Consider the following 72,089-nt stretch of genomic DNA (forward strand, 5'->3'; position numbering starts at 1 on the left):
AGAACAACAGCAAAGGACCTTGTGAAAATGCTGAAGGAAACAGGTTCAAAAGTATCTATATCCACAGTAAAACGAGTCCTATATTGACATAACCTGAAAGGCCTCTCAGCAAGGAAGAAGCCACTGTTCTAAAACCGCCATAAAAAAGTCAGACTATGGTTTGCAACTGCACATGGGGACAACGATTGTACTTTTTGGAGAAATGTCCTCTGGTCTGATGAAACAAAAATAGAACTGTTTAGCTATAATGATCATCGTTATGTTTGGAGGAAAAAGGGGGAGGCTTGGAAGCCGAAGAACACCATCCCAACCGTGAAGCACGGGGGTGGCAGCGTCATGTTGTGGTGCGCTTCACAAAATAGATGGCATCATGAAGACTGAAAATTGTGGATATATTGAAGTGTAACAGTATAGCTTCCGTCCCTCTCCTCGCCCCAACCTGGGCTTGAACCAGGGACCCTCTGCACACATCAACAACTAACACCCCACAAAGTATCGTTTCCCATCGCGCCACAAAAGCCCAGGAACAACTACTTCAGGTCTCAGAGCGAGTGACGTCACCCGATTGAAACGCTATTAGCGCGTACCACCGCTAACTAACTAGCTATTTCACATCGGTTACAGAAGCAACATCTCAAGACATCAGTCAGGAAGTTAAAGCTTGACAATGACCCCAAGCATACTTCACAAGTTGTGGCAAAATGGTTTAAGGACAACAAAGTCAAGGTATTGGAGTGGCCATCACAAAGCCCTGACCTCAATATAACATTTGTGGGTAGAACTGAAAAAGTGTGTGCGAGCAAGGAGGCCTACAAACCTGACTCAGTTACACCAGTTCTGTCAGGAGGAATGGGCCAAAATTCACCCAACTTATTGTGGGAAGCTTGTGGAAGGCTACCCGAAACGTTTGACCGAAGTTAAACAATTTAAAGGCAATGCTACCAAATACTAATTGAGTGTATGTAAACTTCTGAAACCCTGGGAATGTGCTGAAAGAAATAAAAGCTGAAATAAATCATTCTCTCCACTATTATTCTGACATTTCACATTCTTAAAATAAAGTGATGATCCTAACTGACCTAAGACAGGGAATTTTTACTAGGATTAAATGTCAGGAATTGTGAAAAACGGAGTTTAAATGTTTTTGGCTTAGGTGTATGTAAACTTCCGACTTCAACTGTAGACATGTATATAGTGTAAATTCTAGGGATTTATATTTCCCCGAAAATCTAACAGGTTTCAATACTGGGCATAATTAATATTTATCCCGAGAGTCCCAGGAAATCGCTAATAAAAATCGGAAGTGCCCATTTAATGCGTTAAAAACCAAGAGATGGTCACTATGCCAGTGTTCTCCCAAAATAAGATTGTTGCTGAGCCACATTGCCTGCGCCACTATGTAAAGATTGGACTGCAAGTGAAACTGATATTTACTAATGATAAGAGTAACTTTGATCGCTGTTTAATTGTTGTTAATTGCAAAACAGACCGTTCATAAATTCCAACCTTTATATATTCAATTCATTCAGCGCATTTCAGCAGTAGGCCTAGGGTATCTCGATACAGAAGCGCGCTCAGGACGCCCAATTCGCACCCCGAGTAGGCTATAGCGTTGTCTAGTCATAGAAACTTTGTAACCGCAGTCAAACAGAAGTCAAATGACCAAAGTTGCTAAACTTGCTTGATAACCTCCAACGAATGACATAATATCTCCCATTTGGCAAAATCGAGTTGATGATTATACAGATGGCTCATCAACACATGAATAACGAGGAGATGGAGAGGAAATTGTTTAGAAATCAAGGTATCTTAACAGGGGCAGAATGTTTAAAAAAAGATCTACTCTTATACCGTTTGTTGATCACACATTCTCTATGGAAACTCTCATATGAGCAGTAACACGAGACAGCGCTAAGAAGCGGGGTAAATGTTATAGTGGTATTTTCACATGCACTGGCGAGACATGCTTTGATAATGTAACCTATGGATTACAGAATCATTTGTAATTTTCATGCGAGACAGTGGTCAGGATTTTGGGTTTTAGTGGCATTGTGACGATAGGAAAATAGCTTAGGCTCTATAAGACTACTATTCGTGAGTTAATATATAAATAATACACTTGATTTAGGCTATATTATTGCATGCTAAATTGTTTCTGATTAGTGATAGATGAGCAAACGAATAAATGAGCCAGCACTTCCACTTGTCCGGCCAGAGATCAATTCACTGAATACAAAGACAGAGATTCAGTGAAACGAAATCACATTGATTAGTCACAGGCTTTTGGTCGGGAGCATAGGCTGAAGAGCTAAATCCACTGTATAACATGCTAGCAAAATGTTCTGATCAGCTAATATATGAGCAAACTAGAAGAACTCAATTTAGCTAACATTTCCCCGGCCTAATTGTTACCAAATATCCAAACGGAGATTCAGTAAAAACAAAAATCTGACATTGATTGATTTATCTAGGAGTCCCCCACGCTTGTCTCAAAACAGCGCATTGTCCCAATCAAATCGGTGCTGAAATTATAATCTAGGTGACCACACACACATACACACACACACACATACACACACACACACACACACACACACACACACACACACACACACACACACACACACACACACACACACACACACACACACGACTATTGCTTTAAAAATTGATATTACGGTTGGGACTTCGGGAGTTTCAATATAAACAAGAATTTGATATATGCCTTCAATTGCATTAGCCTACTTTATTCCAATATTTTGGAGATGCAGAGTGGAGGGGTGGGGATTAATGGTGTAGGGGCTGGGGAGATCAAATCAAACTTTGTCACATGCGCCGAATACAACAAGTGTAGACCTTACCGTGAAATGCTTACTTACAAGCTCTTAACCAACAGTGCAGTTCAAGAAAGAGTTAAGAAAATATTTACCAAATAAACTAAAACATATATTTTTAAAGTAACACAATAAAATAACAATAACGAGGCTATATACAGGGGGTACTGGTACTGAGTCAATGTGTGGAAGTACAGGTTAGTCAAGATGTGGGGTGAAGGGGGTGAGGGGATAGTGGAGAGGTGGTGTATTGGAGGGGATGGGAGCACTGGCCTTGGGAAGATAACCAATAATCCCTATAAAGCCTTTTTTACACAGATATGACATTGACATAATCATGATTTGTGTGAAGGTTCAACATATTTTATTGTATCTCTTATCTTCTATTGTTATAAGACTGACATGTCTTTCTATGTAAAGGGGATAATGTTTGGCCTTGGTCTGTAAATGTGTGACAATAGGTTGTTTTCAATAAACGTCACAGTAAGGTGCAGAATGTTCAATTTGCCTGCACTGGGGCAGGGAGACCCCCAGCTCCACTAAAACTGTCAGGGGTGCGTAACTGGTGGCATAGAAGTCAAACGCAGGAGAGCAGAACTTGGTAAATAGCCGGAGCCGTTTAATGTACATAACGACCGGCATACAAAAATAACAAAACACATGGGCAACAAAACACGTATCGCACCAGTCACATAAAGCACACGTACTTACAATAAACAATTCTCGACATGGACATGGGGGAAACAGAGGGAGCATATACAACATGTAATTAGGGAATTGAAACCAGGTGTCACAGGATCCAATGAAAGTGGCGCCCCTCCTCGGTCGGGCGGCGCTCGGCGGTCGTCGTCGCCGGCCTATTAGTTGCCACCGATCGTTGGTTCTGTGTCTTTTGGTTTCGTCTGTCTGTTCCGCACCTGTTTTGTGTCTGTTATTAGTGGGGCCTTATTTAGTGTGTGTTTTCAGTTGGGGTTTTGTGCGGGATTGTTGATTGTCCACTCAGGACGGTGGTCCGTGTTTTATTACGGGTTTGTTTCTGACAGTTTCACGAAGAGAGGATTTACCGGGCTGCGCCCCGTGCCTTTTTGTGCCGCTTATATATGTATTTTGTTCGCAATATTGGGAATGTGTTTATCCCAGGCAGTCTGTCTGTGGCGCCCTGTGCCTCGCGGTTTTGTTTTGTGTGTCAAATTATTAAAAGGACACTCACCTCCAGCACCTGTCTCCTGCATCTGATTCCGCCTTACACCAGTCCAAGTCAACTGTGACACCAGGTGAGTGTGATAACCAGACAAAACAAATGGAACATGAAAAATGGATCGGCGATGGCTAGAAGACCGGTGACGTCGACCGCCGAAAACCACCCGAACAAGGAGAGGAACCGACTTCGGAAGAAGTCGTGACAAAAACCATTGACAACTGTGTGCCGTTTGAAAGGGATTGTCAAATAAATGTTACAACTATATGGTTTTGATGTAATGACCTCTTGAAGAGTGGCAGAACTACACATTTCTGATTATTGCATATAAAACAATTTCACATATTTAGCTATCATCAGAGTTATGCCGCAACTAACTCCATGCTTTTCATGAAACATCAATTGATCATGTATTTCAAGATACGTGTCACGTCCTGGCCAGTATAAGGGTTAATTAGTATTGTAGTTTGGTCAGGACGTGGCAGAGGGTATTTGTTTTATGTGGTTCTGGGTGTTGTATGAGTTAGGAGGGCATTTGATTAAGTATTCCGGGGTTTTTGGGCACTGTTTGGTTTTCAAGTATGTCTGTTTCTATGTTTGGTTAATTGGGGTTGGGACTCTCAGTTGAAGGCAGGTGTTGTCTATCTGCCTTTGATTGAGAGTCCCATATATTAGGGTGTGTTTGTGTTTGTTAGGTGTGGGAGATTGTTCTGTGTTTCGCCTTACCAGACTGTTTTTTGTTGATCGTTCGTGTTTTTTTGTTATTTTTGTACGTTCATTTTGTAGTTAATAAAAGTCAAGATGAGCCTGCACATACCTGCTGCGTTTTGGTCCTCCATCACCGACGACAACCGTGACAATACGCTAGCTGCCAAGAAACTACTTGTGTCATTTATCTTGCTTCATCACTGCCTAATAAAATCTGACTTTTATACTAGTACTTGATATACAGTCTGAAACGTAAGTTTTACTTACAAGCCAGAATGTTGAATAAAATTGCATTTGAGCTTACTCTACCGGTTGTTTGTGCGATTGGTCCTTCAGCCACTGGAAATCTGGGAGAAAATATACACAGGGAAAGTCTTGTTTACCTGACTTTTTAGAGTGATGGTCCTGCCGTTGAAAGTTATATCATCTGGCAAATTCACAAAACCTTGTAAACACCTGCAGACTTATGTTACATGCATACGTTGCATGCATATACTTCTGTCTTGATTGCCACACACAGAGACCCTCGTTTTGAAGTCGGTTTCCTGTGGATATTTTGTAAAAAATGTAGACCAACACCACAGACAATCAGCAGACTAAGTTTATTCAACATTATACTTGTAAAGGGACCTTTTGGAATTTTTCACTGTGGAGATATCTATGTGGAGATGTGGAGATATCTATCTAGTCTATCCCCTGAAAGTTATCTAGTTAACTAGCCAAATTGACGTGATCTGTCATTAGCTAGGATATCTTTATCTATATACAGTACCGGTCAAAAGTTTGGACACACCCACTCATTCAAGGGTTTTTCTGTGGTGGATTGGCCCCAGCCTACGTCCAGAGTGCAATTGCAACGTTTCCTGGGATTTGCCAACTTTTAATAAAATGTCAGATATCCGGAAATACAGTACCAGTCAACAGTTTGGACACACCTACTCATTCCAGGGTTTTTCTTTATTTTTACTATTTTCTACATTGTAGAATAATAGTGAAGACATCAAAACTATGAAATAACACATAGTAACTTAAAACTTCTTGCGGATCAGTCATTTCGAAACACTACAGCCAAAATGGGAGCTACCTAGAGAACCTACAATTTCTTGCTCATTTTTCCAAAAACCAGCCTGAAACTGTTTCTAAAGACTGTTGACATCTAGTGGAAGCCCTAGGAACTGCAATCGTGCATGATTTCGCCCTATTATAAAAGTGCCAGCCATTGAAATCAGTGGTAGGATGACATTTTTTTGGGGGGGGGATGGTCTGTCCTCTGGGTTTCGCCTGCCATTTCAGTTCTGTTATACTCACAGACATAATTTTAACAGTTTTAGAAACTTTAGAGTGTTTTCTATCCAAATCTACTAATAATATGCATATCCTAGCCTCTGGGCCTGAGTAGCAGGCATGTTACCTTGGGCAAGCTTTTCATCCGGATGTCAAAACACCGCCCCCTATCCCAAAGAACTTCTTTGGGATAGGTGGCAGTATTTGCACGGCCGGATAAAAAACGTACCCGATTTAATCTGGTTACTACTCCTGCCCAGTAACTAGAATATGCATATAATTGTTTGAAAAACACCCTATAGAAAACACCCTAAAGTTTCTAAAACTGTTTGAATGGTGTCTGTGACTATAACAGAACTCATTTGGCAGGCCAAAACTTGAGAAGATTCCAAACAGGAAGCGCTCTCTCTGACCATTTCATGGCCTTATTGATCATCTCTAACAAAAACAGGGGATCTCTGGCATGACGTGACATTTTCTAACGCTCCCATAGGCTCTCAGAAGGCGCCAGAAAGCTGAATCGTGGCTTTGCAGCCCATGGCTGAAAAACAGTAGCGTATTTTGATAGTGGTCGATCTGAGGACAATGGGACGGGGCGCGCGTGCCGAGTCGACTCCATGTTTACTTTCTCTCTCTTTGAACAAAAACCACCACTCCCGGTCGGAATATTATCGCTTTTTTACGAGAAAAATGGCATAAAAATTGATTTTAAACAGCGGTTGACATGCTTCGAAGTACGGTAATGGAATATTTAGAATTTTTTTGTCACGAAACGCAACCCTTATTTACCCTTCGGATAGTGTCTTGAACGCACGAACAAAACGCCGCTATTTGGATATAACTATGGATTATTTGGGACCAAACCAACATTTGTTATTGAAGTAGAAGTCCTGGGAGTGCATTCTGACGAAGAACACCAAAGGTAATCAAACTATTCTAATAGTAAATTGGAGTTTGGTGAGTACCACACTTGGTTGGTGTCAAAATAGCTAGCCTGTGATGGCTGGGCTATCTACTTAGAATATTGCAAAATGTGCTTTCACCGAATAGTTATTTTAAAACATAGCGAGTAGCGAGTGCATAGAGGAGTTCTGTATCTATAATTCTTAAAATAATTGTTATGTTTTTTGTGAACGTTTATCGTGAGTAATTTGGGAATGCTAGTCACATGCCAGTCACATGCTAATGTAAAAAGCTGGTTTTTGATATAAATATGAACTTGATTGAACAAAACATGCATGTATTGTATAACATAATGTCCTAAGATTGTCATCTGATGAAGATCATCGAAGGTTAGTGCTGCATTTAGCTGTGGTTTGGGTTTATGCTAGCTTGAAAAATGGGTGTCTGATTATTTCTGGCTGGGTACTCTGCTGACATAATCTAATGTTTTGCTTTCGTTGTAAAGCCTTTTTGAAATTGGACAGTGTGGTTAGATTAACGAGAGTCTTGTCTTTAAAATGCTGTAAAATAGTCATATGTTTGAGAAATTTAAGTAATAGCATTTCTTAGGTATTTGAATAACGCGCCACAGGATTCCACTGGCTGTTGAAGCGTCCCACCTAGCCCATAGAGGTTAACAAGAAGTAAAGCTTTAAAATGGTGTATAATACTTGTATGTTTTAGGATTTTTAATTAAGAGATTTGTGTTGTTTTGAATTTGGCGCCCTGCACTTTCACTGGCTGTTGTCATATCGATCCCGCTAACGGGATTCTAGCCATAAGAATTAAGATATACAGTTATGCATGTTTCCTGTCCTTCATGAGATCACCAAATGAAACACACTCGACATGACTGTCTCTTAAGTGTCCATGGACCATTCCCACATTCTCAAAAATAGAAATATTGTTTAATTCTCCCATTTTGGGGATTAGGAGTTTCGGCAAGAGAAGCACTTTGTTCTCCATAGACTCTCCCTCAATACTGCATGGCAGTTTCTACCAGGTATTTATGACCATTGTAAAACCTGATGTGAGAGACTGAGTGAAGGGGAGGGGGCACGATATACACCCAAAAAGGACCACGTCGTGACACCAACCAGGCAGGGCCTCATGCAGTCTATAGTTTCCATTCTGATGACCAACCTGTTTTTCTCTCCTGCTTATTCTACCTTTTTAGAAGAAATTGCTTTTTTTCTGATGTTTATTGCGCATGCAGCTAAATATAAGTCCCAAAATCCTAATGTCTTGTTGTTTGGAGCTAAATAGTGTCTGTTGTAAATATGTTCCGTTTGTGTTAAACTTGCTAGCTAGCTTGCGTACACCCGCTAGCACTAGTGTAACCGGTGCTGTACTGCACCGCTGTAACTCTGCGTTGTGTGTGGTTGATTGAAACTATAGACGTGGACTTTGGAGATCAGGTAGTTTTAATTAAGCAGAATTCACTCTGCATCCTGCATTTGCATCCAAAAGAAAATAAAACATTTATAGAGCACGTGTTCTGCGAATCGTCGCCTCTTTCTCTCGTAGTGCATCAAAATGATTTTCGAATACAAAAATTAGTACAGCATCTCCTTATTATGCATCAACACATAACATATATTTATCATAGATAAAACCACATACCTGCATCCAAAAGAAAATAAAACATTTGTAGAGCACATATGTTCTGCGAATCGTCACCTCTTTCTACAACAGATGCACAATACAAGGGACTGGGATCATTCGAGGAGCTAGCCATCGTTCACACATACAATCATTTACATTTACGTCATTTAGCAGACGCTCTTATCCAGAGCGACTTACAAATTGGTGCATTCACCTTATGATATACAGTGGAACAACCACTTTACAATAGTACATCTATATATTTTTTTTTACATCTATATATTTATTCCTTAAAGAGGTGGGGTTTCAGGTGTCTCCGGAAGGTGGCGATTGACTCCGCTGTCCTGGAGTTGTGAGGGAGCTTGTTCCACCATTGGGGTGCCAGAGCAGCGAACAGTTTTGACTGGGCTGAGCGGGAACTGTGCTTCCGCAGAGGTAGGGGGGCCAGCAGGCCAGAGGTGGATGAACGCAGTGCCCTTGTTTGGGTGTAGGGCCTGATCAGAGCCTGAAGGTACGGAGGTGCCGTTCCCCTCACAGCTCCGTAGGCAAGCACCATGGTCTTGTAGCAGATGCGAGCTTCAACTGGAAGCCAGTGGAGTGTGCCTTAGCTAGCTATTAACCACATGTTGAATTCAGAATGTTGATATCATCCTAAAAAGTACAATTACAAGTGCATCTTAACAATACCATCCACTTATGAGTAACCTCTAAATATACAACATTATTCATGAACAAAACACTGTGTGTATGACTTTGTGCTTAAAAGAATCAAACTTTTCTGAAGACGACAGAAAAAGTGTGCCTACCTCTCATAGTGCATCAAAATGATGTGAGCACGAGCACGCAGGGCAAAACGTAAGTACACACTCCCCTACTCCCAGGATGCAAGCATGCATAATAACAAATCAACATGACATATTAATATATGAATCTGGTGAAATTTACGCAGTACGTTAACAACTGTTACATTAGCATTGTCATCCAGAATGCAATACTATTTAGCATGCTTATTAGCAATTAGCATTTGTCTGTGGTGCTAGGCTGTTTTCGGTGGTTGATCCCTCATGCTTATTATGTTTTATAATGTGTAGATATTTCTACATTGCTTTATTGTTCTTTATGCATCTAGCATGTGTTTGGGTCCAAATAGCCTGTTTAGTTGTTGACGTGCAAATAGGCATCCTTTTTTTCATACTGTGCTATAGCCTAAGTTCTCCTCTTTTCTTTACAGAACCACAATTAGTACCAGAGGGAGTGGTGTTGTGTGTGTGTGTGTGTGTGTGTGTGTGTGTGTGTGTGTGTGTGTGTGTGTGTGTGTGTGTGGATACTCATTAAACCCTTGAACTGGAACTACTGCTACTTCCTGTTCTGAATGGACACCCTGTGGTGGTTACTACCGGCCTAAAATCGAGCACCTGAGATTTTTGGCCCTTTTTATTGGTCCTTCGAATTCATAAACAACCTATATATTTCAAGTTGTGTTGTGACAAGGTAGTGGTGGTATACAGAAGATAGCCATATTTGGTAAAATACCAATTCCATATTATGGCAAGAACAGCTCAAATAAGCAAAGAGAATTGACAGTCCATCATTACTTTAAGACATGAAGGTCAGTCAATCTGGAAAATATCAAGAAGTTTCTTCAAGGGGTGGCAGGTAGCCTAGTGGTTAGAGAGTTGGACTAGTAACCGAAAGATTGCTTGATTGAATCCCTGAGCTGACAAGGTACAAATCTGTCGTTCTGCCCCTGAACAAGGCAGTTAACCCACTGTTCTGAGGCCGTCATTGTAAATAAGATTTTGTTCTTAACTGACTTGCCTAGTTAAGTTTTAATAAAAAAATTAAAAAACAAGTGCCATTTAAGATTGATTTATTGAAACCGTAATGTCAACTGGTTATGTTATATCGTGGAACACAATCTTCAAAAAGGTAGTAACATCAGCAGTGGCACTTGCTTGTGGAAGCCTATGGCTATGCAATGGCATAGCCTTGATTTGTTCATTTAGCAGACAAGACAATCTTATTTCCCCAAGACCTTATCACATTCAACACCTATTTTATAGTAACTAACATGATGTAATGTAACAGAAGAAATTACAACAGAATATTTTTCCAAATGAAAAACGTTGGCAGCACGAAGTGATGCACATTTCATGTATGGAATAGTTATTCTCAGAGTGATCATTTGAAACCGGGCTCAGTTTGAGTTGAAATAATTTTTTCAGGGTTACAAATCAAAATCTGTCTTCTTTTCGATGTACATACATTCTATTTACACTGAACTATAATATAAATGCAACATGTACAGTGTTGGTTTCATGAGCAGAAATAAACGGTCCTAGAAATTTCCCTTATGCACAAAAAGCTTATTTCTCTCAAATGAGTGAGCATTTCTCCTTTGCCAAGATAATCCATCCACCTGACAGATGTAGCATATCAAAAAGCTGATTAAACAGCATGATCATTACACAGATGCTGGTGACAATAAATGGCCACTAAATTTCAACACAATGCCAAAGATATCTCAAGTTTTGAGGGAGCGTGCAATTGGCATTCTGACTGCTGGAATTGTCCACCAGAGAATGTAATGTTAATTTCTCTACCATAAGCGCCTCCAATGTCGTTTTAGAGAATTTGGCAGTATGTCCAACCGGCCTCACAACTGCAGACCACGTGTAACCATGCCAGCCCAGGACCTCCACATCCAGCTTCTTCACCTGTGGGATCGTCTGAGACCAGCCACCCGGACAGCTGATGAAACTGTGGGTTTGCACAACCGAAGAATCTCTGCACAAACTATCAAAATCCATCTTAGGAAATGTTCATCTGTGTGCTCGTTGTCATCACCAGGGTGTTAACCTGACTGCTCACCTTCCATGACCACTGGCACGCTGGAGAAGTGTGCTCTTCCCGGATTAATCACGGGTTTCAACTGTACCAGGCAGATGGCAGACCACATGTATGGCGCCAATTGTGTATGGACAACAAACACAATTGCATTTTATCAATGGCAATTTCAATGCACATAGATACCATGACCAGATCCTGAGGCCCATTGTTGTGCCATTCCTCCGCCACCATCACCTAATGTTTGCGGATGTACAAGCATTTCGCTACACCCACAATAAGATCTGCTAAGTATGTGTATGTGACCAATAAAATGTTATTTGAAATTTGATTTGATGTTTCAGCATGATAATGCCCCCCAATATCCAGGAACTTCGCACAGCCATTGAAGGGGAGTGGGACAACATTCCACAGGCCACAGTCAACATCCTGATCAACTCTATGTGAAGGAGATGTGACGTGCTGCATGAGGCAAATGGTGGTCACACCAGATGCTGATTGGTTTTATGATCCACGCCCCTACCATTTTTTTTAAGGTATCTGTGACCAACGGATGCATATCTGTATTCCCATTCATACGAAATCCATAGATTAGGGCCTAATGAATTTTCCAATTGACTGATTTCCTTTGTAGCTTAGTCAAATCTTTAATTGTTGCATTTATATATTTTTTTCAGTGTAGTTTATTCTGCCTGTTCTTTGGAATTGTATAAATGGACAATTCCACATTGTACACTGCATGGGGATGAATTATGGCCACATCTATTTGGCGAGTAGGGCTTAGGCTAATTATTATTTGAAAATACACCCATTGTCTTTATGAAACTAATGTTTTGCATATTTTCAGTGTGGAACCTGTCTATTTTAATATCCTAATCTAACCAAATAGCAATAGCAGTTCGCAAAGTAGCCTATGCGGAAAATAGACTGGACGCAATTATTACAAAACTATAACTCGTTGTCCATTTTTAATTTGTGATAAAACTGTCCTCATTTGGCAAGGGATGTAGCTTGGGTATCCCATCAGTTAGATACATTTTTATAGGCATTTATTTTGGTAGGCCTAATGGGAGCATGTGCGAGCACTCAGGATGAATGTGTAGAGGGAGCGGTAAAAACGCAATTAGGTGAGTGAGACATTGAGGAAAAAGGGAATTTAGGAAGAATAACTGCGTGATGCTTGGCTTAGTATATTTTTTGTTGCTGTGCCCCATAAATGCTCATGTAGGCCTATGGAACACTATAGTCAAAGCAAATTAACTTTATCTTCAAGACAACTGCAAAAAATTCAAAGCACATTCCAACAAATAATTTCGTAAAAATCGACGTTTTGACATATGTCCGGACGCATGCCCATTCCTACCTCCAACATGTCACCGTGTCAGTGTCACCATGAAAATGTTTAAAACTTGTCTCAGCAGCATACATGTTTGATGCAACAAGGGTAGAAATCGTTTATTTGGTCGATATTACTTGCAAAGCAGAGCTGTTTTATGGAGGTACAAATATCCTGTGCCTTTTTATTTGGCTCATAGGCGCATACAGACACGGCTTCGCTTGACTACAACCGCCAAGCGGCCACAGTGTGCTCACATATGGGGCTCAACCAGGACTGTTAGATGGCAGAAAAAAACATTTCACCGATTTTATGATTTAGTATACTATTAGGCGATTCTCCCAGAGGCTGCGATACAGCTAAACTTAATCACACTGCCCATGTTCATCATGGTTCTCCCGAATGGCGCAGCTGTCTAGGGCACTGCTAGAGGCGTCACTACAGATGTTTGTATTCTCTAGAACAGGGCTACTCAACTCTTACCTTATGAGTTCCCGGAGCCTGCTGGTTTTCTGTTCTACCTGATAATTAATTGCACACACCTGGTGTCCCAGGGGAACAATGAAAAAATGCATTAGAACTGGCTTTGAAGGCTCGACAATATAAAAAAAAAATGTAATGTAAAGATATCCCCTGATATGGACTCTTTTCGCCCAGCGCTAGCTACATTACATGGGCAAATGCATGGACAATGCATCCTTCTGCTGCTTGACACCAAACCCACCACTGACATGAAAATAGAGCTCTTTGGCTATGTACACCATTGGTGGCCTTGAAATAAGGACGCATAAGCAGAAAAGAACCCCATACCTACTGTAAAATATGTCAATGTGTTTAATGTTATGGGGCTATTTTGCTTTCACTGGTCCTGGTGCCCGTGTTAAGGTCAATACCATCATGAACTTTATCCAGTAACAGGACATTTTAGCCAAAAACCTGGTTGCGTCTGCCAGGAAGCTGAACTTGGATCTTCCAGCAAGACAACAACCCTAAGCACATGTCAAAATCCACAAAGATATGGTAAATGTTTTGTAATGGCCATCTCAGTCTCCGGACTTGAACACCACTGAAAACCTGTGGTTTGAATTGAAGATGGTAATTCAAGATTCCTTTTGGTGGAACGGTCTAAGATCTGTCCCAATGTGTTCTCCAATCTCATAAAACATTTTTAGAAAAAGGCTCAGTGCCATTATCCTTGCAAAGTGAGATATCGAAAGGTATTGAAAACAGGGATGCTGGAAATGTTGACCCCATCTATTTTATAGAAAAAAGAAATGACTTACAAAATCTCTATCTGAGTAATTATATTAGTATATTTCTTTGCATACAATAGCTTAGTATAATTTTTTTTGCTCATCTTTATTAAGGGTGCCAATCATTTTGGACCTGACTGTAGGTTGTACAACTGAATGCGTTCAACTGAAATATGTCTTCCGCATTTAACCCAACCCCTCTGAATCAGAGAGGTGCGGGGGGGCTGCCTTGTCAGGCATAGTACATTTTTATCATATATCACTTAAATATATAATTAATGGTGGTCAATAGTAAGACATAGTGGTCATTGCTGGAATCCAGCTATGTTTCTGTGTTTTAATGTATTTGAGCAGGATACGCTTGACCCCCAGCTGGGAATGTTTGAAATATGACATTATTGATAACAACCAACAGTTAAATATCTTTCAGTGGGATACAAATAAAATACTGTCCTTTGTTGATATATAATGTTATTGGAATGTTTTTTAGAGAGGTAAAAACATTTTGCAAGCATGTTAATCTTATTTAACTGCCGGCTTTTCCTCTGTGACTAGACCAGTAAAGGTTATCACTGATCGTTAACACAAAACTACACCGTCTTGTCACTTTCAGTAACGTAGGATGTCATGACATCTTATGACATTTGCCATGTCATGTTTATGACAATAGTGCGTGTTGCCCAATGATCATCTCCTTAGGAGGCTAGGACTAGAGTGAAATTAGATCACGATCAATCAATCCCTTAATCAATCAATTGACCAAACAATCACTCCCATTTATTGTAACACTTTTAGAATACCGTGAGACTTTAGTGGACATATTGAGTGTCCTCCGTGTCTCTGCAAATGCGTGACCACGTGTATTGCATTGTTTCTTGTTATTGTGTTAGGATGTTCTGTGACTTTGCTCGCAGGGAAAGGACTGATAGAAGAACAGAAAGAAGGGAACACGTTGTTACTTTGGCCCAATGCCTCGAAACTATGTGTGCAAGGTCATGATCAGCCTATTGCACCCTGAGAGCTGAGACGAGTAGTTTGTGCATGAGTATAAAGAGTGCTGAGCTTCTGACGGACTTGTACTTTGAGTATTACGTTTGTTTTAACCTCTCCGGCCGTGATAAACTACTGTTTGAAGGTTTTAGTCTTGTCGTGGAAACTACCACTAAGGATTCAAATTCAAAGTTAAATGAACAGATATTTATTAAAGCAACATTGGCAAGGAAAATCTCTCCCAGGGATGAAATGGAAGTAGTCTAGGAAACTGCCGGTCAGGCCATGGCACAGCCAGCATCGTGAAGGGCAACCAACCATGTCAGACAGGGACTGGGGCTCAAAGCATTGTAAGGGGGGAACTCACCCGTCAACCGCAAAGAAACTGGGTAAAAGCAGTTTATATTGTAAGAGAGAAACTGACCCCAAGAAAATATCTGGCGCAGCTTCCGAAAGCCAGTTTACAACAAAATAAACATCAACTGGAATCCACAGAGTCCTGTGGAAACCACTAAACTCAATGCACCATGGGCAGGCTTTATGTTTTCCTCTAGATCTGTCTGTTGTTGTTGAACGTTAAGGCTATTACATTAGGCTGGAAGTCATTCATATTGCGGATGGAATTATTCAGAGCATAAGTCTGTTTTAGAGACATCAATCTTTAAGTACATGGGGACAAAATAGGAAGCACCAATGACAAGTATTCGGGAAATGGTAAGTGAAATATCCGGAGAAACGGTAGATCAAGTTATTCCATGGGACAAACAACATAGTAGAGGGCTACCAACAGTCAGACAGGGACAGGGGACAGAACACTGATGGGGTGCCTTCACATAGCTAGCACTTTTCACTGGCATCCAAAACAGTTTACATTGTAAGAGGGGAACTCACCTCATTCAACCCCCAAGAAAACACCTGGCACGGCGCCAGAAAGATATCTTACACAACATAAATGTGGATTGCAGGTCAACGTGACCTGAAATGCACAATCCCCAGAGAGCACTATGGAAACCATGCCATTCTCAAAGCCCCAACCACTCAACCTCAATGCATCTTGACTGTTTTGGCCTTTATTTGACTAGGCAAGTCAGTTAAGAACAAATTCAATGAGACTGGGCAAATAGTGCACTGCCCTATGGGACTCCCAATCATGGCCAGTTGTGATACAGCCTGGAATTGAACCAGGGTGTCTGTAGTGACACCTCTAGCACTGAGGTGCAGTGCCTTAGACCGCTGCGCCACTCAGGAGCCCCATCAAATCTCCCCTGGAAGACCTCTATGAGCTACTTCAATTAGCAGAGACCCGTATATACAGTGAGTATGCAAAACATCTTTCCATGACATTGACTGACCAGGTGAATTCAGGTGAAAGTTGAGATCCCTTATTGATGTCACTTGTTAAATCCACTTCAATCAGTGTAAATGAAGGGGAGAGAGACAGGTTGAAGAAGGATTTTTATGCCTTGAGACAATTGAGACATGGATTGTGTGTGTGCCATTCAGAGGGTGAATGAGCAAGACAAAAGATTGAAGTGCCTTTGAACGGGGTACGGTAGTAGGTGCCAGGCACACTGGTTGTGTCAAGAACTGCAACGCTGCTGGGTTTTTCACGATCAACAGTTTCCCTTGTGTATCAAGAATTGTTCACCATCAGCCAACTTGACACAACTGTGGGAAGCATTGGAGTCAACATGGGCCAGCATCCCTGTGGAAAGCTTATTCGGGTGAGGGGGGGCAGGGATGGCGGGGGAGGGAGGGATGTCGTCATGGCGTGAACACCAAAGGAGGTACCGTTGAGAAGTAGTGACGTGCAACAGGGTGGCACAGCATTCCAGCTCTGCAGGCCACGTAGTCAGGACCATGGTCCAGCAGGACAGAACAATTACAGTGTTGTGGCATCAATTAGTAGGCCTGTGCGTGATTTAGCACATTCTCCAGCAGCTGTGTTTGGCTGGCCGATATTACAACTCATAATTACCCATCAGCTGCTCACAGACCTAACATAAATTAACCACGCTGTATAATTAGATACAGTAATGGCCATCCACGCATTCTGATGGGGCGAGAAGCTTTGACACGCTCACAGACCAAACTGAAATGAATTGCCTTTCGGGCTCTTTGTTTGGTATTTTGTTTTTCTTTCATATATGAGTTATGGCGCAGATTAAGGCCCTTAATGTTCCAATATACAGTATGAATGATATGTGAAAATCCTCTCACTACACTGTAAAAAATAATTGCCTCACTCATTATTAAAGTGTTTGAGTAGTGGTTAGTCAAACATCTCCAACTGCTGTAGAACTCAAATCACATTAGTGGTACTCACTCAGATGTCAATCAGATGTTCGTATCACTTAATGTTTTTGAGTACTGTTTATAATATTAGGTTATTGAGTAAATATACAGTGCCTTGCAAAAGTATTCAGCCCCCTTGGCGTTTTTCCTATTTTGTTGCATTACAACCTGTAATTTATTTGGATTTCATGTAATGGACATACACAAGTGAAATGAAAAAAATAACTTGCTTCAAAAAATTAGAATGGGAAAAAAAAATGGAAAAGTGGTGCGTAAATATGTATTCACCCCCTTTGCTATGAAGCCCCTAAATAAGATCTGGTGCAACCAATTACCTTCAGAAGTCACATAATTATTTAGATTGCACACGGGTGGACTTTATTTAAGTGTCACATGATCTGTCACATGATCTCAGTATATATACATCTGTTCTGAAAGGCCCCAGAGTCTGCAACACCACTAAGCAAGGGGCACCACCAAGCAAGCGGCACCATGAAGACCAAGGAGCTCTCCAAACAGGTCAGGGACAAAGTTGTGGAGAAGTACAGACCAAGGTTGGATTCAAAAAAAATATCAGAAACTTTGATCATCCCATGGAGCACCATTAAATCCATTGTTAAAAATGTTTAAGAATATGGCACTACAAGAAACCTGCCAAGAGAGGGCCGCCCACCAAAACTCATGGACCAGGCAAGGAGGACATTTTAATCAGAGAGGCAACAAAGACACCAAAGATAACACTGAAGGACCTGCAAATCTCCACAGCGGAGATTGGAGTATCTGTCCATAGGACCACTTTAAGCCATACACTCCACAGAGCTGGGCTTTACGGAATAGTGGCCAGAAAAAAAACAAACAAACACATTTGGTGTTCGCCAAAAGGCATTTGGGAGACTCCCCAAAAATATGGAAGAAGGTACTCTGGTCAGATGAGAGTAAAATTGAGCTTTTTGGCCATCGAGGAAAACGCTATGTCTGGCGCAAACCCAACACCTCTCATCCCCCCGAGAACACCATCTCCACAGTGAAGCATGGTGGTGGTAGCATCATGCTTGGGGATGTTTTTCATCGGCAGGGACTGGGAAACTGGTCAGAATTGAAGGAATGATGGATGGCGCTAAATACAGGGAAATTCTGGAGGGAAACCTGTATCAGTCTTCCAGAGATTTGAGCCTGGGATGGAGGTTCACCTTCCAGCAGGACAATGACCCTAAGCATACTGCTTATTCAACACTCGAGTAGTTTAAGGGGAAACATTTAAATGTCTTGGAATGGCCTAGTCAAAGCCCAGACCTTAATCCAATTGAGAATCTGTGGTATGACTTAAAGATTGCTGTACACCAGCAGAACCCATCCAGCTTGAAGGATCTGGAGCAGTTTTGCCTTTAAGAATGGGCAAAAATCCCAGTGGCTAGATGTGCCAAGCTTATAGAGACATACCCCAAGAGACTTGCAGCTGTAATTGCTGCAAAAGGTGGCTCTACAAAGTATTGACTCTGGGGGGTGAATAGTTATGCACGCTCAAGTTGTCTGTCTTATTTCTTGTTTGTTTCACAAGAAAAAATATTTTGCATCTTCAAAGTGGTAGGCATGTTGGGTAAATCAAGTGATACAAACCCCCCAAAAATCCATTTTAATTCCAGGTTGTAAGGTGTAAGGTATAATTATCTTTTTACATCAGCACATGTATCAATATGTTCTATTGTTTTGTTAAGCTACATGCTTGTGTGATTATTATGTCCTAAGGGACCGTGTTTGTGACTAACTGCTGAGCTGGTAAACTGTTGAGGCATGCAGAAGGCTGTTACACAAACTAGAGTAACATGAGAAACCAATTGATATTGAAATACAATAACAGAAACTGAGCCGGTTGTCAATAGGCTCAGAGTGTACAGGAAGTGCGTCTAGAGGCTGGGACCAGCCTGCACGCCAACGATAGGATGAGTAAGTTTAAACCATGCTCATCCTCCCTCTGACAGGCCAGCAGTGAGCAGGAACTATCTCTGTCAGAGTATTTAAAGAAGAACAAAGGATGTGACACTCAATTCTCTGTCTGCCCTGCGTGGTGTTACAGTGAGACCGTATATACGAACGTCATATTTACCATTTAAGTGTTTGCTATATTAAAATACATAGATGATATAAACTGTGTGGTAATCATTTTATTCCAATACCAGATTCGAATTGACGCAACCCAACAAAGGCAACAAAATAGGAAAAATGCCAAAGGGGGTGAATAGTTTCACAAGCCACTGTAACTATTTATCTGTGTTCTGCTAATCTAAAGTTAGAGTTCTTACCAGTAAGGATTATTTGATATTTTAATATCAATCTAACATTTTATTAAATGTGTTGTTCTTACTTGATTCTATTATTTTGATGTCTTTACTTAAAATAATGTACAGTGACTTAGAAAAGTATTCAGACCCCTTGACTTTTTCCACATTTTGTTACTTTACAGCCTTTTCCCCCCGCATCAATCTACACACAATACCCCATAATGACAAAAACAAATATCATATTTGCATAAGTATTCAGACCCTTTACTCTGTATTTTGTTGAGGCACCTTTGGCAGCGATTACAGCGTTGAGTCTTCTTGGGTATAACACTGCAAGCTTAGCAAACCTGTATTTGGGGAGTTTCTCCCATTCTTATCTGCAGATCTTCGCAAGCTCTGTCAGGTTGGATGGGGAGCATCGCTGCACAGCTATTTTCAGGTCTCACCAGAGATGTTTGATCGGGTTCATGTCTGGGCTCTGGCTGGGCCACTCAAGGACATTCAGAGAATTGTCCCGAAGCCACTCCTGCGTTGTTGTCTTGGCTGTGTGCATAGTGTCGTTGTCCTGTTAGAAGGGGAACCTCCGCCCCAGTCTGAGGTCCTGAGTGCTCTGAAGCAGGTTTTCATCAAGGATCTCTCTGTACTTTGCTGTCTAGTCTCAGTTTAAACCAGTCACTGCCGCTGCTGCCACCACCATGCTTTACCTTAGGAATGGTGCCAGGTTTCCTCCAGACATGACGCTTGGCATTCAGGCCAAAGTGTTCAATCTTGGTTTCATCAGACCAGAGAATCTTGTTTCTTACGGTTGGAGAGTCCTTTATGTGCCTTTTGGCAAACTCCAAGCAGGCTGTCGTGCCTTTTACTGAGGATTGGCTTCTGTCTGGCAACTCTACCATAAAGGACTGATTGGTAGAGTGCTGCAGAAATGGTTGTCCTTCTGAAAGGTTTTCCTATCGCCACAGAGGAATTCTGGAGCTTTCGAGGGTTATAGCAAAGGGTCTGAATACTTATGTAAATAAGATATTTCTGTTTTTATTTGTAATAAATTTGCAAACATTTCTAAAAACCTGTTTCAGCTTTGTCATTATGAAGTATTGTGTGTAGATTGACGAGGAACATTATTTATTTAATACATTTTAGAATAAGGCTGTAACGTAACAAAACGTGGAAAAGGGGAAGAGGTCTGAATACTTTCTGAATACTCTGTAATCGTATTAATGATATAAATAGGACTGGTGGAGTTGTCACACATGCAGCTAACAAAAATATATGGAAATGTCTGCTCCATCCAAAATTACACCCAACTGATGGCAGCATTACTGAAAAAATGGAGGAGGCAAAGGGGGAGAAGGTAAGGAACTTGTCTGTCGGGCCTACATTAAAGACCAACATTGGTTAAAGAAAATTGTCATAAATTAAACAGTATACCAGTTTCATTTAAGGACCAAAAATGTACAGCGGTGTCATACAGGTTTCTAAATAATTGGGAAGAGATTTTCGATGTGCCGATTCCATGGCACATGGTTTATGAACTGATACACAAAACAACTTGAGATTCAAAACTTAAGAGTTTTTCTATTTAAATTATTATACAACATTTTTGAAACCAATAGAATGGTATGTATATGGGGGATACAGGCATCCCAGCTCTGCAGATTTTGCTGCGTAGAGACAGAATCATTATATCACTTGTTTTTTAGTCGCAGGTTCAGGAATGGCTGAAAAATTGTAACATTTACCTAGAGCTAACTCTGCAAATAGCACTGCTGGGTGTCTTGAAAAGTAATAGTCAATTTATCATTAATATAATAATACTCCCCCTTGACGGCGATGGATCATCTTCAAGTTTTTGGTGTTGATAACCACGACCCATCATTCTCATATTTCCTAGCATGTTCTACTGCAGGTAGATTTTTTAAATCTTTTTTTTCAATAGCTATGCTTTTGCATGTACATTGATTGATTAACTAATCGTATGCTACTCAGATATAAATAACATACATTTTTCTAAACTATTACAATCTGTTACTTGGACTTATTGCACCTGTTACTGAAATGTTCTCATAACTTGAATAAAAACCAAAAATGTTGGATATCCCAACCTGGCTGGATTCCAATTGGAATTCCACATCACTTTGCAAGCCAACATAATTTGACTTCGAGGCCTGATAAGGCCTTATGAAGTATGTATTGTGTTGTCTAAAAGAATAAAATGTTAATGATAACATATTCACTTAGTATGTCACTTGGTGAAGGCCACAGGACTGAAAATGAATGAATGCAACAACCATGTTTCCTTCACTATCAAAAACAGTCATGGGTGGTACTGGTAACTAAAATTCACTCGAAAGGCACCCTGAGTAATATGCAAGTAAGGCTCAACACCTTACTGCAGGGCTATTCAATTATGGTCCCGGAGGGCCAAAATATTTCTCTTATTTTTTTTCTATTTGTATTTTTGTATGGTTCTTCAAAAGGACCATCCCATTTAAGGTTCTTCAGAGAACCTGAAATGGTTCCCATATGACATCGCTCTGAAGAACCTTATTTTGTTCCAACTTCAACATTTATTTTTAAGATTGTATCAAACAGCAGATCTCATTACAAAGGTTTTCAGAGAAAATTGCATGGAACAGAATGAAGAAAAACATCCTTTGGATAAACAGTGTCATTGGCATTTACATTTATTTTGACTCACTTCAGTCAATAGCTTCTTGGACAGTCAAAACTCTCCAGCTCTTCAAGTGCAGGAAAAACGGTCCAGCTGCATTTTGGTATTTAAAACACAACAAAACAGGGTCCCGCCACTTGTTCTGGTATACTACAAGTGGGATGGGGCTAGCGGGATGGGGCTAGCAACCCATCTCAAATTCATAGCCAGCTCTCTAGATGCCAGGACTGTCAGTCCATGACATCCACATGATCGTTTTCAAAATATTTTGAAGCTATACATTGTTTGTTTACATTGTTGTTGTTTGTAAACAATTGAGTAATAAAACCGTATATTCTGGGTTATCATAAAGAAAGAGTAACAAAATGTTCAACAAGTTCTAAACTCATGACACATTTTAAAGTTATATTCTTCAGGAATCAATGGGTAAATATCAATAACTTTAAAAGGCCATTGAACAGATTCCTAGATCCCCGATTATACCTTTAAGCAAACAAGTATGTACTGTATGTGTTACACAAGGTGGAAAGTCTCAGAAACATCTCCAAGTGTCCAATTAACACAGCAGACATACAGCTTTAGTGAGATAAAGCACACACACACACATACACACATGCACTCAATCGTTAAAACATTATTTTTCTAGGTATGGCCATGATTCCCAGAACCTTGTCTATTTTGTGGAAGGATTTAAGGTTAACAAGAATGTTCTAGTGGACTAGACAGCATATTTCTGCCAGCTGTGTACTCAGCAAACACCCCGCCACTCACACACACACTGTCACGTCCTGACCATAGTGAGTGTTATTTTCTATGGTAGATTAGGTCAGGGTGTGACAGGGGGTGTTTGTCTGGTTTTTGTATGTCTATGTTTTGGTTCTAGGTTTGTATTTCTATGTTGGTGTTATTTGGCATGACTTCCAATTAGAGGCAGCAGGTTGTCATTGTCTCTAATTGGAGGTCCTATTTAAGTTTAGGTTTGTCCCACAGGTGTTTGTGGGTGATTGTTCTTTGTGAGGTTTATGTTCCTCCAGCGTCACAGTTTGTTGTTTTGTATTGACTTAAAGTGTTAATTGATGCATTCGGTTTCACTGATTTAATAAAACATGTGGAACTACGAAAACGCTGCATCTTGGTCCGCTCCTTCAAACAGCCGTGACACACACACGCACACTGATAGAGAAATCAAAGTGGCCATGTAGATTAACCTATATGGGGAAGAAAATGCATTTATACATATTAAATAAATAAAAAAATCTATATATTATTTTTGGCCAATTGAAATATTTTATCCTAAACATATTTATTTTTTTGGGATACATTAAAGATTGTATTTTAGAATATATTTTCACATGTATTTATCGATATATTTGGTAAATATATTTTAGAATGTATTTTTGTCAAATACATTCCAACATGCATTTAAATGTATTGGTAAGAAATATATTTTGAAATTAATATGTATGGCAAATAAAATAAATTGTCCTAATCATATTGTAACGAAATGGTGAATGTTTTAACAGTGAAACTAGTAGGCTCTTTGGTATCACATGCACTTATGTCATTCTCGGTAAGACTGCAGAACTGGCAGTTATTGCTGAGCGATTAGTGCTTTTTGGGATTGGTTCATTTTCGGTTCCATTCTAAAAACAAATATTGTCTAAAATAATTAAATGTTAATGATAACATATTCACATAGAATCTCACTTAGTGAAGGTCACAGGACTGAAAATGAATGAATGCCACAACCATGTTTCCTTCACTAGCAAAACAGTCATGGGTGGTACTGGTAACTAAAATTCACTCGAAAGGCACCCTGAGTAATATGCAAGTAAGGCTCAACACCCTACTGCAGGGCTATTCAAACAGACTTGATGTTCCATGAATTAAACTGTAGTTGAGGTGATCTGATAATGCCCAATGGACTAAATTAGATAGTCATGCTAAATGACTATCTAGGGGTTGAGTTGACATGCCCACACAAGCACACACATATTCCTACACACAGAGTATCATCAACAGACTTGGTCAGTTGAACTCAGTAACTCTGGCAGAGCTGTTGCTGAGAATTATATAAGGTTATGGTGTTTTTTTTTGTTTTCCTTCCATACACTGGTCTCGGTCTGGTCTCTGTCTGCTCCAGTCTAGGATTAATGTAGCTGGTCCTAACCAGCCCAGACAGCTTTGACTCTCTGCCAGACCACTGGATTACAGGAGTGGTCATCAACCCACATCCTGAGGACCCAAACGGTGTACAAATTTCTGTCCCATCGGAGCACTAACATACCTTTCAAAGAGTCAACTAATCATCAAGCCATTCATTGTCTAGAGCAGTCTACTTCAAAACTGATCCTGGGTCAGATCAGCACGTACACACCTGATTCAGCAAGAGCTTGATGAGCACTTATTTGTTATACTGGACTAGAACAGAAGCCTGTACTCTACTCCCTGTGGGTCCCCGGGACCTAAAAACCCCTGGGTGAAAGATCTAGATGACAGCACTGAAGAGAGTAGTGTCACAGCACGGTTGTTTAAGAGACAAACTGCACCTGACACATTACGTAAGTGTAGGGCAAACATAACGCCAGCGCAGTTGAAACGGAGCCACGGCGATCAATGAGAGATGCTGCACATGCCTCAGCACAAGCAACATGTGAATGAACGTTTACACTTCGTCTACTTCAAGCATTTCACTTCTGTTTCGGAAGCGTTCTGGCGCTGTTGATGCAGCCTTAGATTGCAGCATGGGGAAAACAATGCTTTAAGAACAGTATAGTTCCCTCAGTAAGATCATTGCCTCTTCCCCAGGGACGTGGGAGAGGTATGTCTGTGTCGGCTACAGTAATGAGTCATTCATCTGTTTGACACATACAGATGGAATTATAATACAAAGAACATGTCCATCGCAATAGTTTACCTCCAATCCCTGGACAGGTCTGAAGAGAGAAGGACTGGACAGGTGGATGAGAGGGGCCCATCTGTTTGTGTGGCTGTGTATGACCAGCTGGCCACTGTCATTAGTTTGCTTGACCCGTACTGAGATGGACATTTTCTCCGTATTCGAATTCTCTCTCAGTAGTTTGACCTGTAACCGTGTAACCCTTGTGAAACCTTCCCCAGTTTCCCACCTGGACCACACCACTCTTACATAAGAGCTGTGCCTCTTCTTCAGAGGTGGAGAGGAGCACAGACGCAAGTAAACGGCTCGTACTCACTTTGTTTTTGGTAAATAGTGTTTACGCACCTATTTTACTTCAAATTAGCACTGTACCGTTACTTGTACCATTACTTGTTCAACATTTGTGTGTGTGTGTGTGTGTTTGACTCTGTTCCATTCATTCCATTTCAACCATTACAATGGGCCAGTCCTCCCATATCTCCTCCCAACAGCCTCCACGGTGTGCTACTAATCCTACGCTACGGAAACACCAAAAGCTCAAGAGTAAATGGGCAAGAAAAATAAGTTGTTTGACCACTACAGTGTAAGTTGGATTGAACTGAATCCTTTATATTTGTGCCAGGTACTCTGTGTTTGAAGCAGACACTCATCCACTGATCTAGGATCAGATCACCCCAAATCCTACCCCAATCTTAACCATTGCAGTGATGGAAGATACCTAAACCGGTATCAGTGGTTAGAGACCAGGGTTGGGGTCAATTCCATTAAATTCAGGAAGCACACTGAAATTACAATTGCAAATACCTTCAATGCTTTTCAATGAGGAAAATGTGGAATTGGAAATTGGTTGACTTATTGACTGGAATTGAAATGGAATTTACCCCAACCCTGTTAGAGACAACTTGTACAGTTCCTTGCAAAAGTATTCACCCCCTTGGCGGTTTTCTATTTTGTTGCATTTTGTTGCATTACAACCTGTAATTTAAATAGATTTTTATATGGATTTCATGTAATGGACATACATAAAACAGTCTAAATTGGTGAAGTGAAATGAAAAACATTACTTGTTACAAAAAATGCAAAAAAATTCTAAACTGAAAAGTGGTGGGTGCATATGTATTCACCCTCTTTGCTATGAAGCCCCTAAATAAGATCTGGTGCAACCAATTACTTTCAGAAGTCACATAATTAGTTAAATAAAGTCCACCTGTGTAAAATCTAAGTGTCACATGATCTGTCACATGATCTCAGTACATATACACCTGTTCTGAAAGGCCCCAGAGTCTGCAACACCACTAAGCAAGCGGCACTATGAAGACCAAGGAGCTCTCCACAGGTCAGGGACAAAGTTGTGGTACAGATCAGGGTTGGGTTATAAAAAATATCAGAAACTTTGAATATCCCACAGAACACCATTAAATCCATTATAAAAAAATGGAAAGAATATGGCACCACAACAAACCTGCCAAGTGTGGGCTTCCCACCAAAACTCACAGACCAGGCAAGGAGGGCATTAAGAGAGGCAACAAAGAGACCAAAGATAAGCTCCACAGCGGAGATTGGAGTGTCTGTCCATAGGACCACTTTAAGCTGTACACTCCACAAAGCTTGGCTTTATGGAAGAGTGGCCAGAAAAAAGCCATTGCTTAAAGAGAAAAATAAGCCAACACGTTTGGTGTTTGCCAAAAGGCATGTGGGAGACTCCCCAAACATATGAAAATTGAGCTTTTTGGCAATCAAGGAAAACGCTACGTCTGGAGCAAACCCAACACCTCTCATCACCCTAAGCACCATGTCGACAGTGAATCATGGTGGTGGCAGCATCATGCTGTGGGGATGTTTTTCATTGGCAGGGACTGGGAAATTGGTCAGAAGTGAAGGAATGATGGATGGCTCTAAATACAGGGAAATTCTTGAGGGAAACCTGTTTCAGTCTTCCAGAGATTTGAGACTGGGACAGAGGTTCACCTTCCAGCAGGACAATGACCCTAAGCATTCTGCTAAAGCAGCACTCGAGTGGTTTAAGGGGAAACATTTAAAGGTCTTGGAATGGCCTAGTCAAAGCCCAGACCTCAATCCCTTTGAGAATCTGTGGTACGACAAAGATTGCTATACACCAGCGGAACCCATCCAACTTGAAGGAGCTGGAGCAGTTTTGCCTTGAAGAATGGGAAAAAATCCCAGTGGCTAGATGTGCCAAGCTTATAGAGACATACCCCAAGAGACTTGCAGCTGTAATTGCTACAAAAAGTGTCTCAACAAAGTATTGACTTTGAGGGGTGAATAGTTATGCATGCTCAAGTTTTCAGTTTTTCTGTCTTATTTCTTGTTTGTTTCACAATAAAAAATATTTTGCATCTTCAAAGTGGTAGAGATGTTGTGTAAATCAAATGATACAAACCCCACAAAAATCCATTTTCATTCCAGGTTGTAAGACAACAAAATAGGAAAAATGACAAAGGGTGTGAATACTTTTGCAAGCCACTGTACCTACTCCATTAGTCATAGCTAGTCAATTTATATTATATTTGAGTCATTTAGCAGACACCCTTATCCAGAGCTACTTACAGTAGTACATTTTCATACTTTTTTTTCTTGTCCCACAGTGGGAGTGCCCTCACCGCTGTCCGCATTCCATGAATCTGAGGAATACATCTGCCATGGGTGATAGGAGAAAGGAAGAGGGGATGAGAGGAGGAAAGAAGGGACTATTTTCAACTTTAAAACACAGATAAAGCAGGGTGGGTGAGTACATGCACAGGACATTGTGCCTCATAAAACATGAGACCATTGAAATGTTTTATTAGACTTCCCTCTCTCTCCTTCTCTCAATCTCTTTCTCTCCTTCCTGTGCTCTCCTCTCTATCAAGGTGCTCAATCAAGCTGTCTTGGAATGCGTGTCCTAAATATTTTAGTGCAAAATATATGTTATCATCGTCATCATCGTCATCATCACCAGACTGGTCAGTGCCAAAGTGCGGTGCCCATTTCAGGACACCCTCCGCCTCAACCCTTCTGGCATGGCACCCACAATAAGGTGGTTGTACCACTTTTATAAACCGTCTGTCAGCATCTCTAGATATCATATTCCCTCTTTCTTCTTCCGCTCCCCCTCTCTCTCAGTCTGTCTCTCGTTATAGTTTGTGACACTTATTTGCCCAACAGAACCTTAATTTACACCACCATTTGTTTACGGCAACAGACAGCCACACAAAGACACAATAATGGACACTCCTCCCCTCTCATTTTCTCTCCATCTCATCTTTATGGATAGAGAACAAGGGAGGGAGGGAGGGAGGGAGGGAGGGAGGGAGGGAGGGAGGGAGGGAGGGAGGGAGGGAGGGAGGGAGGGAGTGAGGGAGGGAGGGAGAGCGTGGAAAGGATGAGATCCTCATCATCATCTTGTTATTCAACATCAAATGGAATATGAATTCATCCTTTCTCTAATGTGCAAAGCACTCTGGGCCACCGTGTGTGGCCTGTGAGAGGTCCGTCGGAGCAGGAAGAGAAGTGATTGTTACAATCCCCCTTCTGTCTCTATTCCGGCCATGGGAATTGAATGATGAAAGCCGTTGCCAATGCCTCGCTCCAGCCATGAATCACCCACTTGTTCTGTCCCTGTTTTGTGTTGGATGTTGTAATGAAAGTTGTTTATTGGGGGGGCAGGTTTCTGCTCTATTTTTGCCGCAGTTGTTGAGTCGCTTCATGGTACAAGTGGCTAACGTCTTTATTAGAGAGTGGGGATTTTCTTTTTGTGAGTCGCGTGACAACTCCATTTTGATTCATGTCAGTCTAACTGGATACGGAGTTCCGCCATTGGAGTGCAATTCCTGGAAATTAATTTCTGGAAAGTCATCACGTCTGTTAGGGAGTGACATTGTGCTGAGTTGCAAGGTCAAATCCATTTTCATTCCTATCAGTCAAATTACATGTGGAGTTCCAACATATGAGTGTAATTCCTGGAAATTAATCTATGGGAAAGACTGATGTAATGCAGTGTAAGAATTTTACCATAAGCTTGCCATTACTAATGTGCACCCATAATGCAAGCTAATCTTTCCAATACATGGATTTTACGAGGCAGCTTTGTGCCTTTCCAAGTGGAAACCAAAGTAACACCAAACTGAACCAAACCCCGTATTGTAGCTAACTTATTGTCCAATGTGAATCTGCCTGACCCGGGACTTGAACTAGCAACTTTCCAGTTCCTTTATCCACTTATCTAACTTCTGGACTACGCCAAGAGTCTAATTAAATGTTTTCCAACACACCCTCATCAACATGCCCAATATCTGTTAACTTAATGGCTTCCAAAGTGGGTCAAGATCTTTCAATGATGTATTCGTAGCTTAGTAACTTTTGTTGTGGCGGAATGTGGTGCAGCCTGGGTGAATGGAGTAGAAGTGAGTGAATGGAGTAGCAGTTACATAACATTATGTAATGTTACATAGCAAGCTGAAAAAACTGCCCAGTCTGATGTGGGACACTTTATTTCTTTCACAGGATCAGGACAGGATGTGGTTGCCAACCTAAGCTCTGGTCCAAGGTCATGCTGAACTGGAACAATATAATCAGGGCTAGTTTTCCCTGTTCAGGGCCCGCATCCACAAAGTGTCTCAGAGTAGGAATGCTGATCTAGGATCTGTCCATATAATCTAATTCATTCTAAATCTAAAAAGGACAAACTGATCCTAGATCATCTTTCTGAGACACTTTGTGGATATGGGCCCTGGTCTCTTGGTTAGGGACAACTCCTGCACATTAAAATGGAATGGTTTGGTTTGGTACAAAGTGAGATTATTCAAGGTATTTTATTCAAGGGCGTATTTTATCAATGTGGCTAGGGTTCCAGTAATTTTCCCCAAATTCACTGGTTTTCCAGAAATCTTGATTGGAGGATTCCCAGATTTCATCCTTATTCCCTCGTAATTCCAGGAATCTTCCAACCAGGATATATGAAAAACCAGGGAATTTGGCGAAAGTTACCAGAATTTTGCAACCCTAAATTGGCAATGTTTGGAGTAAACAAATGTTTAAAGAGCATGGGTATGTACCGTATGGAACATTGTGTGAGACTAAATGGAATTAGTAGAGACAATATTTAAAGAATCTGATATTTTAATCTACTGATGTTTTTTTAAAAATTCTAATTAATAGTAAATTCCTTATCTTTTGATTAATTTTACAATACTCCAGATTTAACCACATCATCCTCTGTGACAATAGCTGTCCAATGATTTTTTTGTCAACATTTAGAAAGTTTGCTTAGAAAATAGACGCAACAATTCTCTGCTACGGTGCGTTTCCATTGAGCTGTCTTGTTTGATGACGTCACACCTAAAAAATGAAGTGGTTGAAGTGTTTCCAATGTCCATTTAGGTAAATTGCATGTAAACAAATTGACGACAGCCTGTATGCCCTCCCACCTATCGGTTTCAAGTCTCAGATATCCTGCAAAAGCCAGCATGAATAGAATGCAATAATTGACTAATATTTGCAATATTCTAATAATTCTCATGCACCAAAGTATCACCACGGTGTTACGTTCGTTGATTGAAGGATCGGACCAAGGTGCAGCGTGGTAAGCGTACGTCATTCTTTATTAGATGAACATCGAAACAAAACCAAAATAAAAACAAAACGTAACGTTCAGTAGGGCATACAGCACAGTACCAAAAACAAGATCCCACAATCTAAGGTAGGAAAAAGGGCTGCCTAAGTATGATCCCCAATCAGAGACAAAGACAAACAGCTGCCTCTGATTGGGAACCATACTAGGCCAACAAAGAAATAGAAACATAGATTTCCCACCATAGTCACACCCTGATCTAACCAAATAGAGAATAAAAGGGATCTCTAAGGTCAGGGCGTGACACACGGTCCATGCCATGGTGTAGAGCTGAAATGATTGGATGGTGAATCTTGCCTCCAGCCAACCAGAAAAGCAAGGCAAAGCGATTTGGGCATTTTCGAAAGTCAAGACAATCCTTGTCTTGCAAAGAAACATTATTTTTAGAGTTGAAAAATTGATTTATCAAGCAGTAGAGCTTTATATACTGAAGAAAAATATAAACGTGACACGTAAAGTGTTGGTCCCATGTTTCATGAGCTGAAATAAAAGATCCCAGAAATGTTCCATAGTCACAAAAAACGTATTTAAAAAAAATGGTGCACAAATTTGTTTACATCCCTGTTAGTGAGCATTTCTCATTTGCCAAGATAATCCATCCACCTGACAGGTGTGGCATATCAAGAAGTTTATTAAACAGCTTGATTATTACACAGGTGCACCTTATTCTGGGGACAATAAAAGGCCACTAAAATGTGCAGTTTTGTCACACAACACCACAGATATCTCAAGTTTTGAGGGAGCATGCAGTAGGCATGCTGACTGCAGGAAAGTCCACCAGAGCTGTTGCCAGAGAATTGAGTGTTCGATCATTGAATGTTCATCAACCATGGGGTGCCTCCATTTGGCAGTACGTCCAACCGGCCTCACATCCACAGACCACGTGTAACCACGCCAGCCCAGGACCTCCACATCGGGCTTATTCACCTGCGGGGTCGTCTGAGACCACCCACCCGAACAGCTGATGAAACTGTCAGAAACCGTCTCAGGGAAGCTCATCTGTGTGCTCGTTGTCCTCACCAGGGTCTTGACCTGACTGTAGTTCGGCATCATAACTGACTTCAGTGGGGAAATGCTCACCTTCGATGGCCACTGGCATGCTGGAGAAGTGTGCTCTTTATGGATGAATCCCGGTTTCAACTGGACCAGACAGATGGCAGACGTATGGCGTTGTGTGGGCGAGTGGTTTGCTGATGGCAATTTGAACGCACAGAGATATCGTGATGAGATCCTGAGGCCCATTGTCGTGCCATTCATCTACCGCCATCACCTCATGTTTCAGCATGATAATGCATGGCCCCATGTCACAAGGATCTGTACACAATTCCTGAAAGCTGAAAATGTCCCAGTTCTTTCATGGCCTGCATACTCACCAGACATGTCACCCATTAAGCATATTTTTGTTCATTGTAGTTACGTGATGACATCTCGTGCACCACGTACCTTCAAGATGATCTGGCATCATCATTTGTCACAATAAAGAAAGTTCAACAAAAGATCCACCCCTGTGGATAAACATTTTGTTAATCTAGAACATTTCTCCTACAGCTGCCGTTTCCATTACACCCGGGGCAATGCTTTGTTGTTGCGACATTGCTTTTGTCATTGTATTTTACAGCACTGATAACCATATAGATTATCAAGGACAACAACCACCCGAGCAACTGCCTGTTTACCCCGTTATCATCCAGAAGGCGAGGTCAGTACAGGTGCATCAAAGCTGGGACCGAGAGACCGAAAAACAGCTTCTATCTCAAGGCTATCAGACAGTTAAATAACATTAGTACATAGACTAGAAATATATAGTACATAGACTTGAAATCACTGGCCACTTTAATAAATGGAACACTGGCCACTTTAATAATGTTTACATATTTTGCATTACTCATCTCATATGTATATAATGTAATCTATACTATTCTACTGTATCTTAGTCTATGCCGCTCTGACATTGCTCGTCCATATATTTCTATATTCTATATTCCATTCCTTTACTTAGATTTGTGTGTATTGATATTACTGCACTGTCGGAGCTAGAAACACAAGCATTTCGCTACACCTACAATAACATCTGCTAAACACGTGTTTGTGACCAATACAATTTGATTTGCTTACAGAAATGTATCAAATTAGACATTTTTGTTGATCTTCTCCTTCTTCTCCACACCTACACTATAGGTTCCAGTCTGAGGTGTACAACCAGAGCTTTGTGTGGTCTACGAATGAAATCAGGATTTCAGACTCTGATTCTTTCTGAGAATGCCTAAACGTTGAAGTGTCTGGGACTGTGTGAGCAGCAGGGTAAGAGCATATTATAATCTTATGTCTGGGAGGGAGGGCTTGTAGGGGACAGGTTTTGCCCTCGTTTTAGAGGATTTGGGCTTGGTCATGGTAACGACTATGTTTTAAGAACTGTCAGGTGCAGAGTCAGGGATTAACATGATTGTGTGTCTGTGGTGGGTAAGGTTGCAAAATTCTAGGAATTTTCAATTAAATCCTGGTTGGATCCTTCCCGAATTTCCTGCTTATTCCCTCTTGATTCCGACAATCCTCTAACCAGGATTTCAGGAAAACAACGGAATTTATTGAACGTTCCCGCAATTTTGCAACCCTAGTGGTGGGGCTTAACACATTCCCAGTCAGAAGGACGGTTGGACCAGTCACAGAGTGATATATTTACATAATGGCATGAGGGGAGAGAGTAGTGTGAGATAAATACAAAAATAGAGAAACCAAGTGAGTGAGTGAATGAGTGCGAAAGAGAGAGTGAGAGAGAGAGAGAGAGAGAGAGAAAGAGAGATTAAGGTACTAATCAAGATAATTTGGGAAAACCTCACATTCTCTCAACATCTCAATTAGTCTGAAATGCACTCTATCATTTTCCTTTGAGACCTAAGCTACCCTACGAGCTAATCAGATATCTGGCAATAGGAGTTCCCATGCCTTATGAATGCAATCAGGTTGAAAGGGGAAATGTGAATCTATTGAAAGGGAACTAATGCTAATCAAGGTGCATTAAGTATGACCTTGTTTAATATGGAAGAGTAATTTTAATATGATAGTTCATGAACTGTGCAGATGATAAAGACCCACTGTGTTCCGAAATGGGTTCAATATGAAACTATGCTAAAACCAAGATCTGTTCTTGGTGTATATCGCATGAATATACACTCAGTGGCCAGTTTATTAGGTACACCACCCCATTCCCGAACATCATTCGCTCCTACAGGCAGACAGTGAGTCAAGTGGCTGTGACTTGCTATATAAAGCTGATATACAGGCATCGAGGCATTCAGTTACAGTTCGATTGAACAATAAGATGGGCAAAACTAGCGACTATGAGTGTGGTATGATCGACGGTCCCAGGCGCTCCAGTTCCAGTATCTCAGAAACGTCCAGCCTCCTGGGCTTTTCACACACAGCAGTATCTAGGGTTTACCGAGAATGCTGCGACAAACAAAATACATCCAGTCAGCGGCAGTCCTGTGGGTGGAAACAGCTAGTAAGTTGATGAGAGGTTGAAAGAGAATGGCAAGAATCGTGCAAGCTAACAGGTGAGCGACAAACAGGCAAATAACAGCACAGTACAAGAGTGGTGTGCAGAACAACATTTCGGAATGCACAACTTGTTGGTCCTTGTCACAGATGGGCTATTGTAACAGACAACCAAACTGGGTTCCACTCCAATCAGTTAAAAACCAGAAGAAGCAGCTTCAGTGGGCACCCGACCACCAACACTGGACAATTGAGGAGTGGAAAAACATTGCCTGCTCCGACGAATCCCGGGTCCTGTTCTGTCATGCTGATGGCAGAGTCAGAATTTGGCGTAAGCAGTATGAGTCCATGGCCCCATCCTCCCTGGTGTCAACTGTACAGGCTGGTGTCAGTGGTGTAATGGTGTGGGGAATGTTTTTCCTGGCACACATTAGGTCCTTGATACTAGTTGAGCAACGTTTCCATGACCCAAAGAATTCAGGCTGTTCTGGAGGTAAAGGGGGGTCCGACCCAGTACTAGATGGGTACTTAATAAACTGGCAATAAGTGTATGAATATCTTATTTTCCCATATTGTTTTGAAAGCATTCTATTAGAATAAATGTGTTTTTTTCAGTGCAGAGTTCATAGAAACTATCAAGGTTAATTTATACAAAGGATACAATTAAAGTAATTGATAAGCTTCTAAATGCTTTAGACTTTGATTATCTTTGTGACATATCAACTGAGATGGACTGAAATGTATTAGATCCTTAGCTGAATCATGGGTATAGCTTCAGTGCTGGGCTGGAACAAAAGCCTGCACACCATGTTTGGCTTTCCAGCACCATAGTCTTGGAGGATCATCACGTGAATGACATAATGGGAACATGTATAAAGTCTGCCTCTGCAAAATTCAGGCAAATTCAATATGCAGCACCAGCAGGAATCCTCTAAGGACTGTTTCAGTAAAAAATGATTTAGCATGTAAGTGATGCAGCAGAAGTCATCTCAAGGTCTTCCCACAGAGCCCCAATCCAAACCTACTACTGCACAACGTACATATTGTTTCCTTACCACAGTGGGGATGTCATTGGGTTCATTCAAGTGATGAGAAAAACAGTAGTTTTCACAAGAATTGCACCACCCGCAATCGCATAGACTCAAACTTGTGCGCATGCATGTGTAACAGGGTTGATTATTTTTCCTCTTGCCACTGCAGAAATGTGTAGTATAATGGTTATGTTTTCCTATTGGTTGGTTAAGGATCGTACCCTTTTTTTCAATTTTCACCTAAAATGACCAAATCTAACTGCTTGTAGCTCAGGACCTGAAGCAAGGATGTGCATATTATTGATACCATTTGAAAGGAAACACTTTGAAGTTTGTGGAAATCGTGAAATTAATGTAGGAGAATATAATACATTAGATCTGGTAAAAGATAATACAAACCAAAAAATTACTTTTTTAAATCATCTTTGGCCAGTTTATTAGAGAAAGGCCATACTTTCAGATAGTGGTCTAGGTGTAATTTAGATTTTGGCCACCAGATGGCAGCAGTGCGCGTGCAAAGTTTCAGACTGATCCAGTGAATAATTATATTACTGCACAATATTTTGCATCAAGTCTGCCAGGAGTTTGCCCAAATGTACCAAATTGGTCAATTGATACATTTTCAAGTACATAACTATAGAGAACATACAAAAATGCTATGGTAATACAAAAATTAAGTTTACACACTCCCAGGAATGTCATACATGATGGATCATTAGCTTATACACCTGTTTTCCCTGCTCTCTAGTTTTTGTTTCCAGCCTTTCCGGTTTTGACCTTTCTGCCTGCCCTGACCCTGAGCCTTCCTGCCGTTCTGTACCTGCCTGATTCTGACCTGGTTTATGAACTTCTGCCTGCCCTGACCCTGTCTGCCGTCCTGTCCCTGTCAGACTCTGACCTTTGGCCCGCCGAGAGTGCCTGGAACCCGAAAGCTCTGTTTGACACGTTCCTGCATGAATTATCGGAGGTGGTTAAAGACGAGCTTGCAGCACTGGAGCTTCCCATGGATCTCAACTCTCTCATAGCCTTGACCTTATGGATCGATGGAGGCTACGGGTTCGTAGGAGGGAGCGGAGGTCTGCTCCCGGTCACAATCGCTCACCCACGGCGCCCACCTCGCCTCTGAGGGATTCCGGATGTCCCCAGTAGAAGCCGATGTCACCCGAGTTCCCTCGGGAGTCACCGAGGGCTGTCGACTCGCTTCCTCCGGAGCCCATGCAAATGGGCAGGGCCAGATTGTCTCCTGCTGAACACTTACGCAGACTGGGCATCAAGAGATGTCTGTATTGAGGAACATTGTGGATTGATCACAAGAACCTGGAATATCTCCACACCGCCAAGCGCCTCAGCTATACGCAAACTCGATGGGCCCTGCTATTCACTCGGTACAACTTTACCATCTCCTACATCCTGGGGTCCAAGAATGTGAAGCCTGATGTGCTCTCACACCTCTTTAGTTCCGCTGCTACACCATCGGAACCTGAGGCCATCCTCCATATCTCTTGTCTAGCGGCTGCACTCATCTGGCGTATAGAGAACCAGGTCCGTGAGGGGCCCGGCTAACTGGATGTTTGTCCTTCTCCCCGTTCCTTGGTCCTGGAATGGGCTCATTCCACCAGACTGGCCTGCCAGCCTGGCTCCCGTCGGACCCTGGCCTTTGTACGACAACGTTTTTGGTGACCCACGATACTTCCTGACGTCTCCGCGTTCATTGCTGCCTGCACTGTATGTGCTCAGAATAAGACCTTGCCTCCTTCAACCACTCCCTGCTCCTCACCGCCCCTGGTCCCATATATCCCTGGACTTTGCCACTGGTATCCCTCCATCAGATGGCAACACCACTATCCTTACAGTGTTCGATAGGTTTTCCAAAGCCGCCCATTTCATTCCCCTTCCCAAGTTACCCTCAGCCAAGAAGACGGCCCTGCTCATGGTGCAGCATGTCTTCTGGATCATTGGTGTTTCAGCCTAGCTCAGTGCTTTCTGTGGTGGTGGGGCTAGCCAGCAGAAAATACGGAGCGTTGCGCCGTGATTGGCTCAGTGTTCTGTCACTCATGGAGACACTACGTCACCGCCAAGTCTAAGGGTAGAGCTAGATGATTCTAGCCCCTTGGGTACTGCCATAGAGTTATATTAGAAGTGCCCATCCAAAAAGGCTCAAGGTCATTGGCCACAGATAAAATGTCAAATCACGTTATATGTACAGTAGCTTTGATAGGACTGATCATGTCAACATCATACTTTAAAAATCTTAGCTTGCAGTCATCATCATGAATCAAGTCGATCATCTACTGGCACATCCTTTTTAATCATGGTCATATGAAGATAAATGTCGAAGAGAAATTATAGATTAAAGTATCAGTGCTCATCGGCCATTGGACATAAACATTACCCAAGAAGTTGAAATCACAAATTCAACAATGAGTGGTTTGGAAGGAATCAGTGGCTAACTGCAAGCCTTGCAAAGCAATCACTAGCCTGCTATTCAGTGGAGTGGCTGTGTGGTCCTAAATCTAAGATTAAGGGTCTCTTTTCCTAGTTTAAATTATAAACATTTAACATTGGCCATGCTGTCAATGAAGCATGATTTGTGCCGCGCTCAAAAAAACTGTTAACTCGGAACAGCAAAAACTTGACTTCAGTGAGTTCAAGACAACTGGGAAGTCGGGAATAAACGAGCTCTGACTGGGAAAATACGCTTTGAACGGTCATCCAATTCGGAATTGTAAATCCGGCCTCATTCTAGAGCTACGAACTGAAGATCAATGACGTCATCATGATTCAACCTTTTTTTTCTCCAGAGTTCCCAGTTGTTTTGAAAGCACCATAAATCCAGAAATGCCATACTTTGATGACAAAAATTTGCCCACGAAGGACCGCCTTGCCACCTTCCTGTTCAAGTGAGCACAGCACAACAAGGTGAGTCTGAAAATGTATTGATGCTGCTGCTTAAATTATGTAATATGCCAGGGAGTGTTCTGCAGGAGGGGTGAAGTCAGGCGCAGGAGACTCAGGTATGTGAAACACGTTTAATGAAGAATGAAAGTCCAAAGAACCGAACTGACAAGGCAGGGTAAAAATAATTCCAAACAAGACAAACACAGTCTAGGAAAATGTAGCGGGACGCAGCCCAGCAACCCTAATGCCAAAAAACGTGTAACGTATTCTAAGGACAAGAATAATAATCCCTCAACCTACAACAACAGACACGAAACAATCCCGCACAACCCCAAACACAAAACAGACAGACTAAATACCCCACTAATTACTAAACACAAAACAGGTGCTACCCTAACCAGACATAACCAAACGAAACAGAAAAGGAAATTGGTGGCAGCTAGTAGGCCGGCGACGACGACCGCTGAGCGCCGCCCGAACGGGGAGAGGCGCCACCTGTGGACGTTGTGACAGGGAGATGTGTATACTGTAGCTAAAAAAGTAACACAAAGTATATGTTGTGTAGTAAGATGTTAGTAGCCTATGTGTCTCACCCTAATAATTTGGTCTATTTACCCCTCTTAATTTTGCCTACTGTTCTGACTTGATGGTGCACATGTAGCCTATAACCTGTTTTAGAGAAATGTAATCATCGAATATTGTAAGAGCTTTCATTGTCTGCTTATATGCCCCCTTTATTTATCTTACGATTCTGACTTTGTGTACAGGCAGAACACTGTAAGAACGGCCCATGTTCTGAATTTTGTTGCTGTATATTTCAAAAAGTGCTGAACAAATAACGTTAGTTATATTGACTACGTCTGTCCTAGCTCGCTCATTAATGTCTTAATCGAAATTACGGATTGCCTCTTGTCCGCTTGTCTTACCCTTATGCCATAGTTTGTACATCTCAAATGTCATTAGAAACCACATTTGTTTAAGCAACTCAGCCATATCATAGCCATATCAGCTGTTTTTTTAAAGGCAGTAAATGAGGCTGAATGAACTGTTTCGCTGCCAGACAAGGCTCCGCTGATAGACAGGTGTAGCAGCAGTAAGATGTTGGGACTGCTGTTGGGACAGCTTTATGTAGGTCCTAACAGTTTGTGGGTACAGTTTGTCACGTTATAGTACGATTAATGTATTGTTTAGGGTTGTGTTGTGTAGTGGCTTTGCTGGCATGCATCCCACTTTCTTATTTTTTTTACCCCACCAAGATTTACATGCTAAATTCGTCACTGGTCAAGGTAATATGTTCATGTAGGTAGGGGTAAAGTGACTATGCATAAATAATAAACAACGAGTAGCAGCAATGTAGAAAACCAAGGGGGGGGGGGGGTCAATGTAAATAGTCCGGGTGGCCATTTGATTAATTGTTCAGCAGTCTTATGGCTTGGGGGTAGAAGCTGTTAAGGAACCTTTTGGTCCTAGACTTGGCGTTCTGGTACCGCTTGCCGTGCGGTAGCAGAGAGAATAGTCTATGACTTGGGTGACTGGAGGCTTTGACAATTTTTGGGGCCTTCCTCTGACACCGCCTAGTATATACAGTGCCTTGCAAAGGTATTCATCCTCCTTGGAGTTTTTCCAATTTTGTTGAATTACAACCTGTAATTTAAATTGATTTCATGTAATGGACAAACACAAAATAGTCCAAATTGGTGAAGTGAAATGAAAACAATAACATGTTTCAAAAAATTATAAAAAATAAAAACGGAAAAGTGCTGCGTGCATATGTATTCACCCCCTTTGCTATGACGCCCCTAAATAAGATCTGGTGCAACCAACTACCTTCAGATGTCACACAATTAGTTAAAGTCCACCTGTGTAAAATCTAAGTGTCACATGATCTGTCACATGATCTCAGAATATTCTATTCTTCCTGTTCTGAAAGGCCCCAGAGTCTGCAACACCACCAAGCAAGGGGCACCACCAAGCAAGCGGCACCATGAAGACCAAGCAGCTCTCCAAACAGGTCAGGGACAACGTTGTGGAGAAGTACAGATCAGGGTTGGGTTATAAAAAATAAAAAAAACTTTGAACATCCCACAGAGCACCATTAAATCCATTATTAAACAATGGAAAGAATATGGCACAACAACAAACCAGCCAAGAGTGGGTTGCCCACCAAAACTCACAGACCAGACAGAGAGGCAACAAAGATAACCCTGAAGGAGCTGCAAAGCTCCACAGCGGAGATTGGAGTATCTGTCCATAGGACCACTTTAAGCCGTACACTCCACAGAGCTGGGCTTTACAGAAGAGTGCCCAGAAAAAAGCCACTGCTTAAAGAAAAAAACAAGCAAACACATTTGGTGTTTGCCAAAAGGTATGTGGGAGACTCCCCAAACATATGGAAGAAGGTACTCTGGTCAGATGAGACTAAAATTGAGCTTTTTGGCCCTCAAGGAAAACTCTGTCTGGCGCCAACCCAACACCTCTCCGAGAACACCATCCCCACAGTGAAGCATGGTGGTGGCAGCATCATGCTATGTGGATGTTTATCATCGGCAGGGACTGGGAAACTGGTCAGAATTGAAGGAAGGATGGATGGCGCTAAATACAGGGAAAATCTTGAGGGAAACCGATTTACATTTACATTTTAGTCATTTAGCAGACGCTCTTATCCAGAGCGACTTACAGTAGTGAATGCATACATTTTCATACATATCATACTTTTTTTCTGTGCTGGCCCCCCGTGGGAATCGAACCCACAACCCTGGTGTTGCAAACACCATGCTCTACCAACTGAGCTACAGGGAAGGCTTTAAGTCTTCCAGAGATTTGAGACTGGGACGGAGGTTCACCTTCCAGCAGGACAATGACCTTAAGCATACTGCTAAAGCCACACTCGAATGGTTTAAAGGGAAACATTTAAATGTTTTAGAATGGCCTAGTCAAAACCCAGACCTAAATCCAATTGAGAATCTGTGGTATGACTTAAATACTGCTGTACACCAGCGGAACCCATCCAACTTGAAGGAGCTGGAGAAGTTTTGCCTTGAAGAATGGGCAAATGTCCCAGTGGCTAGATGTGCCAAGTTTATAGGGACATACCCCAAGAGACTTGCAGCTATAATTGCTGCAAAAGGTGCCTCTTCAAAGTATTGACTCTGGGGGTGAATAGTTATGAACACTCAAGTTTTTTTAATTTTATTATTTCTTGTTCGTTTCACAATAAAACATTTTTTTGCATCTTTAAAGTGGTAGGCATGTTGTGTAAATCAAATGATACAATCCCTCAAAAAATAAATTTTAATTCCAGGTTGTAAGTCAACAAAATAGGAAAAATGTCAAGGGGGGTGAACACTTTCGCAAGCAACTGTAGGTCCTGGATGGCAGGAAGCTTAGCCCCAGTAATGTACTGGGCCGTATGCACTACTCTCTGAAGTGCCTTAAGGTCGGATGCCGAGTAGTTGCCATAACATGCGGGGATGCAACCGGTCAGGATGCTCTCGATGGTGCAGCTGTAGACTTATTGAGGATCTGGGGACCCATGCAAATCTTTTCAGTCTCCTGTAAAGGAAAAGGCGTTGTCTTGCCCTCTTCACAACTGTCTTGGTGTGTTTGGACCATAACAGTTTGTTGGTGATGTGGACACCAAGGGATTTGCAACTCTCGACCTGCTCCCCCACAGCCCCGTCGATGTAAATGGTGGCGTGTTCATCCCGCCTTTTCCTGTAGTCCACGATCAGCTCCTTTGTCTTGCTGATGTAGAGGGAGAGTTTGTGTTCCTGGCACCACACTGCCAGGTCTCTGACCTCCTTCCTATTGGCTGTCTCATCTATGTCGGTGATCAGGCCTACCACTGTTGTGTCGTAAGCAAACTTAATAGTGTTGGAGTCATGTTTGGCCACGTAGTCGTGGGTGAACAGGGAGTACAGGAGGGGACTAAGCATGCACCCCTGAGGGGATCCCAAGTTGAGGATCAGCATGGCAGATGTGTTGTTGCCTACCCTTACCACCTGGGGGCGGCCCATCAGGAAGTCCAGGATCCAGTTGTGTTTAGTCCCAGGGTCCTTAGCTTAGTGATGAGCTTTGTGGGCACTATGGTGTTGAACGCTGAGCTGTAGTCAATGAACAGCATTCTCACATGTCCAGGTGGGAAAAGGTGGGAAAAGGCAGTGGGGAGTGTGATTGAGATTGCATCATCTGTGGATCTGTTGGGGAGGTGTGTGAATTGGAGTGGGTCTAGGGTTTCCAGGATGATGGTGTTGATATGACACATGACCAGCCTTTCATGGCTACCAACGTGATTGCAACGGGGTGGTAGTCATTTAGGCAGGTTACCTTTGCTTTCTTGGGCACAGGGACCATGGTGGTCTGCTTGAAACGTAGGTATTACAGACTCAGCCAGGGAGAGGTTGAAAATGTCAGTGAAGACACTTGCCAGTTGATTCGCGCATGCTTTGAGGACACTTCCTGGTAATCTGCCTGGCCTGAGGCCTTGTGAATGTTGACCTGTTTAAAGGTCTTGCGCACATCGGCTACGAAGAGCGTGATCACACAGTCGTCTGGAACAGCTGGTGCTCTCATGCATTCTTCAGTGTTGTTTGCCTCAAAGTGAGCATAAAAGGCATTTAGCTCGTCTGGTAGGCTCGCGTCACTGGGCAGCTAGTGGCTGGGTTTCCCTTTGTAGTCCATCATAGTTTGCAAGCCCTGCCACATCCAAAGAGCATCAGAGCCGGTGTAGTAGAATTCAATCTTAGTCCTGTATTGATGCTTTGCCTGTTTGATGGTTCGTCTGAGGGTATTTCGGAATTTCTTATAAGCGCCCCGATTGAAAAGCAGCAGCTCTATTCTTTAGCTCGATGTGGATGTTGCCTGTAATCTGTATGTACGGTCACTGTGGGGCCAATGTCGTTGATGCACTTATTGATGAAGCCGGTGACTGAAGTGGTATACTCCTCAATGTCATTGGTTGAATCCCGGAACATATTTCAGTCTGTGCTAGCAAAACAGTCCTGTAGCATAGCGTCCACGTCATCTGACCACTTATATACTGAGTGAGTCACTGGTACTTCCTGCTTTAGTTTTCTGGATATCTCTGCCAAGGATGAGTAGAATCGGGGCTTGAGGGGCGAGTGGTGGAATTTGGTCTGCCACTGGTTAAAGGTGGGCATTGTGGAGTGCTGCTTTTGGTGTAGGAATCTCCATCCTGTTGTCGGGAACCTGGTTACTCGTGAGAAGGGAAAGACTTATCTGTCTATCGATGGTCTACACAGCCTTTGCCTCTTCTTCCTGAGATCTCCACTAAACTACCTTTAACACTGAAGTGGTCAAATAACTCAGATTTAGCTAGTGATCTGTTGTTTGGATCATCTATAATGGCATACACTGTAAAAAAAACGTTTTTGGTGCCTTGTAGATTTTGTCCAAAAAAAGAAACAAACATACTCATTAAAGTCTTTCTATATCTGTGCAGTGATGATTTACGTTAATTGAATTAAAAACATAAAGACTAAATCCTATTTCAGAAGTCAGCTTAAATCTAAGTATATTTTATAAGTCACTCCAAAGAGAGAAGAATCTACTCAATTGGGGTCATTAGCATCTAATATTCTGCACTTTGTCTGCTGCAAATTGCGCTGTTCTATCAGCTCTGCCTTCCACATGTGCTCATTGTAAGTAAACATTGAATATGTTTAGCTAATAGCAATATAAATTAATACATGTTTACGATGTATGTAACGTTAGCTTACTACCAGCTAAACAATTCTCATAGCTACTTCTTTAACTAGCCGGAGAAAGGTTAGCTAGCTAGCTAATGCTAACATCTTCTAACTAGCTCGATGCGATGGCCAAAAATCTGTCGCATTTGGCAGTCAAATCTATGATGGAGAAATGTGCATTATTGTAGAACACTTTTTTGATAACATGTTTAGTTAGCTATCTCGTTTGGTAATGTGTTTTTTATTTTTTATTTCACCTTTATTTAACCAGGTAGGCAAGTTGAGAACAAGTTCTCATTTACAATTGCGACCTGGCCAAGATAAAGCAAAGCAGTTTGACACATACAACAACACAGAGTTCCACATGGAGTAAAACAAACATACAGTCAATAATACAGTAGAAAAATAAGTCTATATACAATGTGAGAAAATGAGGTGAGATAAGGAAGGAAAAGGCAAAAAAAGGCCGTGGTGGCGAAGTACATACAATATAGCAAGTAAAACACTGGAATGGTAGATTTGCAGTGGAAGAAAGTGCAAAGTGGAAATAGAAATAATGGGGTGCAAAGGAGCAAAATAAATAAATACAGTCCCCTACTGTATTTATTTATTTTGCTCCTTTGCACCCCAGGGGTAGTTGTTTGGGCTAAATTATAGATAGGCTATGTACAGGTGCAGTAATCTGTGAGCTGCTCTGACAGCTGGTGCTTAAAGCTAGTGAGGGAGATAAGTGTTTCCAGTTTCAGAGATTTTTGTAGTTCGTTCCATTCATTGGCAGCAGAGAACTGGAAGGAGAGGCGGCCGAAGGAGGAATTGGCTTTGGGGGTGACCAGAGAGATATACCTGCTGGAGCGCGTGCTACAGGTGGGTGCTGCTATGGTGACCTGCGAGCTGAGATAAGGGGGAACTTTACTTAGCAGTGTCTTGTAGATGACCTGGAGCCAGTGGGTTTGGCGACGAGTATGAAGCGAGGGCCAGCCAACGAGAGCGTACAGGTCGCAGTGGTGGGTAGTATATGGGGCTTTGGTGACAAAACAGATGGCACTGTGATAGACTGCATCCAATTTATTGAGTAGGGTGTTGGAGGCTATTTTGTAAATTACATTGCTGAAGTCGAGGATTGGTAGGATGGTCAGTTTTACGAGGGTATGTTTGGCAGCATGAGTGAAGGATGCTTTTTTGCAATTCATTTAGCCGATTCTAGATTTAACTTTGGATTGGATATGTTTGATGTGAGTCTGGAAGGAGAGTTTACAGTCTAGGTATTTGTAGTTGTCCACATATTCTAAGTCAGAACCGTCCAGAGTAGTGATGCTGGACAGGCGGGCAGGTGCAGGCAGCGATCGGTTGAAGAGCATGCATTTAGTTTTACTTGTATTTAAGAGCAGTTGGAGGCCACGGAAGGAGAGTTGTATGGCATTGAAGCTCGTCTGGAGGGTTGTTAACACAGTGTCCAAAGAAGGGCCAGAAGTGTACAGAATGGTGTCGTCTGCGTAGAGGTGGATCAGAGACTCACCAGCAGCAAGAGCGACATCATTGATGTATACAGAGAAGAGAGTCGGCCCAAGAATTGAACCCTGTGGCACCCCCATAGAGACTGCCAGAGGCCCGGACAACAGGCCCTCCGATTTGACACACTGAACTCTATCAGAGAAGTAGTTGGTGAACCAGGCAAGGCAAGACTATTGAGTCTGCCGATGAGGATGTGGTGATTGACAGAGTCGAAAGCCTTGGCCAGGTCAATGAATATGGCTGCACAGTATTGTTTCTTATCGATGGCAGTTAAGATATCGTTTAGGACCTTGAGCGTGGCAGAGGTGCACCCAGGACCAGCTCTGAAACCAGATTGCATAGTGGAGAAGGTGCGGTGGGATTCGAAATGGTCGGTAATCTGTTTGTTGACTTGGCTTTCGAAGACCTTAGAATAGGATAGATATAGGTCTGTAGCAGTTTGGGTCAAGAGTGTCCCCCCCTTTGAAGAGGGGGATGACCGCAGCTGCTTTCCAGTCTTTGGGAATCTCAGACAACACATAAGAGAGGTTGAACAGGCTAGTAATAGGGGTTGCAAAGATTTCGGCAGATAATTTTAGAAAGAAAGGGTCCAGATTGTCTAGCCCGGCTGATTTGTAGGGGTCCACTGTTCGATGCTAAATGCAGAACGCCACAGGATGTTTTTGTGTTGGTTAAGGCCAGTCACATTTGGAGAGAACCAAGGGCTATATCTGTTCCTGGTTCTAAATTTCTTGAATGGGGCATGCTTATTTAAGATGGTGAGGAAGGCATTTAAAAAAAATAACCAGGCATCCTCTACTGACTGGATGAGGTCAATATCCTTCCAGGATACCCGGGCCAGGTCGATTAGAAAGGCCTGCTCGCTGAAGTGTTTCAGGGTGCGTTTGACAGTGATGAGTGGAGGTCGTTTGACCGCTGACCCATTACGGATGCAGGCAATGAGGCAGTGATCACTGAGATCTTGGTTGAAAACAGCAGAGGTGTATTTAGAGGGCAAGTTGGTTAGGATGATATCTATGAGGGTGCCCGTGGTAGGTTCATTGATAATTTGTGTGAGATTGAGGGCATCAAGCTTAGATTGCAGGATGGCTGGGGTGTTAAGCATGTCCCAGTTTAGGTCACCTAGCAGTACGAGCTCTGAAGATAGATGGGGGGCAATCAGTTGTTACTAGCTAATGTAACCTATACTAGCTAGCTAACTTGTAAGATTTAATTTCTTATTTTGTTTCTTGCTGAGTTTAGCTAGTAAGTCAATAGCTAGCTAACATAAGAGAGATTGTGATAGCTAGATAACTTTCTAAGCTAGCCTAACATTAGCTAATTTAGACTTGTCTGCCCATGTGTATTATAGCTAGCTAGCTAGTAGTGTATCAATGTCCACAACTCCGAACTGGTGGGGTGTGGTCGTGTGTCAGCCATTTATTGCTAACTTACATAATAGATAGCTAATGGCGCAATTATTTTCTCTCGTTTGTGCCCAGCGCTCACTCTGGCAGAAGACCAATGTGATGGTCTGACTTTTTCAAACGCAGCTTTGCTTTCTTTATTATGTCTACATTTCAGTCTTTGGTATAGATCTAGCTAGCTAGCTTACAAAACCAACGATGTAGCGAAATGGTGAATGCTTGTTATGTGAGGTCCATGTAGCCAAGTCTTTGGCATGGATGGATATGGAAATAATGAATCCATTTTGTGACACACACTTCGTATCTACTTGTAGTTGCTGGGTCTTTATAAAATGTGTTAATGGTTATGGTTAACAATCTATACACTTCTTTTAACAGATGTGCCTCGTGGCTGATTCATATGATCTCGAAACATAAAGGTATGTACATCTCTGTCACGTCCTGACCAGCAGAGGGAGTAATTGTATTAGTTTTGGTCAGGGCGTGGCAGAGGGTTTGTGTTGTGTATGCATTTCTATGGTCTGTCTAGTTTAGTTTTCTATGTTTAGGATTGGGTGTTGGACTCTCAATTGGAGGCAGGTGTTTCTAGTTGCCTCTGATTGAGAGTCCTATATAGAGGTGTGTGTTTGGTTTGGTTATTTTGTGGGTAGTTGTATTTGCACTGCTTGTAGTTATAGCCTGCAAATCTGTTAGCTGTCGTTCTTTGTTTATTGTTTTTCCGTGTTCGCTATAATAAATATAATTTTGAGCACGCAACCCGCTGCGCCTTGGTCTCTACATTACGACACCTGTGACAATCTCAGTATATTGCATTCAGTAATTGAACCTGTGTGGGCTAATTAGCAAACATTTGATGACATATACCATCTAACTGTAGGATCATAATTATGAAAGGGATTTAGAAATCTATGATGTTTAATCTGTCAGCAACATTGTTACCCTTAATATTAAAGATGCCAACCGCAATGTTGGTGGCAAAATGTTTGTTAAACCTCTCGTTTTGGTTGGAATTCGTCAATAAGCATTCAGTACATGCATAATTACTGTCTTACCTCAATTAGCTACAATAATTAGTTGAATCCATATAATTATGTGGTCAGCCATTTTGGATACAAGAAAAACTGATTTCCTGTTATATGAGCAGACTAACTAGAATAATGCACTCCCCAGCTTTACCAGAGCCACGAGCCAAAGTGTGGTGTGTTGGCATTTGCCCCAGCACTTTTCAATATGCACAGATTAAATCCAATGAGAACAGTGATTTTATTCTATATCAGGGTCATGATGTGAGTTCAGTGAGGAATTTCTGGTCAGTGTTACTGAGCAATGAGCAATTAATGGCTCAGATTGAAAGGCACGCTCAATGACTCCGGGGGAGAGCAAAAAGAGAGAGAGATAAAGACGTGGTGTGTGATATAGTATGCAATGTTCGGGTACCATATTTGGCTTGTGAGTGCCACTTTCTGAACCAATGGCCAAACTTCGCGCACGGCATCTTCAAAAGTAGCTTTTGACTAATGTAGGCGCTGCTTAGTCAAACTTGGATTAGCTACCATCTAAGACTACTAGATTGTTGACCAAGACATTTGCATACCGAAGACAGGAAGTCATCAACCAGTGTCCCAGTGTTAAAGATGAGAAAGACAGATGGCCTGCTCTGTTTGAAGCCTCTCAGGTGTCAGAAGCCAAAAAATACAATACCAAATTCGATATCTTTAGTATCACAAAACACTTATGAGCCTTGCTTGATGATATTTTAGTATGTGTCTTTCAGATAAATTAAGAATTCCAGAGGATCACCACAAAGCATCTTGAGCCAAGGTTTATGTTGGACCAGTACACCCCTAAACTGCTGTCCTTATTCCATTCCAATTGGACACAGATTGCAGGTCGTGCTGGATGTCCTAATCCAGGTAAAGTATTCTCAGAATGCTGATGCTTGGTGATGCAATTTAAGCCACAGGCCCTGCTCTGTTACCCAAGCATTGCACGCCTTTTAGGATATAGGATACTTGGATCGGTGAATGCATAGATTTCACTCCTTCACATGCACAGATTAAATCCAATGAGAACAGGGATTTTATTCTATATCAGGGTCATGATGTGAGTTCAGTGAGGAATTTCTGTTCAGTGTTACTGAGCAATAAACAATTACATTTTTTTTCAATTGCTAACAAGCATTGGTCAATACTGAAGCCACTTTTTCAAAACTCTTCACACGTTCTGCATTACCAACATGCATCTTGGCCAAACAGTTAATCTCACCTCCAAAACTCACTCAAACCACCAAAACACTTCATACATGTCTCAAAATAAGCTTGTTCGACCATAACACTGGCAACAATTCTCACTCAGAAAGCACACATTGTCACTCATAACACACTGACCTAAAAAACACTAACAGGGAGCATTACATGAATAAATAACTTTTCTCTTTGAAGTTTGAATGATTCTTCACATAAATAAGTATTGCATTATAGAATAAGAATAACACCTTTTCACTTTGTTGACTGTACTAAAGTATATGTAACAAGAATGAATCAGAAACTAAGCAATTTATTTTTTTTATTTTTTCTATGTCTTTGCATATAGTAATTTACTTGTGAAACAAGTTCCAGGGCTGCAATAATAATTACAAAAAAAAACATCAACAACATGTAAAGTATAATCACTCATACTGTACACTACTGTGAGGGTTCTAGTTCTCATTAACATGTATAGTATAATCACTCATACTGTACAGTACTGTGAGGGTTCTAGTTCTCCCTCTCTCCCTCTCTCCGGCCATAGTAGTCCATGGGGCTGGACCTGGGTGAAGAGCTGTACTGTGGCTTTCACTCTTGCACTCTGAACAATTACAGTTTTTCTCAATTGCTAAAACACTAAAACCCATTGGCTGAACAAAGTTCTCAGTTGCCTGGACTCATTTAGCTAATTATGCAGTCTGTTGTCAATACCTTAAACCATTTCACATGGTAAAACACAATTTGCAGATCTCACTTAGACTTTTCAGCAAAACTCTAAACACATTCTCATTCTCAAAACACCTTCTGCACTCTATTTCACATGTCATCCATACTGGTAAACACAAGTGGCAACAATCAAATACAAATAGAGAACACATGTCATTGACTGAAAACACAACCACTCAAAATTGATTTAACCTGTTTCAAATGATGCGACACAACCAATATAAGCCAATTCAGAGAGCAAACAGGTTGTTGAAGGTGGGAAGGAGAAAGTCTGAGAATGGATAGAAGAAACAATGTGAGAGGACGAGGACGAGTGCGTATGCGGGGTGGGCGACGAGGAGGAAGAGGAGGAGGAGGAGGGCAAGAAACAGGAAGAGGAGGACGAAGAGGAAGAGGAAGACAAAGAGTAGAAATATCTGATGAATTTCGGGCAACAGTTATAGACCATGTTCTTGTCCATGGACTGACAATGAGGGAAGCAGGACTTAGAGTGCAACCCAATTTCAGCCGATTTTCTGTGTCCACCATAGTAAGGACACTCAGAGAAGAGAACAGGGACAGTATACTACTGTAGTTTTGTAATTGCAAATTTACTGTACTACACTATATGCAGCTGTTTCAATAGACATTTGTAAAGTTAATCACTGTATGTATTGTACTGCATGAATATGTTTTGTAACTGCACAACTACTTTTTGTAGAATTGCAAGGCTGCTACATGCAGGTGGAAGGACAGCTATATTCACTCGGCAGCAAGAGGCCGTTATAGTTGGCATGGTCCTTCAAGATAATGCAATACGACTCAGAGAAATCCAGGAACGAGTGATACAAGACAACACACACTTCCAGGGAATTGACAGTGTGAGCATTTCCACAATTGACCGTGTCCTCCATCGTAACAGGATGCGAATGAAACAAGTATACAGAGTACCTTTTGAGCACAACTCACCAAGGGTGAAAGAACTGTGAGCTCAGTATGTGCAAGTAAGTGTACATTCAGAAACATTTACTGTAATCCAGATTGTCTACAGTACTAACACATACTATGTGAATGACATTACTCTTCAGTACATACAATGTATGTGAATCAGAAGTGCATACAGTAGGCCTAATTGTTCTCTACAGTATAGCACTGTCTCTGTACGACTTACAAAATCCTACATACAGTATATTGTATTTCTACACAGACAATATTTGACTTGGAATCCTTGGACAGATCCCATGAGTTCATATTTGTCGATGAAGCAGGCTTCAATCTAACAAAGAGGAGAAGGAGAGGCCGAAACATGATTGGACAGCGGGCCATTGTTGAAGTCCCTGGTCAACGAGGTGGCAATGTCACAATCTGTGCTGCTATCAGCAACCATGGTGTTCTACATCACCATGTTACACTCGGGCCATATATCACCCAGCACATTCTAAGATTTATTGCCAATCTAAGAGATATTTTATTTGAGCAGCAGGTTCAAGAGCAGCAGGGTCAAGAGCTAAATGAGAATCCCATTCCCACCTATGTGATAGTGTGGGACAATGTCAGTTTCCACCGAGCTGCTCAGGTAAGGGAATGGTTTAACATCAATGGGCAGTTTATGAACTTTTACCTCCCTCCATACTCGCCTTTCCTGAATCCGATTGAGGAGTTTTTCTCCTCTTGGAGATGGAAAGTGTATGATAGACAACCCTACACCAGAGAAAATCTGCTGCAAGCCATGGATTTAGCCTGTGGTGATATAGGTGAGGAATCATGTCAGGGCTGGATACGGCACACAACAGGCTTCTTCCCCCGTTGCCTCAGGAGGGACAATATTGCTTGTGATGTCGACGAAGTGCTCTGGCCTGACCCAGCCCAAAGACAAGAAGAAGCACATTGATCACGTTTACTCCTTTGATTTTTGTCCCTTTTAGTATTGTATACTGTAGTACAGTGCATTGTAGGCTGTACAATGGACAAATTGTATGGCCCTGAACATTGTGCTTTCCATTTATTAACAGTACTGACTGCTTAATAGATTTTGACTGGTTGCAGGTTCATATCAACAAAGAACAAGAATTACAGTATCACAGAGACAAAGGACAAGTTTGTGAGATGCAGGGTACAGTACTGTATAAATAGGGGTACAAGGAGGAGGAAGAACAAAAAACAAAAGAGCAAAGCAGAGTAGTAATTTCTGATCAATTTTGAGCTACTATGATAGAACATGTTTTCGTTCATCAAAAGACAATGAAGGAAAAATATGAATCTTTTTTTCAATTAAAAATGTACTTCTCCCTGAGAATTGTATGTTTTGAACAATGTATTTTCTATTTTTCGGTGTATTGTTTACTGACTGCTTGAGAGTGTATATCATTTTGATCACTTTGTTTATGATTTGAGAGCAGTGTTTGATTTTGAACACAGGTAAAACTGTTTTGAGGCGAATGTTTCATTTTGCAAGAGGAGTCAGAGGTTATGTAAATAGTGCTTGAAGATGAGGTTTTGTGTTTAATGTTTTCAGGAAATGAAGCAAGGTTTCAGAAATTGTGTTTTAGCAATTGAGAAAAACTGTAACAGACATGTTGCAGTCTTGTGCCAGGTGAGTTGAGGAGGTGCAACACTTGAAACAGATTCCATATTCCTTTAAGAAAGCCTTGCGGTTCTAAATGGTCCATCCTCTAAAACCACAGCATCTGCTGAGAGGATGTGGCTTGTTGTGAATGGGGACATTGCTTCTTGGGTTCTTCAGTTTCTTACAGTGAGGGAAAAAAGTATTTGATCCCCTGCTGATTTTGTACGTTTGCCCACTGACAAAGAAATGATCAGTCTATAATTTTAATGGTAGGTTTATTTGAACAGTGAGACAGAATAACAACAAAAAAATCCTGAAAAACACATGTCAAAAATGTTATAAATTGATTTGCATTTTAAATGAGGGAAATAAGTATTTGACCCCCTCTCAATCAGAAAGATTTCTGGCTCCCAGGTGTCTTTTATACAGGTAACGAGCTGAGATTAGGAGCACACTCTTAAAGGGAGTGCTCCTAATCTCAGCTTGTTACCTGTATAAAAGACACCTGTCCACAGAAGCCATCAATCAATCAGATTCCAAACTCTCCACCATGGCCAAGACTCAAGAGCTCTCCAAGGATGTCAGGGACGAGATTGTAGGACTGAAAGGAAGGACTGAAATCCTGAAGGACTGAAGGACTGAAATCCTGCAGCACCCGCAAGGTCCCCCTGCTCAAGAAAGCACATATACATGCCCGTCTGAAGTTTGCCAATGAACATCTGAATGATTCAGAGGACAACTGGGTGAAAGTGTTGGGGTCAGATGAGACCAAAATGGAGCTCTTTGGCATCAACTCAACTCGCCGTGTTTGGAGGAGGAGGAATGCTGCCTATGACCCAAGAACACCACACCCACCGTCAAACATGGAGGTGGAAACATTATGCTTTGGGGTGTTTTTCTGCTAAGGGGACAGGACAACTTCACCGCATCAAAGGGACGATGGACGGGGCCATGTACCGTCAAATCTTGGGTGAGAACCTCCTTCCCTCAGCCAGGGCATTGAAAATGGGTCGTGGATGGGTATTCCAGCATGACAATGACCCAAAACACACAGCCAAGGCAACAAAGGAGTGGCTCAAGAAGAAGCCCATTAAGGTCCTGGAGTGGCCTAGCCAGTCTCCAGACCTTAATCCCATAGAAAATCTGTGGAGGGAGCTGAAGGTTCGAGTTTCTAAACGTCAGCCTCGAAACCTTAATGACTTGGAGAAGATCTGCAAAGAGGAGTAGGACAAAATCCCTCCTGAGATGTGTGCAAACCTGGTGGCCAACTACAAGAAACGTCTGACCTCTGATTGCCAACAAGGGTTTTGCCACCAAGTACTAAGTCATGTTTTGCAGAGGGGTCAAATACGTATTTCCCTCATTAAAATGCAAATAATTTTATAACATTTTTAACATGCGTTTTTCTGGATTTTTTTTGTTGTTGTTCTGTCTCTCGCTGTTCAAATAAACCTACCATTAAAATTATAGACTGATCATTTCTTTGTCAGTGGGCAAACGTACAGAATTAGCAGGGGATCAAATACCTTTTTCCCCTCACTGTATATGTGTCATTAATTGGGGAATCAGCACACAATTACGTTTTGGTTTTGTGAACTGACACTGGTGCTTATTGACTGTACATTGCTGTTGACTGTGTAGCTCTTTGGGGCCCCGGATTTTGTGTGGAAAGAAGAAACTTATTTGCAGATGATCTCCTGATATACCTGACCAATATTGAAACTTTGCTAAAAATATTTTCAGAACGCTCTAAAATCTCAGGATATAAAATGAAGTGGAAAAAAATGTTCTGTCAATAGTAAAAAAAATAATAACTTACAATCTACAGCAACCCTTTAAGTGGACAAAAAATATAATTCAATATTTAGATTGCTTAATAAGTGACAACAAATAAATAAAGATAACTTTATTCCATTACTCAACGATATGAAAGCAGATCTAATTAAATTGAATAATCTTCCCATTAATCTTACATGTTAAATAAACCTTTTTAGAATGGCATGGCTAATACCAATTACCCCACCCAAGACATTCTTTAAAGAAGTATACTCGGTCATAACAGACTTTATATGGGAAAATAACATTCATAGAATAAAAAGGAAAGTTTTACATCTTCCTAAGTCTGAGAGTGGTTTTAACCTTCCAGACTTTAAATTGTATCAACTCGCTACCCAAGGCTTTTACTTGCGACATGTATTGAACAAAAATATAAAGGCAACATGAAAAAATATCTATGATTTTACTGAGTTCATATAAGGAAATCATACTCCCAAATTCTCTAAAACGATGTTGGAGGCGGTTTATGGTAGAGAAATTAAAATGTAATTCTCTGGCAACAGCTCTGGTGAACATTCCTGCCGTCAAAATGCATGTGCTCTCAAAACTTGAGACAGCAGTGGCATTGTGTCGTGTGACACAAGGTGCACCTTCTAATGATCATGCTGTTTTTTTTGTACTTTAAGCCCTTTTTCTCCCCAGTTGGTAGTTACAGTCTTGTCCCATCGCTGCAACTCCCGTACGGACTCGGGAAATGCAAAGGTCGAGAGCCATGCGTCCTCCGAAACACGACCCTGCCAAGCCGCACTGCTTCTTGATACACTGCTGGCTTAACCCGGAAGCCAGCCACACCAATGTGTTGGAGGAAACAACGTCCAGCTGGCGACCAAAGTCCGCTTGCAGGTGCCCGGCCCGCCACAAGAAGTCGCTAGAGCGGACGATGCTGGGCCAATTGTGCGCCGTATTGGGAATTTTCCGGTACATGTGTGACATCTCATAGTAGAATAAGTGCACTCTATATGTGTGTCTAGGTCATTAGGCACCATTAGACATGCACCTGTCTTGGGAGTAGGCATGTCTGTTTATTTTTGTACCATTGCTATGGCCTAATGTTTACTGTTGCTATGATTACGCCACCACTGGAATCTATGCTCTACATGCACCAGTCCCACACTAAAGGACGGGAGTGTGAATGGACATGAATAACCATTGAAGTAATATGATACTAGAATTCTGAACAGTTAGGATAAATAAAATAAAATACATGAACATTATAGTAAAATAGTAATAAATGTCAAGACGACATCAGCGATTGTCCAGTAAGGCCATTAAAAATGACATACTGTGCTGCAAGGTAGAAGAATATGCAGTACAGATAAATATAGAAGTAATACCATTTGAAGTAAGAATATTCTCAAAAGGAGAGAACAATTATAAAAACCTAGAGACAGGGGCAATAACCAATAGACAGAGTGCAAATAATCAGAGAAAGAGAAATAACGTGGATATCAATAGAAGGGAATAGGTTGTGGTCAAACTAGGGAGCAAAGAATAAATACGAATATCACAGGAAGCTAAAGGAATAAACAGACAAGTAAACCCGGAAACCAGAATATCAGAAGTGTTAAAACAGAAAAGAAAGATAATAAATGAAAGATTATGGGGAAATAGGAAGACAAGTGTGAATAATTTTGGTAATATGGGTTATCAATAATAGTCATATTTGAAGCGCAATACTGGAATAGGACATTAAGTCATCCGTATTCTCCAGTAATACATTCGCAGATGCTATAGTATAGATTATAATGCAAGGTATTAAGTGCCATGACCAATTAATTATTATCCGGTGAAGTGCGTAGCGCTACCTTGGAAAAGAGTTAATAGAAGGTGTGTAATAATGACGGGGAGTGAAGAAATCTAAAACACCCTAGACACAGTAGGGAGATGTTAGGGAATAATAACTATACATATGTCGACAAACGGCCCCGTTTCTCCCTGTAATATGGAGCTATAGGATTTCAATAAAGCCATGGAGTCGCTGAAAGAAGCGCATAATAATTCTACCAATTCGGCTCTAATATGGGAAGAATTGGGCAAACTGGATAATATTGGGCAACATTTCCCTGCTGACGGAGAATTCAAATCAAATAAAGAATTCAGGGAAGCAATTATGATTTGGCACAATCACATAAAAACAGAATCAAAATCTCAATATACCAGCGTATTTATTTTAGCGTTCTTTCAGCGTAATCACACTATTTGAGTATGGGTATTGTTAAATGGGGTACTTAGTAAAAACGCTCAGGTTATTTTGTTCGGACTTCATTGCACTGGTTTGGATGTACCAGAGTGTAGAATAACTGATTATTTTACTAATGCTCAACGCCGGGCTGAATATTTCCGGTGCCAGTAAACGTCATTGAAATAACATCATTTGAATAATTGCTAGCAGCACAGTTAGTCACCAACATTTTTAACAAACATGTAAAGAGCCTAACCAGCTCTGTGAGGTGAGTAGAATGGAGAGTGAAGATGTATTCTCTTGTTTGTGTCTGGAAGTAGCGTTAGCTAAAATTGCTAGCCAACTTTAGCCAGTTAGCTTGGATGCTTGGTGGACAGTGATCAGTTTGTAAGCTTGTTAAGTGGCTGGTGACATCACATTGTTTTGCGTCATTTCCGGTCATAACTTGTAGACTTGTTTACGTGCTGCTTGTTGCTAACCTTACTTTGCTACCTGCCAACTTTACGATTTTTAATGACCGTTTTAGATTTTTTTTTTTTTTTTCCCCCATTCAACTTTTTCACCCCGGACGCTTTATCTGGACGTGGTTCGTCAGGACCTCCACCAGCCGAAGCTAAGTAGTAACATTAACATTATGCCTTCTAATTGCAGTCACTGAACTCATAATATACAGAACGATCACCTTATGGCGATGATAGCCGTGCTGCAAGCCCAGCTTCAGACGCAATCGTTAGGTATTTTAAGTGTAGGAAAGGATGAAACAGTGTCTGTGCCACCAATAAGTACAGATAGTAGTATATTTCCCCTGCACATTCCCCGCAGCCGGACAACTTTCTCATGGCTTCTGGAAGAAAATACTGTAGGAATGCTCAGCCGGTGTCGCTCATTCAGCTGACAGAAACTTTCAAACGGTTCTCCCCATTAAGCAGTTCTGCCCACACATTTTCTATAGGATTGAGGTCAGGGCTTTGCGTTGGCCACTCCAATACTAGAGGTCGACCGATTATGATTTTTCAACGCCGATACCGGTACCAGTTATTGGAGGACCAAAAAAAGCCGATACCGATTAATCGGCCGTTTTGTTTTTATTATTATTTTCTTTTTTGTAATAATGACAATTACAACAATACTGAATGAACACTTATTTTAACTTAATATAATACATCAATAAAATCTATTTAGCATCAAATAAATAATAAAACATGTTCAATTTGGTTTAAATAATGCAAAAACAAAGTGTTGGAGAAGAAAGTAAAAGTGCAATATGTGTCATGTAAGAAAGCTAACGTTTAAGTTCCTTGCTCAGAACATGAGAACATATGAAAGCTGGTGGTTCCTTTTAACATGAGTCTTCAATATTCCCAGGTAAGAAGTTTTAGGTTGTAGTTATTATAGGAATATTTCTCTTTATACGATTTGTATTTCATATATCTTTGACTATTGGATGTTCTTATAGGCACTTTAGTATTGCCAGTTTAACAGCATAGCTTCCGTCCCTCTCCTCGCTCCTACCTGGGCTCGAACCAGGAGCACATCGACAACAGCCACCCTCGAAGCATCGTTACCCATGCAGAGCAAGGGGAACAACTACTCCAAGTCTCAGAGCGAGTGACGTTTGAAACGCTATTAGCGCACACCCGCTAACTAGCTAGCCATTTCACATCGGTTACACCAGCCTAATCTTGGGAGTTGATAGGCTTGAAGTCATAAACAGCGCAATGCTTGAAGCACAGCGAAGAGCTGCTGGTAAAACGCACGAAGGTGCTGTTTGAATGAATGCTTAAGAGCCTGCTGCTGCCTACCACCACTAAGTCAGACTGCTCTATCAAATCATAGACTTAATTATAATAACACACAGAAATACGAGCCTTAGGTCATTAATATGGTCGAATCCGGAAACTCTCGAAAACAAAACATTTTTCCCTTTCAGTGAAATATGGAACCGTTCCATATTTTATCTAACGGGTGGCATCCCTAAGTCTAAATATTCCTGTTACATTGCACAACCTTCAATGTTATGTCATAATTACATAAAATTCTGGCAAATTAGTTCGCAACGAGCCAAGCGGCCCAAACTGTTGCATATACCCTGACTCTGCGTGCAATGAACGCAAGAGAAGTGACAATTTCACTTGGTTAATATTGCCTGCTAACCTGGATTTCTTTTAGCTAAATATGCAGGTTTAAAAATAAATATATACTTCTGTGTATTGATTTTAAGAAAGGCATTGATGTTTATGGTTAGGCACAGTCGTGCAACGGTTGTGCTTTTTTTGCAAATGCGCTTTTGTTAAATCATCCCCCGTTTGGCGAAGTCGGCAGTCTTTGTTTGGAAGAAATAGTCTTCACAGTTCGCAACGAGCCAGGCGGCCCAAATTGCTGCATATACCCTGACTGTTGCAAGAGAAGTGACACATTTTCCCTAGTTAAGAAATTCATGTTAGCAGGCAATATTAACTAAATATGCAGGTTTAAAAATATATACTTGTGTATTGATTTTAAGAAAGGCATTGATGTTTATGGTTAGGTGCATGTTGGAGCAACGTGTACCTAAGCGATTATATGCAACGCAGGATAGGCTAGATAAACTAGTAATATCAACCATGTGTACTTAACTAGTGATGATTGATTTTTATAAGATAAGTTTAATGCTAGCTAGCAACTTACCTTGGCCTCTTACTGCATTCGCGTAACATGCAGGCTCCTCACGGAGTGCAATGTAAAGCAGGTGGTTAGAGCGTTGGACTAGTTAACCGTAAGGTTGCAAGATTGAATCCCCGAGCTGACAAGGTAAAAATCTGTTGTTCTGCCCCTGAACAAGGCAGTAACCCACCGTTCCTAGGCCTTCATTGAAAATAAGAATGTATTCTTAACTGACTTACCTAGTTAAATAAAAGGTGTAAAAAAATGTATTTATATTTTTTAAAATAATTTTCACAAAAATAAAATGTAGAAAAAAAATACAAAAAAAATTGGCATCCAAAAATACCGATTTCCAATTGTAATGAAAACTTGAAATCGGCCCTAATTTAATCAGCCATTCCAATTAATCGGTCGACCTCTATCCAATACCTTGACTTTGTTGTCCTTAAGCCATTTTGCCGCAACTTTGGAAGTATGTTTGGTGTTACGAATCCCTTTGGCCCTGCAGTCTAGGGGGGATGGAAACGAGACCCGTAACATAACTCATGCAAATTATAATAGTTAAAAGGAACAGTGAGAACAAAAACCACAGACAACTTAAATCTACCATTCAACTCTTAGGGTTTATTTTTAAACACACGGTAAAGGGGGGCTGAGCTGGACCCAAGGAAAGAAACAATAATCCAAAAACACCCCTAAACTAGACTAGCCTACTTCAATACAGCTAACTAACTAACCAAAAATACAGTGGGTGGTCTGCGTAGTTCTAACTAGTGTATTTAGACACTGTTTTCCTACGGGTAATGTAGGCCCATGGGCGACTGGCCTTGTTACCCCCTTTTCCCACCATCAAACAAACATGCACCACAACAATACAATACTCACAGGATACCGGACAAAGTGACACGTAGGTGCAAAAACAAAAGAGCGATCTGCATACAAGGAGAGAGATTGAAACACAGTGATTGAGCTACAGCGAGAGAGATTCAGAGAGAATGAGTTTACAGAGAGAAATTGAACTGTTGAGAAAACAACTGACTGGGTTTTTAAACCAAGGGAAAGGGGCCGTGATAGGGTAAGTGAAAAGGTGCAGGTGTCTTCTGATTACTGACTGATTGATGACTGATTGGTGAATGATTGTCACCTGTGAGGGGAGAAGGAGAGAAAAGAAATACACACAGGATACACACTCAGGATACCTGTATCCGTAACACTTGGGGTCATTGTCCATTTGGAAGACCCATTTGCGAGCAAGCTTTAACTTCCTGACTGATGTCTTGAGATGTTGCTTCAATATATCCACATATTTTTCCAGCCTCATGATGCCATCCACTTTGTGAAGTGCACCAGTCCCTCCTGCAGCAAAGCACCCCCACAACATGATGCTGCCAACCCCGTGCTTCACGGTTGGCATGGTGTTCTTTGGCTTGCAAGCATCCCCCTTTTTCCTCCAAACATAACAATGGTCATTATGGCCAAACAGTTCTATTTTTGTTTCATCAGACCAGAGGACATTTCTCCAAAAAGTATGATCTTTGTCCCCATGTGCAGTTGCAAACCGTAGTCTGGCTTTTTTATGGCGGTTTTGGAGCAGTGGCTTCTTCCTTGCTGAGCGGCCTTTCAGGTTATGTCAATATAGAACTCGTTTTACTGTGGATACAGATACTTTTGTACCTGTTTCCTCCAGCATCTTCACAAGGTCCTTTGCTGTTGTTCTGGGATTGATTTGCACTTTTTGCACCAAAGTACGTTCATCTCTAGGAGACAGAACGCGTCTCCTTCCTGAGCAGTATGACGGCTGCATGGTCCCATGGTGTTTATACTTGCGTACAGATAGTTTTGGCAAGTCGGTTAGGACATCTACTTTGTTCATGACACAAGTAATTTTTCCAACAATTGTTAACAAACAGATTATTGATTATTTCACTTATAATTCACTGTATCACAATTCCAGGGGGTCAGAAGTTCACATACACTAAGTTGACTGTGCCTTTAAACAGCTTGGAAAATTCCAGAAAATTATGTCATGGCTTTAGAAGCTTCTGATAGGCTAATTGACATCATTTGAGTCAATTGAAGGTGTACCTGTGGATGTATTTCAAGGCCTACCTTCAAACTCAGTGCCTCTTTGCTTGACATCATGGGAAAAGCAAAATAAATCAGCCAAGACCTCAGAAAAAAATGTAGACCTCCACAAGTCTGGTTCATCCTTGGGAGCAATTTCCAAACGCCTGAAGGTACCACGCTCATCTGTACAAACAATAGTATAAACACCATGGGACCACACAGCGGCCATACCGCTCAGGAAGGAGACACATTCTGTCTCCTAGAGATGAACGTGGTGTGAAAAGTGCAAATCAATCCCAGAACAACAGCAAAGGACATTGTGAAGATGCTGGAGGAAACAGGTACAAAAGTATCTGTATCCACAGTAAAACGAGTTGTTGGTCTGAAAAGGACCCTCCTGGATTTTTTTTATTTTTATTTCGAAATGTCAGAGAGACAACATCCTCTCCAGACCTTGTGCCATTGCCTAGTTTACAATGCTGGGCAATTCTACAGTAATGTAATTCCACTTTGATTCAGATTTTCCACTTTAAAATGTATCCCAAACAAACAAAAAAGTTTTTTATGCATCCACATTTTCCAAAAATTGTAATATCTGCCCCGGATTAAGATTCAAAGATGTCTGCAGAAAGAATGGGGTGTCAACTATGACATGACACTTTGAGTTGAATTTGGTGATATATCTTTAATAGGTACACAAAGTTAGAAATATGCAATATCCTACTTTTGCATATTTGGGTATTATTCTACACACTGGCTATTATTGTAATGAGCTCCGCCCCCAAAACAAGACCACAGTTGGTTGGTCTGAACCAGACCAAATCTGAACCAATCATAGACGTCTATGTTTCAGAAGTTTGGACAGCACAATACAGTAGAGTACAGTACAATACATTATACTGTGCTCTACTCTAGTGTGCTCTGCTGTACTGAACTCGAATGTACTGTACAGTACTCTACATTTCTTAATTGTACTGTTCTGTCCAAACTTGTGAAACATAGACGTATATGATTAGTTCAGATTTCAACTCGTTATCAATGTCCATGGACATCCGGTGTCAGTCAGCGTTCAGTGGGTGAGGATGCTAGTTACAGTAAATGGAAAGAGGGTAGGTAGAAGGTGTCATGGCAGGTGACATTAAAGATACATTTCACCGCTGCTCTATTTCACTATTTACAGTATGTCCATTAATGTTAACATATCTATCATACGTCCATAAAAATTTTAATTTCCTCACTACACGCAAATATGAGCATTTCTGCATCTCACTGGTACTGTAGAAATGAGCGAGCTACATTTCCTGGTTGTAAGCAAACAACAATATCCAGAATTCATAGCGATTTCAGGACGTCGTACCGCGCCGTGGAGGTGTATCCAATTGTGAGAAATATCAAAATGAAAAAATAAAAGAGAAATATCAAAATGTCTGTATTTGTAGCCAGCACTTTAAGCCAGAGGATTTCGAAACAGAACTGAAGTCTCAACTGGTGGGGTTGCCATGTTTTCGAACGTTGAAAAGTGATGCTATTCCATCGATTTTCCCCTTCACTTCAAAGAGGAAGACATCCAATCAACCAACATCAGCGCAAAAGAAAATTAATCAAGCTAAGATAACATAGCCTAGCTAACTAGAAAACGACTTTTGATGATCTAAACCAAAATCTAGCTAGCTAGCTTTTATAATACGCTGGGTAACATTCAAAGCAGGCCGTCATTGTAAATAATAATTTGTTCTTTACTGACGTACCTAGTTAAATAAAGGTTAAATAAATAAATAAAAAGTCACGTGCTATCTGGCGATGGGATTTGTAATTTTGCAAGCTAATGTTAGCTTCGTTAGGTTACGTTAGCTAGCTAACTAAATACAGCAGAGGCTAATGTGACCAATTGTATGTGTTTTATTTAGAGTCTGATCCCATCAACATCTGCAGTGGCATCAACATCACGCTCAGCACCAGGAACTAGTGTAAGTCACCTAAATCTTGATGAGCAAACAAATATACTGGAGTTAGGCATAAACATGGTCAGGTGTCTTGTCATAGTTGGTGTGTTTACAAGTAGGCTATCACTTCTACTGTAGTTCTCTGTATTATGGAGGCATAGTTGATTGTTCATGCAAGGCTTGAAGTCTAAATTGGAGAACATTTGATATTAGCAAGGATGGGATGGTGTGGGTGACTGACTACCCACACCCAATACCTGTTGGTATTTTGTGTGTGAAGGTTAGTATGCATGATATATTGATTGAGAGGAGGAGGGTGGGTGGATACAAGTACCTTGCAGGGCAATGTTCCCACTAAACTGAGCGCGCAGCTCCCCGGGACTTCAACACAGAAGAAATATCAGCACATGCAGAGAAGCACAGATTGAACTTTCTAGAGTTTTCCCCGTTAGATAACACGATCAACATTTCCCTTTACTGTTGGAATTGTGATCGCATCAATGCAATATTAGCCACTTTCATTGCAATATACCAAATAAAACTAACTATGCAAGAGATTTTGTTGTAGGCAGAACGCATCTGAGAAGGATTCTATTGCATTGACAGGCACATACTCTACACAGACCGGTGTGTCATAAGCAATCAGAGATGCACTAGGCCTATATGCAAATAGACTATTGCCGTATATGGATCTGTGCCATTCACTTTGAACTGGACTGTGTTTACAGCATCAGCGGTCTTGAGTAGATGCGCTTGTAGCGTGTACATGTAGCGACTTGTGCACATTTGTACATTTGTTCATATCCTTTGCTAGTTAGTGAGTTATTAGCCCAGATATAGATCATTTGTAGTCAGTAATGGGGGAGTGATTGCTTCCTACAAGAGCACAAAACGTGTGCATTTCTAAACATCTTTGAAAAGCAGTCAGGTAAAGGCACTGTTGTATTTTGAGACAGGCTTGAATAAGCTATGTAGCCAGTAGGCAGAGGGCAGTATAATTTGTCTGATTCCCTGTAATAATGGTATGTGAATAATTATGCACTTTATTTTGTAAAGTGGTTTCTTGCATCAAACAACACAACATTTTCAGTCACCTCCTCGTCTGAAGGACAAGTGGATAAACAGGTTAATAACAAGCCCTGCATGTATTTTTCAAAAGTCTCATCGAATGTAGGTCTACATTGAACACCATACATTGGCTGCTACTGGAGGTGGAACGATAGAACAGCTATTAGAACAGCTATTGTTAAAATGTTATGGGATGCATTTTCTACATAGCCACAGTAGCCTACTTGACCACTGTTAAAACTAACTCAAAATGGGCCTCCCGAGTGGCTCTGGTCTATGGCACTGCATCGCAGTTGCTAGCTGTGCCACTATAGATCCTGTTTTGAGTCCAGGCTCTGTCGCAGCCGCCCGTGACCGGGAGACCCATGGGGCGGCGCACAATTGGTCCAGCGTCGTCCGGGTTAGGGGAGGGTTTGGCCGGCAGGGATGTCCTTGTCCCATCACGCTTTGCGACTCCTGTGGTGGGCCGGGCACATGCACGCTGACACGGTCGCCAGGTGCACTGCGTTTCCTCCGACACATTGGTGTGGCTGGATTCCGGGGTAAGTGGGCATTGTGTCAAGAAGCAGTGCGGCTTGGTTAGGTCATGTTTTGGAGGACGCATGGCTCTCGACCTTCGCCTCTCCCGAGTCCGTACGGGAGTTGCAGCGATGAGACAAGACTGTAACTACCAATTGGATACTACGAAATTGGGGAGAAAAAGGGGTAAAAAGTAAACAAACAAAAAAATAAAACTAACTTAAAGCGGGTTAAACATCAGTGTTCACAGTAAACACACGCCGGAAGTTGCACAGAATTTTCATAATGTTAAAGTTTGCGTTCAGTAGACCTGAAATTTGCTCAGTGTTGAAAAAAATTTGAGGGAACATTGCTTGCTGGGCTGGCATTATGGGCGGGCTCTACCGTACCTCCTTGCCCATCCAAATAAAATATTGACTCACCCCGACAGATAAAGCATCCGAGCAAGCGAAACAGCTCCTCCCCCTCTCAGTATGTGTAGCCCGTGTATCTGATGCTGTCTGGACTAAAAGAGTACGGCATGACATTTTTCTTTTTTGCCAGACCGCATCAGATGGCTACACATTGTAAGACAGAAGGGCGCTTTTTCAGTTGATTTGGATGCTATTTTGGACTAACACGCGAAGGTAACCTATTTTTTGAAGTGATTTGTTTTACAATCAGATGAAAGCATCATGACTGGTTGTGTTCATGCCACAGTCAAAAAGGTAGGCTAATACATTTTTACTGTTAAATTACATGTTACTATAAAACCCACAATAGAACTGCAAAAGCAGTCCATTACCTTTCCTACAGTAAATAAGTCTATAATACACACTTTAGTTGTTAGAATCTTAATATCGCAGACAGAACTGGTGTTACAGAAAGTTTTAGGAGGGCATGTCATTTTTTATATAGTTTTCCCCGTTGCCCCTCCTCTCGACAGTAAGGCCTGCTCCCCTCCCTCTCCCAATAGTTGAAGATGCCTTGCCCAGTTGAAAATCACTCCGATAATTGCCTCAAAAGTGTACCTAACCTATACCGGAACAAATTCCACACATATAATAACAGATGAAATAAACAAAGTAGGCTAAAGTATGATGGGAGAATGGATGAGTTGATGCGCGAGGAGAAGCGAACAATGTATAATTACGAAATCACTATTCTAATTATAATCTCAAAATGTTATGTACTCTATCAGTCTACTCTGGCCTACTTGGAGTACACAGTGAGAGCGTGTGTAATTTACAATAGTAAGAAGACCAAGACGAATGGATGCACTCGTTAGCGTTGCTACAAAGTCTGAAAGAAAACAACTCCAATGGTGGGGAAGAAATGAATCATGATTACTTCTCTGATGAGTATTCTTCTGATTCTGAGCCTCAACCTGAACCTATACCTCTGAGGCCTAAGTGCATAAAAGCCAGAACTGTGTGCACTGAGCAGGTGCTCACACCACCATCAAATGAAATGGTGAGACCGACAAGAGGATGCCACCATTTGGAATAGAGCAAGCCAGTGATAATTATATTGGCTATTATCAGCAGAAAATGTAATCACTTGAGGGAGCAGTCCCTACATCTCGAGCAAGAAATTAATTCTGCAACGCACTCAACAGCTTTCGTTGTTCAGGCTATGTGACATTGACATGCTCCAACTGATAACTGACTTTTTGACTGCTGTCATATCAACACATATTCATAATGCCTTTATTGCTTTCGTGATAATTGTCACTATTATCAAGCACACTTGGCGCTTGTAATGATGTTTAGGCTACTGATGTTTTCGGAAGTTGACCATGCTGACCGGGTTCTAACACCAATGCTTTCTGTTTCATAGTTGTAACAGGCACTCCGTAAATAAAATGTATTGAACCCTTTATTTATTTATTTTTTTATACATATATCCACATAGGAGGTCCCAGATCCAACGGAATCGTTCTGGCGCCGGCCCTGGTAGCTTGTTTAGGTGTGTACTGTAGTAAAATGTTGGCTAATCGCTGACTACTTTGTGTCCTACAGACTAATCCTGCTGCTGATAACGAGGATGATGATGACCTTGACACCAGATGTAGTAGCACTAGCGGTTCTGGGGGGGGGGGGGGGCAGGGGGGGCCAGTGCCCCTGTGACAACAATTTTGGACCCCCTTGTGGCCCCTCTAAATGTGGAGTATGAAATAATTTTTACATAAGACATTTTTGCTATCGTTCTTTTTTTACATCCGTTATTAGACAATGGCAACGCGGAACACTAATTTAACCCACACATTTTCTAGAGGGACGGCTTTAGGCGGAACAGAACAGCATCGTACCACATGCATCTGCATTATGAACATGGTCTTTTGCCTGCTAATGCCTGCAATGCAGTGAAGAAAACAATATGACAACAATAACGTCTAATGTAACTGGCCCCTCTAACAGTACAACTGGCCCCAGCTTGGCCCCCCCAGTTGAAATGGTCTAGAACCGCCACTGTGTAGTAGTACTGAGCCTGTAAACCCAATGGATGAAAGCTTTCAGCCTGGAATAAGCTCAACATCATCTGATACACTAAACTGTCTATAAGACAAGTGCTCCACAAACGTTTCGCAGCATTGCAGTCAGCTCTTTGGCATGGAGGAGAGGGGCTGTTAGTATACTCTTCTAACCTATGCACTCCATCGTTGGCAGTGCTTGTCTACTCAACAGCACAACTGTAGATGCTCATACACAACAATACACTGTCTACAAGTCAAGCCCCCCTCACACTATTCACATCTTTGCTAACAGCCTATATCAATGCCCCATTATTGACTCTGAGTGTAACAAAACACATACCAGTCCACTGTACCCTTTTTTGTTTACAGATGAACATGGTTTATTGCACATCCTCATTATCAATCTTCATGTCTTACCAGGAGACCTGCAGTGCATAAATCTTCTGCAAGAGGTCGAAGAAGTGGGTTGTGAAGAACATCGCCATAGCACGAAAACCTGCTTAACCAGCTGCCACTACCCAACATGAGGCTCACCTGCTGAAGAACATTCAACCAACACTACATCCACATTCAGTTGAACTGATGTTGTAGTATTATATACAGTAGAATGGCTAATATGGTCACAACTGTATTGTCGTATAGATATTGCTAGCTGTTGTACATATGTACTGCAGTTAATGGTGTTTTATATCATATTTTTTACAAGTATATTTACAAGTGACTAAATGATTGCAGCAGCATCAGAAACCAATGAAGTGTTGACTTCAACTTCTGGATAAATTCATTGTGATATTAATGACTTGTATTTGGATAAACTACCTTAAATCTTACTGCTAAAACAAATGATGCAGGTTGTTGGTGTATCATTTCAACTGAAACTTTGTTGGCAAATGAACATTTTTCAGTAAAACAGCAGATTAGTCTGTCAATATAGCAAATAAGTAGACATGGCTTGTATTCAAGACAAAGTTTGTGAATGGCACACATAAACAATCCGTCTCAATTGTCTCAACTTACATAAGTATTCAGACCCTTTACTCAGTACTTTGTTGAAGCACCTTTGGCAGCGATTACAGCCTCAAGCCTTCTTGGGTATGACAACAAGCTCAGAACACGTGTATTTGGGGAGTTTGTCCCTTTCTTCTAAAGCTCTGTCAAGTTGGATCGGGAGCGTCGCTGCACAGCTATTTTCAGGTCTCGCCAGAGATGTTCGATCGGGTTCAAGTCCGGGCTCTGACTGGGCCACTCAAGGACATTTAGAGACTTGTCCCAAAGCCACTCCTGCGTTGTCTTGGCTGTGTGCTTAGGGTCGTTGTCCTGTTGGAAAGTGAACCTTCACCCCAGTCCGAGGTCCTGAGCGCTCTGGAGCAGGTTTTCATCAAGGATCTCTCTGTACTTTGCTCCGTTCATTTTTCCCTCGATCCTGACTGGTCTCCCAGTCGCTGCCGCTGAAAAACATCCCCACAGCATGATGCTGCCCCCACCGTGCTTCACCGTAGGGATGGTGCCAAGTTACCTCCAGACATGACGATTGGCATTCAGGCCAAAGAGTTCAATCTTGGGTTCATCAGACCAGAGAATCTTGTTTCTCATGGTCTGAGAGTCCTTTAGGTGCCTTTTGGCAAACTCCAAGTGGGCTGTCATGTGCCTTTTACTGGGGAGGGGCTTCAGTCTGGCTAACAACCATCTCTGCAGCACTCCACCTGCAGAGATGGTTGTCCTTCTGGAAGGTTCTCCCTTCACCACAGAGGAGCTCTGTCAGATTGACCATTGGGTTCTTGGTCACTACCTTTACCAAGGCCCTTCTCCCGATTGCTCAGTTTGACCGGGCGGCCAGCTCTATGAAGAGTCTTGGTGGTTCCAAACCTCTTTAATTTCAGTCTTCCCTGTGGCTCAGTTGGTAGAGCATGGTGTTTGCAATGCCAGCATGGTGTGTGCAACGCCAGGATTGTGGGTTCGATTCCCACGGGGGGCCAGTACAAAAAATAAATAAAATAAATAATAATAATAATAAAAATAAATAAAAATGTATGCATTCACTACTGTAAGTCGCTCTGGATAAGAGCATCTGCTAAATGACTAAAATGTAAATGTATTTAAGAATGATGGAGGCCACTTTGTTCTTGGGGACCTTCAATGCTGCAGAAATTTTTTGGTACCCTTCCCCAAATCTGTGTCTTGACACAATCCTGTCTCGGATCTCTACGGACAATTCCTTCGACCTCATGGCTTGGTTTTTTATCTGACATGCACTGTCAGCTGTGGGACCTTATATAGACAAGTGTGTGCCTTTCCAAATCATGTCCAATCAATTGAATTTACCACAGGTGGACTCCAATCAAGTTGTAGAAACATCTCAAGGATGATCAATGGAAACAGGATGCACCTGAGCTCAATTTTGAGTCTCATAGCAAAAGGTCTGACACTTATGGTGTGTCTTTTTATACATTTTCAGAAATTTCTAAAAAATGTTTCTCTTTGCCATTATGGGGTATTGTGTGTAGATTGATAAGAAGAAAATAAATGTCATCCATTTTAGAATACGTCTGTAACGTAACAAAATGTGGAAAAAGTTAAGGGGTCTGAATACTTTCCAAATGCACTGTAAATAATGCTGTATGTTCACATGTTCACATCAGGCTGTAGTCTTTATAAAGCCAAAGGAAATGAGTCAACCTAGAAATCCTGCAATGCACTGGCAGATAGGATCATCGTTGAGACAAGTCCAATGGTTCTATTGAACAAGGACAACCATATCTACTGGCTGCTAGCGTGATCGTACAACCGGCAAAACAAAAAGGCCACAATAATTGCTACAAAACATGACTCCATTCATTTTTAGGTCAGACAGCAGGCTCAATCAACCAATGACGTCATTGATTGAACTCTCCTGGCACAAAAATTCCAAAATACAGCTATAGCGCATAATTCTGTCTGAAACAATTTTGTCTGGTTTGTAACTACTATGATTTCCTACTGTAGCAAATTCAATTGCAGTAATTGCGTTAGACGTTTTGGTAATTCTGTTAATTCTGTTATTGATTTAACAGAATTCATAAACAAACTTGATATCAGTAAAAACACAACTAATTGGTAGGTTTACCTTTACTTGTGAGCTTTCATTATCCTTCCTCCTTATGAGGGAGAGAAATTAGAAAATATCTTAAAGATATGTGGGTTTTTGGTAACGGAATTACAAGGCAGAAGGCAATGTTTCTTAAACTTACAGAAGGCAAATCATTTCACCAAAACGAAATATAAGTGTTGATATTAGCTGGCAGGGGTCTTTATGTCAACATTATTGTGTTTTGATGTATTTCTAATACCTTTTAAGACTAGGTATTATGTTTGACCAGAAATGAAAGCTTTTGCTTATTCCTAATTTTTAGGATGTTAAAGTTTTAAAATGTATATATGCCTTAGTTAAAAAAAAAAGACTTTCATTTGACATGTTCCTATGAACTTCACATGTTGGTGCTCATGGGTCATTTTAGATGGAAATGCCCCCCACCTGGCACACACTGGTTAAATCAACGTTGTTTCGCCTTCATTTTCTGCAAAAACACACTCTCATCACACATTGTAGGCAAATCAAGCTAGAACCAAAGATGAAGAGGAGTTGGTGGTATATTTGCTAGAACCACTACTAGATTGGGCTACATTATCTGATCATTGCTAATGTAAGCTAGATCAATGGTTCCCAAACTTTTTATAGTCCCGTACCCCTTCAAACATTCAACCTCCAGCTGCGTACCCCCTCTAGCACCAGGGTCAGCGCTCTCTCAAGTGTTGTTTTTTGCCATCATTGTAAGCCTGCCACACACACACTATACGATACATTTAATAAACATAAGAATGAGTGTGAGTTTTTGTCATAACCTGGCTCGTGGGAAGTGACAAAGAGCTCTTATAGGACCAGGGCACAAATAATATAATAATAATCAATAATGTAGCTCTTTATTTAGCCATCTTACATATAAAACCTTATTTGTTCATCAAAAATTGTGAATAACTCACCACAGGTTAATGAGAAAGGTGTGCTTGAAAGGATGCACATAACTCTGCAATATTGGGTTGTATTGGAGAGAGTCTGTCTTAAATCATTTTCCACACACAGTTTGTGCCTGTGTTTTGTTTTCATGCTAGTGAGGGCCGAGAATCCACTCTCACATAGGTACGTGGTTGCAAAGGGCATCAGTGTCTTAACAGCGCGATTTGCCAAGGCAAGAAACTCTGAGCACAGCCCTATCCAGAAATTTGGCAGTGGTTTCTGATTAAATTCAATTTTCATAGAAACACTTGTTGCAATTTCGATGAGGCTCTCTTGTTCAGATATCGGTAAGTGGACTGGAGGCAGGGCATGAAAGGGATAACAAATCTAGTTGTTTGTGTCGTCAGTTTCGGGAAAGTACCTGCGTAATTGCGCACCCAACTCATTCAGGTGCTTCACTATATCAGATTTGACATTGACTGTAAGCTTGAGTTCATTTGCCCACAAAAAAATCATGCAATGATGGAAAGACCTGTGTGTTGTCCTTGTTAATGTAGACAGAGAAGAGCTCCAACTCCTTAATCATAGCCTCAATTTTGTCCAGCACATTGAATATAGTTGCGGAGAGTCCCAGTAATCCCAGATTCAGATCATTCAGGCGAGAAAAAAACAAATCACCCAGATAGGCCAGTCGTGCAAGAAACTCGTCATCATGCAAGCGGTCGGACAAGTGAAAATTATGGTCAGTAAAGAAAACTTTTAGCTCGTCTCAACTCAAAAAAACGTGTCAATACTTTTGTATGTTCTAAAAGTGTTACATGGCCGCTGCCCATATCATTGCAAAATGCAGAAAATACACGAGAATTCAGGGACCATGCATTAACAAAGTTAACCATTTTCACTGTAGTGTCCAAAACATCTATCAAGCTGGCAGGCATTCCCTTGGCAGCAAGAACCTCTCGGTGGATACTGCAGTGTACCCAAGTGGCGTTGGGTGCGCGCGTTACCACTCCACTGTCTCCCTGTCATGACTTTTACACCATCAGTA

This window comes from Salmo trutta, chromosome 33 (genome assembly GCF_901001165.1).
Source record: "Salmo trutta chromosome 33, fSalTru1.1, whole genome shotgun sequence".
NCBI lineage: Eukaryota > Metazoa > Chordata > Actinopteri > Salmoniformes > Salmonidae > Salmo > Salmo trutta.